Source organism: Meleagris gallopavo, chromosome 1 (assembly GCF_905368555.1).
Source record: "Meleagris gallopavo chromosome 1, MGAL_WU_HG_1.1, whole genome shotgun sequence".
Lineage (NCBI taxonomy): Eukaryota > Metazoa > Chordata > Aves > Galliformes > Phasianidae > Meleagris > Meleagris gallopavo.
The window spans coordinates 158777627-158849715 of record NC_139404.1 but is presented as its reverse complement, the minus strand read 5'-3'; the positions used below and the strand labels follow the sequence as shown (position 1 = coordinate 158849715).

The window sequence follows — 72089 nt, the reverse complement described above, 5'->3', positions numbered from 1 at the left end:
TGACTGGATGGATGCAATTGAAGATGCCATCACTGAAACCTGGTGGTATGATTCCCATGAGCAGCATGTGACTATCAACAGCAACAAGTTGTTCAGAAATAAAAGATAAGGAAGGAAGAGAGGAAGGATTGCCCTCCACACCAAGAAAAGGAATATGGTATGAAGAGTTGTCCCTGAAGAATGACCACAAAGAAGTTGAAAGCTTATGAGTGAGAGCTGGAATCTAAGGAAACAAAGGCAGTATTGTGATTGGTGCCTACTACGGGCCATCTGATCAGAGCCTCCAGCTACAGGAGGAGTATTCACAGGCTCTCATCCTGCTTGGGGACTTCAACCACCATCACATCTGCTGGAAAAGTAGCACAGTGAACTGTAGTCAATCCAGTTATTGAGAATAACTTATGAAGTAATACATAGTCTCACCAGGGTAGATGAAATACCAGACCATTTTGCTCACTAACACATGCAAACTAATTGGAGGATGCCTGGGTTGTAGTCGCCATGCAGGGTGGAGTTCAAATTCCTGAGGGATATGGGACAGACAAAGTGTAAAATCAAAATGCTGAATTTTAGAAAAGACAATTTCCATTTATTCAGGGACTCAGTCAACAAACACTCTGAGAAACTGTCCTCAAGGTCAAGGGCATGAAGAGGAGCTGGCAGATCTTTAAGTAAGCTCTCCTTAGGGCACAAGAACACAGCCCTGCTGAAAAGAACTTTCAGGGTACTGATAGATGGTAAGCTGGACATGAGCCAGCAATGTGCCTCATAGCCCAGAAAGCAAACTATATCTTGGTCTGCCTCAGAAGAAGCATGGCCAACAGGCTGAAATAAGTGATCCTTCCTCACTATTCTGCTCTGGTGAGGCCTCACCTGGTGTACTGTGTCCAGGTGTGGAAGAGTCCTCATTACAAGAGGGCCAAGGACCTGTTGGAGTGTGTCCAGAGGAGGGCCACAGAAACGCTTCCAAGGGTTGGAACCACTCCCCTGTGAGGGCAGCCTGAGAGAGTTTGGCTGTTCAGTCTGGAGAAGGGAAGGCTCTGAAGAAACTTGAATATGGCCCTTCAGGAAGAAGGGGACAGACTCTTTAGCAGGACCTGTTCCAACAGGACAATGGTTTCTAACTAAAGAAAAGGAGATTTAGATTGGATATAAGAAACAAGTTTTTCATAATAAGGGTGGTGAGAGACACTAGAAATAGTTGCCCAGAGAGCTTGTGCATGCCCCCTGTCATGGTTTCATGATTTTTGGTTATCAGTATTCCACATCATAACATCATGTAATGCACTGGAGGTTTGACTGCTGATGCTCAAGTTCCGGGTGCCTGTCCAGAGGAGAAGAAGAACTACATTTCCCCAGGAGGCTTTGTGGTCAGCGAGGAGATATAACTCCCAGCAAGGTCACCTGAAGTTCTCTTCTTTGCCTGCGCTTCTTCGCTTGCGCTTCTCTGCCTGCGCTTCTCCGCCTGCGCTTCTCTGCCTGCGCTTCATTGGCTCAACTGGACTGCACTTCTCATCTCAGCGTTATGGTGAGGCGGATCCACCTTCCAGACACACACTCTCTCTCTCTCCTTATATTCTGCTGATACTATATTTAGTAAATTTGTTTCACCATAGATTGTTGCTGCTGTTTTCAATTATTTCGGGGTCCCCTATTTTCCTTTTCTGGGGGTGCAGATCCTCAAATCCCTCTGCCCTTCTAGTCACGGAACCGGACCGAACCAGCCCGTAAACCGTTGACACCCCCTCTCCCAGAGACATTCAAGGACATTCAGGCTTTATGGGACTCTCAGCAACCTGATATAGCTATAGATGTCTCTGTTCATTGAAGAGGAATTGGACTAGATGCCCTTTGAAAGTTCCTTAACTCAAATAATTCTATGATTCTACAATAAAAATGTAGACCAGTGACAAGTGGCATTCCTTGGTGGTTGATATTGGCAGCAGCACTAATTAACATCTTTGTCAATTATATGAACAGTAGGATTGAATGCACCCTTCACAAGTTTACATATGACATTAAACTGTGGTGCAGTTCGACATGCTGAAAGAAAGATATAGCCCCCATAGAGACAGTGATGGAATCAAGATGTAGGCCAAAACACTCAAAACATGAAGTATAACAAGGCCAAGTGCAAGGTTTTGTGCCTGAATTAGAATCTAGTTCAATCCCAATGGCACACAGCAAGGTCAACTACAACAGGTTGCCTACATATCCATAAATAGCTTCAGAATATCTCAAGGATGGAAATGCTACAACTTCCCTGGGCAACTTGTTCCAGTGTTTGACCAACCTCACATAGAAAATTTTAAGTTAAGTTTAAATTGAGTTTATTTTCTGTGTTTTGTGTCCTATTCAAAGGATTGCCATCACAACAATGTAAGCAACTGCTGATTAACATAGGTATTAATGTGGGACTCAACTACTCCCTTCCATTCATGTTTGCCTTCTTTCTTTATTTTTCTTTTTTTTTCCTTTTTTTTTTTTTTTTTTTTTTTTTTCCTCTTATGGAAAGTATTTATGTACAAAGACAACTACCTTATTTTCTTCAATATCTCATTACTGGGACTCTTAAAATTTTAGCCATTCTATATCGTATATTTTAATAGAAAATGCAAATCACTTTCCCGATGGTTCTGCGTCTTTGAAATACTAATTGCAGTTCATTAGCAGAAATATCTTATTAATATCATCTATTAGCATAATTAGTAAGAAACATAGAGTATTGGAAAGAATTGTGTTCAACATACCTTTATATTTTCATAAATCAAGAAGAACGTAGACCATATTAAATTGATTCTTTTTTATAAAGTTCATTTACATCATGATTAAGTAAGAGGTGCAATCTTTAGTAAATGCTTTCACAATATCAAGTAAATCCATTTTCTTTTGAATAGATGTGTTAGACATCTAAAATGGAGCTCAGAACACCCACCACAGGAAATCAAGGGAGTTCTAAGTTTAGCCAACAGGAAATTCTGGGGTGGGATCAGGTTTTGGGTGAGGGTACAATTATCTTTTTGACATAATGTTTCATATTTCAAATACGAGCTATTGAGCAACATGTATTTTTTTTCTTTCAGACCCTATGACAATCTAGCACAAATTTCTTACATATTCTGGACAACACAGATGTGCTTTTATATTTTCATAGATCAGTCAAATACTTTTACCAGTAATTTAGATCTGTCTTATATTTTTTTCCTATCTGTTTAAATTTTGCTTTATAAAATTAAGATTTCCAATTAAACTTGTACTCAAGTTTCAGTTGAAACAAAAAAGCATGGCTATCTTAAAATAAGTTGAGAAGTCAGTGTGTAGGACAAGATGGTTTTAAACTCAGAGGGGAGATTAGTTGTTAGGAGGAAATTCTTCATTCAAAGGGTGATGAGGGACTGGAACACCTTGCCCAGAGAAGTTGTAGATATCCCATCCCTGGTGAATTTAATGGCAGGTTGGATGGGGTAATCTGATCTAGTGATTGGCAGGGTCCCTTCCAGTCCAAGCCATTCTGTGATTCTATTCATTTCAGAAAGGTGTACTAACTTTTTTGATACATTTTAACTGCAAACTGGAGATTTACCTATCATATACCAATTTTGAAGAAATATTTCATTGAAGATAAGCCTTTTTAAGAACTGAAGAGTTGGAGTCCTTTCTTTTTTTTTAATTGAAAAATTAATGATTATCACCCAATAGAAAACTATTAACTGAAGTTCTATCTCATCTTTTTGCACACAGGTTGTTTATTCATTAATAATAATAATAAACTAATGTTAAAACCTTAGCTAATCAATATTTTTGCATCTTGATCATTTCTTTAAAACAAGTATAACGAGTTACTATTCATTCAGATTATTCTGAAATCTTCTCTGTCCACTTGGAAATTTTATGTAGATTGAATTCAAGGTATTCTGACACCTTGAACTTGTGAACATATGCCAATCCAGTCAGAGGATACTTAGTGTTTCCAAACATGCAAAAATCATGAGCATACATTGGTCATCTCCACTGAGAGTATAGACAGAATCTGATGCATATACAGTAATCAATACTGTAATGATTGTGCTGTGATAATGCCCTATATATTCCCAGTAAATACAATGCACATATTTATTAATTAATTTCAATGTTTATGTACATGCTTCCTGAATACCATCTGTACAGAAGATGTGGTACATCTGGGACTATTTATGATTTATATGCTATTCATGAGTTATACATGGCAAATTATCCAAGAAGTGACAGACAAATACATTATCCGTGAACAATGCTTACCACAGACTTCGAAAAGGAAATGTGTGCTATTTTACTTTCAACATTTAAATGGCTCAGTCTTTTGCTAGTGAAATTTAGAAAAACAAAGAGCTTCCCCATTTCTACTTAAAAAGCCCTTCAAGACAATGCAGGCTTACAGATCTTCACATCAAGTACTGTGTCCAGTTTCACCTCGAGTACTGCATCCAGTTTTGGGTCTGTTACTAAAAGAAAGACATTGAGGCCCTGGAGCAGATTCAAAGAAGGGCAACAAAGCTGGTGAGGGGTCTAGAGCACAGGCCTTATGAGGAACGGCTGAAGGAGATGGGATTGTTCAGTCTGGAGAAGAGGAGGCTCAGGGGAGACCTTGCTCTCTATAACTACCAGAAGGGAGGTTGTAGTGAGCTGGGGATCAACCTCTTCTCTCGTGTAACTGGTGATAGGACTAGAGGGAATGGCTTCAAGCTGCACCAGGGGAGATTCAGGCTGGACGTTAGGAAATAACACTTTTCTGAAAGAGTGGTCAGGCAGTGGAATGGGCTGCCCAGGGAGGTGGTGGAGTCACCGACCCTGAAGGTGTTCAAGTAACGTTTGGATTTTGAGTTGAGGGAAATGATTTAGTGATTACTATTGGTGATAGGTGGATTATTGGACTGGATGATCTTGAAGGTCTTTTTCCAACCTCAGTGATTCTGTGAAGTTCTGAGAAATTACAGATCAACACTGAATTAATGAGAAGCAAAAGAACATTCAGAAGGAAGTCTATATCCTCTGGATACAAAACCAGAAGTATTTTCTTCTCATAAAATCTACCACGTATCTTCCTTATGTTTTCAGAGTTATCTTTCTTCCCTGGTTTGTATACTTTTCAAAACTTCACAGGTGATTTACTGATGTGTAATATTCCTTCTTCAACTATTTACTTATTAAAATCAAGTTCCAGTTTTGTTGTTGTTGTTTCCCCTAGATTAGTTTTATCAAAGTAAAGTCATGAAAAATAGTTTTAAACTCTGAGATAAGTATCTTTTTTAGTACATTAATATGTGTGGCAAAAACTATACATGTGGTTTTATTCCTTCATTATAGTGGCTCAGGGAATTAAGTGATCTTTGATTTGTTTGCAATCCAGTATCTTTGAGCTGTAAAAGTTTGTAATTAGGAATATACGTATACAACCATTTTTATATCAGCTTTGTGTCTCTGGGAAATTAGCTACAATTCAAACAAGTCTGTTACTTTTTTTAAATCCCATTTATACCTTTGTGTCACTCAGAGGTGTTTTGTATATCTGTGATGAGCACTAGAGGGAAACAAATATTCTATACAAGAGGCTTTGTTCTCTGAACCAAACGTCTGGCATAGATGGACCATTTCTCAGCAAGTTAATGCTATAACTATAGTCTATCAGTTCTGCTACTCCTCTGGGCAAAATTACAATGAGTATTGGCACCAGTGTGCTTGCAAACAGGAACATCTGTTTGAATCATAAGACACTTGTTGATGGAGCTTAGGAACACAACAGTGTGCAGTTCGTCTCAAGAATGCAGAAAGTTATTTTTAGCAGCAGGAGCTAGAAATTATATCTGCAGTGCATTTTTCCTAGCTCATTTATACATCTTTGTCCATCCATAACAGTCTTTTATCAGTATATGAAATTCCATACATTTTCAATAATGTGTAATTTATATTTACATTGTGTCCATATACACTTTATTTTTTTAAAATATAATTCATATTCTTTTTTATTATTTTTTTTCAGTATTATACTTTCACCATGTTTGTTTCTATTTCTTTGTGATTCAGGTGTTTCTTTTTTAAATGTTCCTCCAGCAAATATTTATTAATACTACTCTATTCTTATAAGTAGTATTGTTACTCACTATGCTAATATCGAAAGACATACAAATTGAGCCTTATTTATTTTTCACATGAAGTTTAGTAATTCATATTTACAAAATCTCTGTGTATTAGGTCTCAGTAAAGGAAAAAGAAATTGATCTAGAAGGCATCTAAGTAGTTTGAGTGCACAGGAAATCAAATGGAACAGAGACATACCAACTGGTACCAAACATGTCTAGATACTGGTTTCCATGACTGATGAAAGAATACTATTTTCTCCTAATGATACATTCAAAGATATATTTTTCCATGTTTTTCAGCTAAGTAGCAAAGCAAAATATGATGGATATTTTGAAAAAATACTTGATGAGGATGTGAAGTAACAAGATTTGAAGTTCCTCAAATAGGTTTTGACCATACATTTCCCAAGTACCCAAAAGAATGAAAAAACTTCTTAAATACTCAGGAGATGTATAATTTCCTGATGAGATATCTCCTCTTATACTCACTGATGTCAGCTACTGAAACTACAAGTATGTTTCCAGCTGTGGAAAGATGGGAAAAAAAAAAAAAAAAAAAAAAAAAAAGAAAGGTAAAGGTATTTTGAAAATACATATATTGTCTCTCCTTTCCCACCTTCTCTCTTTCTTTCTCCATATCATCATCTGTAACATCAGCTCTTCATGTTTGTCATAACCTGAAGGGAGTGAAACTGTTAATTCTACTTCACACAAATATATACATATATAATTATGTGTTTTCCATAGCGTAATGAGCTCTTGCTTTTATTATGTGAAATATTTCTACTTGTTTCAGCATTGATTGGATAAATTTTATGTCTTAATGTAAAAAAATTCCATAAACAGAAATATTCCTTATATCCCAAAAGATCATAGAATTATAAAATCACAGAAGTTTGTGTTGGAAGGGACTTTTAAGATCATCTAGTTCGAACCCTCCTGTTATAGGCAGGGATACTTCCCTCTAGACCAGGTTGCTCAAAACCCCGTGCAGCCTGGCCTTGAATGCTTCCAGGGAGGAGGCATTCACAACGTCACTGGAAAACTGTTCCAATGTCTTACCATCCTCCAGTAAATAACATCTTCCCAATATCTAGTCTAAATTTTCCCTCTTCCAGTTTAAAACCACTTTCTCTCATCCTGTTGTTATCTACCGTTATAAAAAGTACCTTCCCAGCTTTCCTGTAGGCCCCCTCTAGGTACTGGATGGCCAGTATAAGGTCACCTTGGAGTCTTGTCTTCTCCAGGCTGAAAAGCCACAGCTGTCTCAGCCTGTCCTCACTGGAGAGGTACTCCAGCTCTCTGATAATATTCATGACCTTTCTCTGGATCTGCTCCAACAACTTCACATCCTTCTTGTGTTGGGGGCTCCAGAATTGGACACAATACTCCAGGTGGGGTCTCATAAGAGCGAAATAGAGAGGCAGAAACACCTCCTTATTCTGCTGGTCACACTTATCTTTATGCAACCCAGGATACAATTGGTCTTCTGGTCTTCAATCGTACATCGCCATCTCATGTTGAATCTCCCAGATCAAGTCCTCAAGGCTGCTCTCCAGACATTTTCCAACACGTATCTGGGCTTGAGATTGCCCCAACCCAGATGCAAGACCTGGCATTCATGAGGTTCTCATGCGCCCACCTCTAAAGCCTATCCAGGTCTATTTGGATATTATCCCTTCCAGTGTCAACTGCACCACTTAGCTGCACTCACCTGCAAACTTGCTGGGGATGCAGTCGATCCCACTACCTACAAAGATGTTAAATAACACCAGTCCCAGAACAAATCCCTGAGGAACACAACTCATCAGAGGTCTCAACTTGTACACTGAACCATTGACTGGAACTCTCTGAGTGCAATCATCCAGCCAGTTCCTTATCCACTGAGTGGTCCATCCATTAAATCCATCTTTTTTCCAGTTTGGAAACCAGGATGTTATGTGTGATAGTGTCAAATGCTTTGCACAAATCCAGGTAGATGGCACCAGTTGCTCTTCCTTTGTCCTCTGGCACTATAACTCCACCATGAAAGGTCACCAAGTTTGTCAGGCATGACTTGTTCTTGGTGAAGCCATGTTGGTTACCACTAATCACTTCATCTTTATTTTTCATGTGCTTAGCAGAGCCTTCAGGAGGATCTACTCCTTGATCCAGGAACAGAGGCGAAACTGACTGGCCTGTAGTTCCCTGAATCTTCTTTTATTCCCTTCTTGAAAATGGGAGTTATGTTTCCCCTTTTCCAATCAATAGGAACTTTACCAGACTATTATGACTTTTCAAATATAATGGATAATGGCTTAATAACTTCATCTGCCAGTTTCCTTGGAACCCGTCGATGTATGTCATCAGATCCCATGGATTTGTGAACCTTCAGGTTTGGAATATACTTCTCACAATCATTACTGCACTGGTAAATAAGTAAACTTCCAAATTAGAAGTTTCCAAATTAGAAAGCTATTTAGAAATAAGCATTCTCTACTAATAATGGCAGAATTCTGTTACATATAGATCAGGCACGCATTTCTCCATCAAACTTGAAAACCATTAAAAAGGTTTTGTTTCTCTCTTAATAAAGGAAAAATTAAAACTGAAAATATTATTAAATAAGAATGAACACTTTATCTACAATATTCAGCTCTTTTTCTCATGTGAATGACTATATAAATGGGTGCAAATTCATTTTGAATAAATATGTATGCCTTATTAGGAGGCAAAGTGGTTTTATATTTAGGTTCTGATAAATTCAACCTCTTTATATCTGAGCATAAGTATTATTAGTAACATATATTGTTCTTGAATTATGAAAGCTTGTGATTTAAAACTGGGATTTTCTCACGTTGTCTTCTTATTTTGCGTTGTCCATGCTTTTCTGATGCGTTCTCCAGATATTTAAACATAAAATCATGAAGTGAATTTAACTCCCCTGAAGTCAAGCAAGTCTTACCAAGAGATATTTTCTTCATAACTATTATTAAAAACTGTATGCTGGTTTAGCTGAAAAATAACAGTTCTGTGATACATGTTTATTTCCTTTTTGTCCTAGAAAGACATGAAATTATACTAAAACAAGCTTCAATAATCCTGCTACATCTTAAGCCGCCTCACGAGAATCACAGTTTTGTGAGACTTTGCTGATATCCTCCTTATCATCGTCTAGATCTTGAGGCAGTACCATGACCTGAGGAAAAGTGTCAAGGAATTTCTATTTAAATTTCTGACATGAGTAATGATAGAAGCTGCTTCTCCAACCTTGCCATTAATTCTAATTCTTATACGAATTTTCATATCACAGGCAACTTCTTGGAGTGTACAAGGTTTCACTGATCTTTTAAGTAATTTATCAGTTACTTCCGAAGCTTTGTAAGAGGTGTGCAGAAAGATTTGTTAATTTGTGATTAGTGCTGCATTACAGTGATAAATGCAAGCTTCTTTAAATGATTACTAGTTAGTTGCCTAAGACAGAGTCAAATAAACCAGCTAATTATGTTGCTTGTTTCATTTCCATTACCATAGCAAAGAAACATAGCAAATCTCATGTTAAGAACATTTGTTTATACGTATCATAAAATTATTGAATCATATAATTCTTTGAGTTGGAACGGATCTTTAAAGGTCATTCTCATTTCACTATGAAAGTTTTCTTCCAAATAGTCATAACTTTCTACAACATCTGCACTAAATGGAATTGTTATTTGTAATCCTTTTGAGCATTAAACAGTGACACAGCTCCTTTTTTTTCTCTTTCCTTTTAAAGTATAAATCTTATGTCAATGGCAGCAAAAGGATTCCAATTAGTTTTCCAAAGATTCTTTGAAAATAATTAGAATTAAATTTTTCACACCAAATTCAAATCTTTAGGAAAGTAAATTTTATATGTATCTTTCCTAATTTGGATTGGGTGGGTTGGTGATTGGTTGTGATTGCTTGGATGTTGTTATCTTACATCCTGAATAGTAAGTGCTCAGAATATATAATCAAAACATATTATATTAGTCAGAAAAGGAGAAACACCAACTACCTGTACATATATAAATCTGAAAGTATTTTTCTCATATTTTCTTGTGTTTACATAAAGACAAAGAAATATGAGCAAAACACATTCAGAAATACGACTTTGGAAAATGTTACAGTTTAGTGGCATCTCCATAATACAATCCTTATTTTTCTAAATATTCATGTATTCTCCAGTGTGAAGACAATAATAAGAAAAATACATACCAACCTTCATACCAAGAAAAACTGTTCTGATCTGAAACTGTGAAATCATTCAGATGGAGAAGTGTACTGTGATCGAGATGGCCGATATTATCTTTGCAATCTGTTCAAAACAAGCATTTATGAATCAGTTAGATTTATCTATACAAGTTCCTTTAAAATACTGGTCAGGTTGAGCTTGTGCCATAACTAGAAATTCTGTATTGCTTCACTATTGAGGTTTCACACTAGCCTCAACTCTCATGCTGGTTTTTCCCATGCCTGAAGTCTTTCTTCAGTAGAACATATTTTTAATTTCTAAAGCAGTCTTTCTGTTAGGCATACACCATATTGACAAAATAGAATCTAACAGCTCATATGTACATTAAACTTAGAGATTGTTTGGATCTGGCTTTTCTCTTCTCGTGTAAGGAAAATGAGACTCAAACTTTCCAGCACTGTAATTGAGATGTCTTAGGCTGTAACTTTCCCTACATTGGTGCTTTTTGTTGTTGTTTGTTTGTTTGTTTGTTTTGTTTTATTTTTATGTGTGTTATGGAGTTGCCCATATAAACATCAAATAAACACTGAAATATTTAACTCAGTCTACACTGGTGACAGGGTAGTTTCACTGCCAAAACCTCTGTTCTTCAAACTTAGGCACTTCAGTAGAAAAGTAGGGACATGTGATTTACTCTCTTTAGTAACTTATCAACAGATACATGTTGATATTAACATGTAAGCAAGTTTAAAAATATATTTTGGTTTTGAAAATTTTGTTACCCTTTGATAACATAAAAAGTGTATGTATCAACCAAGCCCTGGACTTTTCTGCTTGCTTTGTTTTTTCCTGTATCTAAATATTTCCCCTGTATCTAAAGATTTCTAATCCAACCTTACACATAGTGTTAATCTAGTGCAAAACATAAATGAATATCTTAAATCCCACACTGCAATTTTATAATTTTTTTTTTTTTTTTTTTCTTCACACAGAACAGTGCCTAATATCTGGAACACATGCAAAGTCATTTTTTGTCAGATACTATAGACATACCACCATGTGTCAGTCTGTATCAGAGGCTTTATTCCTTCAGGTTTTTTGAGTCATGATAAAAGGAGATTCATGGAACAGACATATTTTACCTCTTCCTTTTTAACTGCATATTAAGAAACCTTGTGGTTTGCAAGTGCAATATTATCAACAGTACCAAAAAGTAAGACCTTTAAAAGCATTTATATCTAAGATAGAGATTACATTTAATTTTAGCTATGTTTCAGTGTTGATTTGCTTTATGTTTTAGAAGATATTGAGTGAAAATATACAGTATGCAATAGCACATACTTCCCCTCTTCTGTTTGTTTGTATTATGGGCATAAGATCTCAGCCGTGTAATATGCAGTTGTGAATACTGAGTTTCATTATGCTAGAAATCTTAATTCAACCTCAGTTTCATTGTTGGTTTGTCTAATCAAAATGCTCTTCGGCAAGCTGAGCTGACGAGATAAAGCAGAATGGAATATTTGTTATCATTGACCAAGTACATAAACACAGGACAAAAGTAAATAGCTGTCATACCCAAATTAACATATGCTTCCCTAAAGAACCACTGTTCATAAATATTTAATTAATTCAATAAAGGTGTGACTATTCAGTAATTTTAGAGTATTCAGTAGAGGAGGCTGCTTGGATATTGTGTCATGCTGAAAGATGGGGATGGGTAGTCACTGCAAAGGAAGTACTTTTGAAAATTAGTAAGTGTGTTCTGAAATTACTAGAATTTTAGCTCTTAAATCACAGAAATATTGTTTTTGTCTTTTTTTTTTAATGAAGACTAAACTGTTTAGTAACATTTCTGCTCAATTTCTGCTTTAGTAGCATCTAGGCGTGTTTTTGTGTTACTGCATCTTAACAGAGCAAATGCAATATGGAAAGCTAATGATGGCATGGTTATTCATTTAAATCTGCAGTTTTGCAGAACATTTTAAACAACTTTTTGGTTTATTTGTTTTTATCTTTTGTTTTTCTTGATTTACCTGAAGAACCATGCAAGTTGTTTTTTAACTTAAATGAGGCACAGCATTACACGTACAGTCAACAATAGTTTAGCATTGACTTATGCATGAGTATGACTGATTCTTGTATTACTGATAAAGGAAGAATTAGTAATAAATACCATTTTTACTATTTTTAAGAATGAAAAATAAATATTTAAATTCACACATTTAGAATTTTATAAAGTAGTGTGAATATGTTTGCTAAGTTGCCTTCCCTGCAACATCTGCACCTTCACTTTTATGCTTTTATAAGCATAAGTAAAGAGTTAAATTTGCAGAGTCTGACTGAATTTTGAATAATTAGGAACGTTAAGCTTTGATATCAGGAAATATTTCTATTTTTATTTTTATTCTATCATGTTTAAATTATTATAGAGGAAGAACTTCTAAATAAAAGAAAATATTTCAGATTGAACAAACATGATCAATTCATAACCTCAACAAAACATCATCTTAGGATAAATATGTGGCTTCTCATTTAAGAAAAAAGAAAAAGCCATATGTGAGCGCACTTTTTGGAAAAATTACAGTGAGGAGAATTCATTATGATTAAGTATGGATATTTACAGACATGCTAGAGAATTCAGCTCTTTGTTTAAGTTCTTTCACAGGTGAAGAAAATCTTGAATGCTCCAGGAGAAATATGTAATTATCAAGTTGCTCTAGAACTTAGCAAATATGCTAGAAACTATAACTTTAGTGTCCTTTTATTTCTGCTGAATTTGTTATTTCTGTTGCCACATCTATTTTACAGCAAAGTAATTTTATGAGTTTCATATGTATGTACGTTGAGATACTACTTTGATAAGATTTCTAGTATATACATAGATACAAGTAGAAAAACGCATCATGGAATCACAGAATCATAGAATGTTTTGGGTTGGAAGGGACCTCTAAGATCACCTCCCTGCTATAGGCAGGATCATCTCTCTCTAGACCAGGTTGCTCAAATTGTCATCCACCGCTCTCGCAGTAAATAATTTCTTCCTAGTATACAGTCAAAATCTACCTTCTTTAAAACCATTTCCTCTCATCCTGTTTCCACTCGCCCTTCTAAAAAGACCCTCCCCCGCTTTCCTGTAGACCTTCTTCAGGTACTGGAAGGCTTCTATAAGGTGTTCTTTGAGCCTTCTCTTCTCTAGGCACAAAACCCCAGCTCTCTCGGCCTGTCCTCATAGGGGAGGTGCTCCAGCCCTCTGAACATCTTCATTGCCTCCTCTGGACCTCCTCCAACAGCTCCATGTCCTTCTTGTGTTGGGGGCTCCAAAACTGATTGCAATACTCCAGGTAGGGTCTCACAAGAACAGAGTAGAGGGGCAGAATCACCTTCCTTGACCTGTTGTTCACACTGGTTACATTCAGTGGGAACTTCACCAGACTTCCACACTTTTATTCAAATATGATGGATATATGATGGATAGTGGCTTGGCAACTTCATCCACTAATTCCCTCAGATCGCGTGGATGGAATTCATTGGGTCCCATGGACTTGTTCACCTTCAGGTTCTTTAGACGGTCTCGAACCTGATCTTCACTTACAGAGGTCAATCTGCCTTCTCCAAGATCTTACATTTGCTTTCTGGAGGTTCGGCAGTGTGGTTAGAGCCCTTATCATTGAGGGCTGGGGCAATGAAGTCATTGGGCACCTCAGCTTTCTCCATATCCATATTATTTCTCCATAATATCATCTCATTTTCCCCATGTAAGTTTCCTTCCATAGAGGGTCCACATCTTCCCCATTCTTCCTTTTATCACTGATAGAATTTCTTCTTGGTCCCCTTTATGTCCTTGGTTAGATTTAATTCTGTCAGGGTTTTAGCTTCCCTAATCTGATCCCTGGCTGCTCTGACAAAATCTTTGTAGTCTTCCCCTATAACCCATTCCTACTTTCACTCCTTATAGACTTTCTTTTTGGAATTAATTAAGTGCAGGAGCTCCTTTTTGATCAACAGAGGCCTCCTGGCATTCTTGCATGCCTTTGTTTTTTTCTCTGGATGCCTTGCTTCTGGGCTTGGAGGAGATGGTCCTTGAATACTGACCACTGAATGTTAAATAGTTTAAATTTTAATTAATCAAAATGTGAAGATAGGAGACTTCCTGAGATTTAAGTAAGTTTATAACTGTATTAAAGAAATTCATTATGTATGCAAAAAGAAATTCTTCCTAGCACTCTTATTTATTTTTACTTCTTAGTGAAATTAGATACAGCTGACAAGATCAGGTACTTCACTCGACATAGAATCTCTGATCATCCTACTGTATTTTCATATATTCCAGACAGAGATCTTCCACAAAACAAGCAAGTAAATAAACAAAAACCCCACATTATATTCCCATCCTTTATACTTGAATCTGTTCTGAATTTTTTAGTCAATAAGTCCTGTCCTATGTGAATTCTTTATCTGCTGATTGTGTATATGAACCATTCACTCCAGTAAGGGTGACCTAGGAAGTCTGGAAGAAAAAAAAATCCATCTATTCAAAAACAATGGGAAGTAGTACATAAGCAGGTGATGCTTATCTGGGGAACTTATTCCAGTGCTCCATCTCCCATACAGTAAGGAAATGCATCCTGATGTTCAGATGGAACCTCTTGTTGCATTATGTGTCTAGTGTCTTTTGCCCTGTCACTGGGCACCACTGAAAAGAACCTGGCTTCATAATTTTGCACCCTTCCTTCAGTTATATATGAACATCTGTAAGATCCCTGCTGAGTGTCCTCCAGGCTGAACAGGCCTAGCTCTGTTAGCCTCTCCTGAAAGGAAAGATGGTCCAATATCTTGCTGATTTTGTTGGCCCTTGATTGGACTTCTGGGAAGGATGTCCTCTCTTGACATGATGGTGATGCTTTTCCTAGTGCAGACAAGAGTAACATTAGATTTCTTAGCAGCAAGGACATATTGCTGACTCATATTCAAGTGGCAAGAAAAAGATTATCATAATATATAAAGCTGCTCAGAGAAAACTGTAAAGTATAATGCTGTAAAGTGTATAATTTTTTAAAATTGTTATACATACTTTTTATAATCATGTTATTGTTACTTTCTCTTGGAGGAGGAAGGGAAACACTTTAAAATGTAATCATTTGTCTTTTCAGACAAAAAGATTATTTAAGCTACCTATGTGAACTTCAGAAATTGGCGAGTGGAACTTACCAAATTTCTCATATACTACACCTGGAAAGGTTGTTGTACTTAAGAAATAATGTATAACAATTTTAGCTTATTTTAATTTTTTCTGTAAAATGTGCATAACTTGTTTCTCTAAATATCTGATACCCAGTGATTAAGATAATTAGAAAGTTAATTTACTGCAATTTGTTACTCTGATGAGATATTATGTTTTGTACCCTTCCCTTACCTACCTACATTTTACTTCTGGAATAATCTTTGTGTATATATGTATCCATCTATGTATGTATATATAGATACACAGAAACTCATTATACACATTTTTCTTTGTTTGTTCCAATACAAACTATGAGGTCTCCTCCAAAGGTAATGCCTCCTATTTTATTACATTGGCCCATGATGTCAGAAGAAGATGTTGGTTGTATGTCAGTATAGGTTGAATCTTCTCACCAATATTCTGTTAAACTTTGTTGCCGTGTGACAGATGTCAGCAGAAGGACAGTCTGACAAAATGGAGTCTGACACAGAAGTGTATGTGAAGCAAAAGTTTGTAATTCCTCCAAGTGGAAAAAATTGCACCCATTGATGTTCATTGATGCTTCCTGGATGTTTACAGAGAACAAACGGTGCATGTGAGCACAGTGAGGCAATGGGTGGTGTTTCAGCAGTGGTAATAGAGACAGTGGGTCACATCTACTGGTGCAGATTTTTACGAGCATGGCATGCAGGCTCTCATTCATCACTGGAGAAAATATGTAGCTAATGGTTGATTATGCCGACTATGTTGTTCTGTAGCTGAGAATTTGCTCTATCAAATGGTGTTATTATACTTTTTCTGTCTCTTCTAATTTTTGTGGTTTATTTTCATGCTAACAGGCATTATTTTTGGAGCAAAACAAACCACGTATAATATAGTAGCAATATAATTAGTTAACTTATTGTAATCTAATTCTTTCCTGATTGTGAGAAGTGTGATACTTTAGGGTCAAATTCTCCCAATGAATAGTAGAAGGGATAAGAGAACTAGAAATGAAAAAAACAGTTTTGAGAAAAAGAGGAAATGTGTATTATATTTTAGATCTTTTACAGTGATCTGATTTGGGTTTTGTCTCTATACCTGGACAAATTTTTCTTATCATGGTTTTCTTGATTCACTTAATGAGTTTAACTCCATTCTTTCTCATTGCACTGAACTTGCAATCTGACCACAAATTACTATTGAAGTATGTAACTTACAAAGCAATAAAATGATTCATCTCGTTAGGTAGGTTTCATCATCTGAAAGTACATAGGCTTTTTAGACCTCTAGAGAGTTTTTTTATGGATGATAGATAAACCATTAATTATAAGTATGCTTAAGCATGCATCAATGTATTAAAAAGTCTCTTTCAAATTAGTTATTTCCTAATGCATACTTAGATGGTAGCTATTGTCTGTTTACTAATTTCATCAATGAGGTGACACACACTGGCTCACTGTTGGGAATTTTTACAATATCTTTGAATTATTCATTGAATCTTAGACTTATTTTCTGCTTCATGGTGTGTTGTAGGCACTACGATAACAAAAATCTGGAGGTAATTACTGGTTCTAAATTACTTCAGTTCAGCTTTCTTTGCAACTTTATACACTAATTTCTCAAAAAGCATTTCACAGAATCTATTTGAAGAGGATAAAAAACGAAGTCTGAGAAATTAAAACAGATTTGTTAGTTTCTTTTGGATAAAAACTGTGGGTTAGACTTGAAATAGTTGTCCTGGTTTCAGCTGGGATACAGTTATCTTTCTTCCTAATAGCTTGTATGGTGTTGTACTTTGGATTTAGGACAAAAATAACGTTGATAACACACTTATCTTTCAATTGTTGCTGAGCAGCAGTTACACTAACTCAAGGACTTTTCAGCTTCTCTAGATGTCTTGTCAGAGAGGAGGCTAGAAGTTCACAGGAAGCTGAGAGGGAACAGAACCAGAACAGGTGACACAGACTGGCCAAAGATGACATCATGATGTACAATAAAACTAGGGAGAAGTTGGTCAGGAAAGTTACCACTGGTGTGGATCTGGCTGGGCACTGATCAAAAGATCACCAATTACACTGTGCATCACTTGTTCTGTATATTCTTTGCATTATTATTATTTAATATTTATTTTTAGTTACTAATTACTATTCTACCTTTTTTGTCCTATTAAACTATCTTTAACTCAAACCAGGGAGTCTCCTGTTTTCCTGATTCCCTCCCCCATGCCACCACCTAGGTGAGTGATGAACTAGTTGCCTGACAGGTTAAACTGCAACAAGATATTTCCTGTGTGTAAAACACATAATTACTTTTTGTGTACAAAAAAGGAAATATTCTGTATAAGGCTAATTCTATTCCATTTGCTTCAGTACCTTTGTTTTACCTATTCACAGTTGTGACAAATGCATCTGCAAAGCTCTAAGGAAGTTCTAAGTAAGAGCCAACAAACTTGTTTAAAAATCTTTTTGAGCTTTCAATTTATTAGTGATATATAAACAACCAGGAGGAAACATTCCTCTGGCAGAATAAAAAGCATGTATAAAATTCACAAATAGACATTACTAAATACAGATAGAAAGGTGACTTTTCTATAAACAGAATGTATTTGTTCATTTTGTGGCTAAACAAGAAGCTTCTGAGAAATAGTGAGGAAACTATACTCATCAACTCATATAATGCTGTTAGGAATATGCTTGTTCAAAAGGATGGAATTTAATCATATAGTTGGTACATATAATATAAGAAGATTACGCAGACTCAGCACAGATTCATACAGTCTAGTCTCTGTGAATGAGTTTCTGTATATATGATCTTAATGATTTTAGATTATGTTGACAAACGTGTACCTTTCTGAATGTATCATTTTGCTCAATTATTATGTGGATATAAGATTTATTTTAGCAATTCAAATATTGTGCCGATGTTTTGATCAAATGAGAGCCTCAAATGTTAATCTTACAGATAATCAACTGTTTCGTGTGACTAGCCATTAAACCCCTGCAATGGGAAAAGCTCAGTGTAGATTGGCCAGCACAGTGTGCTCATGAAGCTCAGAGAACAAAGCAGAGTGTGACTGACCAGAGCTGTTGCAAAGAAGATAACTTCACCTTAACACAAAAAGGATTGAGTTAGAGTTTAAAAACAGCTATGTCAGTTGGGTATAACAACTGACTGCACCGCAGCCAAGTGAATCAAGTGGTAAATATTTCTCCCAAATTTTGTTAAAAGACTGTGGATGTCCCCTCAGTTAGCCAAATTAATACGGGATAAGTGTATACATGCCTTAGACTAACAAAGTGTAAAAAACTGGGAATAAATAAATAAATAAATAAATAAGGAGCAATGAGTTTAAACTGGCTTTAAGCCATGCATTCCTTCCCAGTGACTGGAGATGCTCAGCACACAGTAAGCACCTTACAGACACTGGAAACAGGAATCATATTGGTATTATGATTGAATTATACATTCTAATTTCTATATTTTTATAAATGTAACTTACATTTGTATTGTGTTTTCATAATTTTTATTTTGTATTACTCTGCTGAGGCAAAAACCCCATGTAAAATCACATATCTTCAAATAAGTAAATTAGAGATCAAACATTGTACCCTGCATGCATGGAATATTTAAATAACCTTGTCAGAGAATATTGGACTCTTAGGTTATTATTTATTTATTTTGTTTTGTTTTGACTGAATTTCCTGTGATTCGTTTTGGTTTTAAGATAAATTCTGTCTGGCGGAAAAAAAACCTGGAATTATTTCTCCAGGAGTGCATCTAGTATGTTTATGTTGCAGAGAAGTATTTAGCTCAAAGAAGCAGATTAGAGCTAATTTAAAGTGAAACCAAGGAAATATTTTGGCGGGTGCAATAAGTTCTGCAACCAAGTACTCCTTTGATTCTTGAAGTCTTGTCTTTTCATCCTAAAATGTTGAAATAATTTTCAGGGGAATTTATCCTTACTGTTAATAGGAGGAAAAACAAAAACAAACAAACAAACATACAAACAAACAAAAGCCTGAACAGATTATTATTATTATTGTTAAGTCAGATATGCATAACAGGCTAAAGAAGTGCCTGATTTAGAAGTAACATTTTTATGCTAAGAAAGAACTCAAATGAAGATAATTTGATCTTGATTTCAATACATTTTTCTATATTGAGAAATAATATTTTCAGTTCTATTCATCTATTCTTGTGGTGGTTTTTAAGTGCTTTTAAATTATCATATCTAACAATCACTGACATATATCAATATTTGATTGTGGCCCTCTATTATCTACTACAGGCTTTTTATTAGCAGAAAAAAAAAAAAGATAAAAGATGATGCACAATAACATTTTGCTCACATTCACTGATTAAGTCAATTTCTTTCTAAGTCACAGTATTTAAAACATTGGACTTTAAATATTTACAAAAAAAAATTTAGGAACATCAGGCCTGCAAGTAAATGAAAATGTCTTCATAAAAATCATAAGTATTAGTCATAAGAGTCATAAGTATTAGTTGGCAGACCTTTGGATCTCCAAATAACAGAAGATTGATCAGTATTTCGCTTTTCAGAGAGAGGAATTCCTTCATGCACAAAAGCTGTTCTGCTTCATTTGATAGTTGATGAAAAGAAAAACAGTTCTAGTCAAAACTATTTTCTTGTTTATTACCTATTCTTTCAGAAAAGGAGTAGAATTCATTTAATCTGATTTTCCTCTATTTTTTATGTCTAGTTTTACCATAATTTCATTATCTGGACTGCTCCCATGATGAATAAAGAAACATCAGTGCAGGTGTCCTATATTAAGAAGAAGCTGTTGAAGCTACTGTTTTTCCTTATAGTTAATTTGGTTTACATATTTATAAATATATGTCTTTACTTCTAGGTAGTAGATAAATTCTGTCCTAATATAAGCAACTTCAGCTGCAAAAAGCACAGAGAGCAGGTTGTTTTTATGTAGAAACTTACTTCTCCTGAATAAGCTAAGAGAGTTCTGTTAGGATCCCTGCTACCTACATTTGATGACAGCCAAAAGTGGTTACATACACTCAGTGATTAGATGACTATCAATGTAGATAAGCAAATGCAATATAATATTCTTTACTAGGAAGGATTCATGGTCTGGCAGAGAAGTATCAACTGAAAACTTTATATAATAGATTTTGCAATAAAGGCAGCAAAAAGCTCTCAAAACAACAACAAGCCACCAATGAAAATGAAGCTAGTTTAATGGTACCAATAACAGCAAGAAAACAGAGCTAGCACAGAACCTAGGAGAGGAGTTTAGCAAAAGGTTGGGTCTGCACCAATTCTTTGTAACTACAGATGGCTCTCCTACAACTTCACTTTTCAGGTAGTAAAAGGCCCACAGTACTTCCTCAGGCAACATCTGAGGATGCTAAAAAAGGCATTGATTTAGAAAACAGGAACCAAATCTCATGCATGGCAAGACATTTGGAGGTTCTGTAAAATGCTTGGAATATGCTCAGTAGACAGACACAAGCCGCAAATTTCAGGTGTGAGATTTTTGAGATAGAATGTCTTATAGATGATTTGGTCCCTGTGTCATAGATAAGAACATGTGGGGAGAAAAAAACAGTGAAATACTTCCTATTTTTTTTTTTTTTTTTGTTGTTTGCTTGTTTGTTTGCTAGTTTATTCATAGCACCTGTTAGGAAACTTTTGCCAACTGAAGTATGCAGAATAAAATTCAAATTTATCCCATGATGATTTTTTTTTTAACATAAATAACATCTCATTCCATCATTCCGTCAAATTTTACAGATTCTAACAACTTGTAAATTGCTGAATTTACAATTTACAATTGTTAAATTAGTAAGGGGGATGGCTCCATTAAAAAAAAATAAAAATCAAATAAGCAAAACAAAACAAATAAACGAACAAAAAAGGCAGAAACCCCCACACATATCCACATAAAAATTCTTTGTTTTTTTTTCTTCTCTATTTCTACAAGATGTTCAGTTACATAATTCATTAGATTATCAGTCTTTTAACCTCTCTGTTTGGACTTTCAAACAGTAAAATTAAATCCAAAAACATTGTTAATTATGAGGCAAGTAAATTATATATCTAAGCAAAAATGAAAATGCAAAATGGGTCATTATGTTTTTCTTGGAATATTTGTCTGAAGAAAAAGACTGTTTTAATAATACTGTTATTTTCTCCAAGGGAATTTCCATTTTACTTTTTCCCTTTCTCTTTTCCTTAGAGGAAGATAAGTATGGAGATATGTTTTTTATAGAATATTATTAATTAAAATGATTTCCCTTTGATCCTCTTTAATATGAAGAGAAATAAATTCACTGTCTTTCATACTCAAATATATTTTTTCTTCTCTTCCATTTTGATATCAATTTCTGTTTTGTGAAAACTGAAAGACATAAGTCTCGATGCTTGTATGATTGAATGTTATAAAACAGTGCTAAAAATTTGCAGGTCCCAAAGTATAACAACATGAATAAATTTCACTCGCAATACTGTCAAAAAATCTCTGTGTTTTACTTACATATATACATATACATATACAAATACATATACATATACATATACATACATACATACATACATACACATATATATATATATATATATATTAGATTTACAGATACCTTATGGCATTTTACAGGCTTATAAAAGTATTAAGAAGCAGGAAAAGCAGAGAACAGTCAATATGAGTATTTTTCTGCAATATGGTAAATTATAATAAAAATATTTCATGGTTGTATTTACTGGAGCACAGGAGTAGTATGAAATTTCTTGCTCAATTTTATAAAGCATTAAACTGCTCAAAATAACTATTCCTTCTAGATGTCATCCATAAATTAAGTCAGGTCAATCATAGTGAAGTGATGAATATCCACCCATCTAAGGAATTTGATCATAAAACACAAGCTAAAACAGTGACAAGGCAGAGATAAATGCTTGTGTTCAGACTAGCATCCCAAGGTCAGAGTGCTTATGCATATCAATGAGGAATTTCAACCAACACTCTAAGAATATTAATCTAGAAATGTATAGAGCAAACTGAAGAAGAAATTGAATTTTAATGAAGTTAATCTATTTTGATCATCTAAGAAAACATTGTAAAATAATCAAACATATATTGGAATTAGTTCTTGGACCTGTTTCTTGAAAGTAACAACCTTGCCTTGGATTCTTATGCTGTTTTTATTTGTAGAAGTTAAAAATAAGAGATAGTAAGAGATACGTATCAGGTACACAACAATTAACGTTAAAATAACTTATCAACATCTTAAAAATCCTACCTGTTTTCCACAAAATACTCTAATACTCTATATCATAAATGTGTTAAAAGAGTTAACACACATTTGTGATATAGAGTATTAGAGTATTTTGCTCAGGTATGTGCGATATTGAAAAAATCATTTTCACAATTATATATATATATATATCAGAAAACTAGGACAACATACACTGGAAACTTACTTAGGAAACTAGTTTTTGATTGTATACGAATGTAGTAGCTGTTTTAAAAAAATGCTCAACAATGCATGTATATCTATCTGAAATCCTGGTCAAGACCACTGGGTACAGTCTTGTTCTGGTGTGATTTTTTATGTTTTTTTTACGTATCTATTTAATCAGCATTCTTCCAGTTTGTTTCTATATATTCCATGAATTGAAGTAGGAAAAAAAAATGAAGTCATAAGTAATTCATTCAGCCTACATTAACTCTTAAGAAAATTGATTTTATGAATTGCACTATTATAGATCATTTAAAACTAATATATTCACAACTTAAAAATTCTGGATTAACAAGCTTTGGGTTATGATGCTTCTGTAAAAAAATACTGAATATAAATGCCAATTTTTAAAATGTTTAATAGATTATAAAGATAAAACACATTGGTTGCTCTGAAAGTAATGCCTCCTATTTCTTTCTATGGAAATTATAATGAGTACAATAGCACTGTTGGAAGAAGTATATTCTCAGCTACAAAAGACTACTTTTAAACGCAGCCACCATCAGCTATAGATTTTAACTAACAATGAAAAAGATCCTGCATGCCATGCTTGTAAAAGTCTGCATGGTTGTCCAGAATGTAGCTTGTCTTTCATATCATGTTCATAACTGCTGAAATACACCACTCACCACCTCACTGTGTGCACATCCACTGTTTGGTCTCCATAAGCATTCAACAAGTGTCAATGTTTGCCATTTTTTCCTCATGGAGGAAGTCAATAGCGGATCTTTGCTTCAAGTGCATTTCCATGTCAGGCTCCATTTTGTCAGATTGATCCTCTGCTGCCATCTGAGAGGTTTAACTTTTACAGTCACACCATCCACATCCACCTCTGACATAATGGACCAACATCATAAATAGGAGGCATTACTTTTGGAACAGCCATCATAGAAGTACCTATATGTGTGTATACATATTTGTGTAAATAAACACACACGTGCTTCCCTTCCTTCTAGGTGAATCATCTCTGAAACTATCACATGCTAAAGAATTTCAAAGTACTCAAATACTAATCACGAAATATATTCAGAAACTGACTCATAGAAATCTTCTAAATTTGGAAAATAATAATAATAATAATAATAATAATAATAATAATAATAATAAAAAGCACCTGCTTGGTGGTCTAAATTACAAGCCTGTATAAGCAAGAGAAGAAACGACTGAAGAACAAGAAAACCTGATTTGAAAATATTCTGTTTTTTGTTGGTTTTTTTTTTCAATAAAGTATTTGCTGCTTCTGTAATTGAACAAAAGAAAACAACAAAGGAAGATACTCTGAATAGCAGACAGGTTAGTTGTTTCCATATTTTTAAATGACTGATGCTATTATAAGTAAAATTTCTGAAACACTTTGCCAGCCAATTTTTACACATAAAATGTGTACAATGTGAATCATAAAATAATTATTAATCATTACCTTCAAAAAAATATACGCAAATGAAAAATGTTAACATGATCACTATCCTTCTGTCTTCCATTTTCTTGCAATTCTGTAAGTATTTCTGAACATTTGGGAAATGCAAAAGAAAATAATGCTAAAAGTTATATGGAGGGAAGATTGCATAGTATACTTGTTTCTAAGACAAAGATTGGCATGTCTTTGTCTTCAGGGAGATCAGTGAAATAATGCAGTGTATTTAAATGTTTAATCCAAGAAAAAGAACAATATTAATTATAGCCTTCAGCACTCTTCATGGCAATCCTTTTGTAATTATAGTTCAAGAGAAAGAAGTAATTTAAAGATGTATTTCTTCATAAAATATCTAATTCTCATTTTTTTCTTGGAAAAAAAGTACATTTCAAAAGACTTTCTCTTAAGTTAAATGTGCTTTGTTTGCAAAGAAATAATGAAATAAGAAACTGTAAAGATATTTCTTTAATAAATGTCATATTTGCAGCTACATCCGCAATGGCAAACTTCCTTGCTGATAGTACGTTAAATGACATCAATTTCTATAGTACCTGCTGAAAAAAAATTCATTGCTGGTGATTTTTAATAAGTATTATTATATTTTGTATGATATTTTTATAAACTACAATGAATAAGATTAACTCAGATTAACTCAGTCAAAACTAGTAGAGTTCCCAAACCAGCCTATTAGAAAAAGTAAATGGGATAGAAAGTAGTCCATTGTATATACATCCTCTGACTGAGGCAGTTGCTACAGCTGTTATAAGTGAAATTCTTCCTAAGAAGAATGCAAATGCAACAAATTCTCAAGATGTGACTGATTGCCAAACCTATGGTATCACTCCATGCTTTCACTATCAATAGTGACAAATACATGCTTTCAAAAGACTACTAACCTCTTTGCTGTTGTTGCACTAGTTTCCATACCTAGAGCCTTTCCTTAGTGCTTTAACAGTGACCTTTCAAAAGAAAGACGGATATTCTTCCACCCCATTCACTTAAAGAGCCCATTTTTAGGCTATCATAAGAACATTCTTCTGGCTTCCAAATTCCAAATTATGTCAGTCTAGGTAATATCACACCCATTTTTTAAAAGAGTAAAAAGGATGATCCTGGAAACTACCATTCTATCAGTCTCACCTCTGTGCTGGGAAAGATCATGGAACAGAACCTCCTGGAAGCTATGCTAAAGAACATGGAAGATATGGAGGTGACACGGGAGAACTAGCATGGCTTCACCAAGGGCAAATCCTGCTTGACCAAACTAGTGGCCTTTTATGATGTTGTTACTGCATCAATGGATAAGGGAAGAGACACTGATGTCATCTATCTGGATTTCAGTAAGGCCTTTGTCATAATACCCCACACACAATGTCCTTTCCTCCAAACTGGAAATATATGGATTTGATGGGTGGACTTTTCAATAGAATAAGAACATGTTGCAGGTGGTCAATGGCTCCAAGTCTGGATGGAGATTAGTGATGAGTGGTGTTCCACAGCGGTCAGTGTTGGGACCAATGCTCTTTAATACCTTCATCAATGACATTGACAATGGGGTTGAGTGTACTCTTTGCAAGTTTGCTGATTACATCAGACTGTGGGTTGCAGTCAACACACCAGAGGGACAGGATGCCATCCAGAAGGTCCTATACAGGCTTCAGCAGTGGGCCCAGGTAAACCTCATGAGATTCAATAAATTCAAATGCAAGATCTTGCACCTGGATCAAGGTAACCCACTAAGAATACAAGCTGGGGGATGAAAAGATTGAGTGCAGCCCTGCCAAAAAAGATAGGGGGATAATGGTGGATAGAAAGCTGGACGTTAGCCAGAAATGTGCCCTCGCAGTCCAGAAAGCCAACCTAGGCTGCATCAAAAGACACATTATTAGCAAGTTGAGGGAGACAATCTGCCCCTCTACTCTGCACTGGTGAGGCTTCACCTGGAGTACTGCATGTAGATCTAGAGTCCTCAGCACTGAGCAAAGCCCTGAGCAACATGATTTAGCTGTGGATGTCTGTCCACTGCAGGGAAGTTGGACTAGATGGTCTTCAGAGGTCCCTTCTCAGGATATTTTGGAATAGCCTGATTCAGGACTACAGGCTTTTCGGAAGGGATAGATAGGGTAAGAGGGGTGTCAGAGTTGCCCTCTATGTTAGGAAGTGGATAGATTGTGAAGAGCTGTGTCTGAGGAACAGCCATGATCCGGTTGGGAGCTTGTGGGTAAAAATCAAGGTTCGGTCAGTAAAGGGCATCTAGTGGTTGGGGTCTGCTACAGGCCACCTGATCAGGAGGAGGGTGTTGACGAGGCCTTCTTGCTTCAGCTGTAGGAGATATTGCGGTCTTGTCCTGATGGAGGATTTCAACCACCAGGATATTTGCTGAGATAGTGGCATGATGGGTGGCAGACAATCCAGGAGATTCTTGGAAAATGTCGAGGACAACTTCCTGGTGCACGTAATAGATGGACCAACTCGAGGTGAAGCCTTACTGGACCCGGTGCTCACTAATGCAGAGGAGAGTTTTAGAGAGGTTAAGACTGGAGGCAGCCTGGGCTGCAGTGACCATGCCTTGGTGGAGTTTATGATCTTGAAGAATGCAGGACTGGCAAAAACAAAGCTAGGACCCTGTGCTTTAGGAGAGCAAACTTGCAGCTGCTCAAGGAACTGCTGAGTGGGATCCCCTGGGAAACTGTCCTTAAGGGCATGGGCACAGAGCAGAGCTGGCAGCTCTTTACGGACACCCTTCTGAGAGCACAACAGCTCTCCATCCCCCTGCAGAAGAATTCGAGCAGGGAAGGTAGGTGACCGTCATGGCTATGCAAGGACCTGCATTTTAAACTGAGAGAAAAGAGGGAAATGTACAGAAAGTGGAAGCAGGGTTGTGTGGACTGGGAGGAATACAGTGCTGTTGTCCGTGTGTGTAGAGATAGGATTAGGAAAGCCAAGTCACAGATAGAGCTAAACTTGAAGAGGGATGTGAGAGATAACAAGAAGGGGTTTTACAGGTACATAGGCAGGAAGAGGCAGGCCAAGGAGAGTGTTCCCCCTCTGATGAAAGGTGATGGGGAGCTAGCTTCCTCAGACATAGAAAAAACTGAGGTACTCAATGAGTACTTTGCCTCAGTTTTCACGAGTGACCAGGTTTCCCATTTCTGCCAGGACCACGAACTTCTAAGTGAGGGTGTGGGGAGTGGTTTCTGTCCATCTGTAACTGTGGAACAAGTCCAAGTCCTCCTCTTGGAATTGAACATGTATGGGGCTGGATGATATTCATCCTACGGTTCAGAATGAGATGACTGATGTGGTTGCCGAGCCGCTCTCCATCATATTTGAAAAATCAGGGCTGTCTGGTGAAGTCCCTAATGACTGGAAAAAGGGAAATGTTACTCCCATTTTTAAGAACGGGAGAAAGGAAGACCTGGGGAGCTACAGGCCGGTGAGCTTCACCTCTGTGCCTGGGAAGATCATGGAGCAGATCCTCCGAGAAGCTATGTTAAGGCACATATGAGATAAAGAGGTGATTCGAGACAGCCAGCATGGCTTCACCAAGGGCAGATCCTGCCTGACCAATCTGGTGGCCTTCTATGATGGAGTGACGGCTTCGGTGGATGGGGAAAGGGCGATGGATGTCATCTACCTGGACTTCTGCAAAATCTTTGACGTGGTCCCTCATCACATCCTTCTCTCTAAATTGGAGAGGTGTGGATTTGAAGGATGGACTGTTTGATGGATTAGGAATTGGCTGGCTGGATGCAGCCAAAGGGTTGTGATCAGTGGTTCTGTGTCAGGGTGGGGCTGGTCACAAGTGGTCTCCTTCAGAGGTTGGTCTTGGCACCAGTGCTCTTCAACATCTTCATCAATGACACAGACGATGGCATCGAGTGCACCCTCAGCAAGTTTGCGGATGACACCAAGCTGAGCAATGTGATCAATACACAGGAAGGAAGGAAAGCCATTCAGAGGACCTGGATAGGGTGGAGAAATGGGCCCATGAAAACCTAATGAGGTTCAATAATGGCAAGTGCAGGGTGCTGCATTTGGGTCGGGACAATCCCAGGTATTTATACAAACTGGGGGGGAAGATCTCCTTGAGAGCAGCCCTGTGGAGAAGGACTTGGGGGTCCTGGTAGACAAGAAGCTGGACATGAGCCAGCAGTGTGTGCTTGCAGCCCGAAAGGCCAACTGTGTTCTGGGCTGCATTAAAAAAGGGGTGGTCAGCAGGGAGATGGAGGTGATTGTCCCTCTCTACTCAGCTCTTGTGAGGTCCCATCTGGAGTACTGCATCCAGGCCTGGGGCCCCCAGTGCAGGAAGGATGTGGAGCTCTTGGAGCGGGTCTAGAGAAGGGTCACTAAGATGATCGGAGGGCTGGAGCACCTGTCCAATGAGGAAAATTTGAGGGAACTGAGATTGTTTAGTTTGGAGAAGGGAAGGTTCTGGGGAGACCTCATCGTGTACTTCCAGTATTTGAAGGGAGCACGTAAACAGGAGGGGGAATGACTGTTTATGAGGGTGGATAGTGATAGGACAAGGGAGAATGGTCTTAAACTGAGACAAGGGAGGTTTATGTTAGATATTAGGAGAAAGTTTTTTACCCAGAGGGTAAAAACCACCAGGGTGGTGACACTGGAGCAGGTTGCCCAAGGAGGCTGTGGATGGCCCACCCCTGGATGCATTCAAGGTCAGACTGGATGTGACTCTGGGCAGCCTGGTCTAGTGATTGCCGACTCTGCACACAGCAGGGGGGTTGAAACTAGATGATCATTGTGGTCCTTTTCACCCAGGCCATTCTATAATTCTATGATTCTAAGGATTCTATAATTCTGTGATCAGTCGGGTAAATAGTGTAATATACATACCTGGGAGGAGAGGCTAACACTCTGAAAGGCTGCGTTACCATTCAACAAAACCTGGATAGACTGGAGCATGGGGCAGGGAGAAACCTGATGAGATTTAACAAGAGCAAGTATAAAGTCTTCCACCTGGAGAGGAATAACCACATGCATCAGCACAGGTTAGGGAATGACCTGCTGGAGATGAGCTCTGTGGAGAAGGACCTGGGAGTCCTGGTAGACAAAAGGTTGGCCATGAGCCAGCAGTGCGCACTTATGGCCAGGAAGGACAATGGTATCCTGGGGTGAATTAAAAAGAGGGTGGCCAGTAGGTTGAAGGAGGTTATCCTCCCCCTCTACTGTATTCTGGTGAGATCACATTTAGACTAATGACTCCAGTCATGAGTCTGTTCAGCCTGGGAAAAGGAAGACTGAGAGTGGATCTACTTAATTTTCATAAATATCTAATGGAAGATAAGAGGGAAATGGATATGGCCAAATTCTACTCGGTGGTATACAGTGATAAGGCAAGGAGTAATGGTCTAAATCCTGTATCTAGGAAGTTCCATACTAACATGAGAAATAACATTCTTTATGGTAAGGTGACCAAGCACTGGAACAGGTTGCCCAGAGAGATTGTTGAGTCTCCTTCTACAGAGATATTCAAGATCCATCTGGTCGTCTACCTGTGTGACCTATTGTAGGGTAGCTGCTTTAGCAGGGGGCTGAACTCGATGATCTCTTGAGGTCCCTTCTAAACTCTACGATTCTGTGATTCTATGTGATTCTGCGTTTTCCAGTTGAAGTGTGGACCAAAATCAAAACAAACAAACAAAAAAAACATAAATTTGACTGATGGATGGAAAAGTTGTTTTTCATACAGGATTTCTGAGGATTTTAAATGTTTTCATTTTAATGATCCTGAATTGGTGTGAAAATGTTCAAAATGTGATCATAAAAAGGTTGGAAAAGACCTCCAATATCATGCAGTCCAACCATCCACCTACCACCAGTATTTCCCCACAAAACTATATCCCTTAGTATAACATCTAAATGTTTCCTGAACATCACCTCCTTGCCAGCTCATTCCATTGCCTGACCAATCTTCTGAAGAATAAATTTTTCCTAACTTCCAACCTGAATTTTCCCTGGTGCCACTTGAGGCCATTCACTCTAGAACTATTGCTAGTTACACAGGAGAAGAGACCCATCCCCCACCTCACCTCAAGCTATTTTCAGGTAGTCGTAGAGAGTGACAAGGTTTCCCCTGAGCCTCCTGAACAATCCTAGCTCCCTCAGCTGCTCCTCATAAGACTTGTGCTCCAGATCGCTCACCATTTTCGTTGCTCTTCTCTGAATATGCCCAAGGGCTTTGTTGTCTTTCTTGTAACAAGGGACCCAAAACTGAACACAGTACTCAAGGTGTGACTTTATCAGAGCTGAGTACAGAAGGATGATCACTTCTCTGCTTCTGCTGACAGTACAAGCCATGATGCCATTAGCCTTCTTTGTCACCTGGGCATACTGCTGTCTTGTATTCAGATCAGTGGTGGCCAATAACCCCATGTCTGTTTCTTCCATATTGCCTGGAGTTGTTTTGGCCAAAGTGCAGGACCTGTCACTTGGTCTTGTTAAGCATCAGCCCATTGGCCTCAACCCAGCAATCCAGACTGTCCAGATTCCTCTGTAGGGCCCTCCTACTCCTACCCCTACCCCTAGGAAGATCAACACTTTCTCCTGACTTATTTCCAAATGCAAACTGAGAGTACACTCAATTCTCTCATCCAGGTCACCAACAAAGATATTGAACAGGACAGGCCCCAGTGCTGACCCCAGGTGAACACAAGTCATGGCCGGTCACCAGCTGGATGCAACTCCATTCACCACCACTGGATTACATCTGGCTCCAGGAACTTGTGACAGTCCAGATAGACTAGTAGATCTCTAATCATTCCCACCTAAATTTTGGGGGAATTATTCTGCTCTCCATCTGAGATGTCTAGGTCAGAGGATAGAGTACCTCGAGGATAATTAGTCTGACTTTTAAAGACAGATGTAAAGTAGGCATTGAGAACTCAGCCTTTTTCTTGTCCTCGGTGGTCACATTTTGTGATATAACCAATAAAGAATGGAGATTCTCCTTAGCCCTCCTCTTACTGCTATATATTTCTAAAAATGTTTTTTTTTTGGTCTCCTTTACTCCTGTGGTCAAGTTGAGTTCAAGCTGGGCTTTTGCCTTTCTAATTTCCCCCTGGTAAATCCTAACAATTTCTTCATACTCTCCCTGAGTTGCCCATCCTGTCTTCCACAGGAGGTAGATTCTGTTTCCTCCTGGAGCCTCAGGAAAGGTTCGCTGTTCATGCATGACAATTTTCTTCCCTGCCATTTCATCTTACAGCACAGGGAGGTAACCTGCTCCTGCACATTCAAGATTTCCTTCTTGAAGAATATCCAAACTTTCTGGACCCCTTTACCTGTCAGGACTGAATCCCAAGGGATCCTTCTTACCAGGGTCCATGATGATGACAATATCTTAAAGATAACATTTGAATTTAATCAGTTTTTTTTTTTCTTTTTTTTTTTTTTTTTTCTAATTTTGACTAAAATGCATTTCAATTTTTACATTCTAGGAAAATGAATTTTTAACTGTTTTTAATCAATTTTTAAAATAATAGTATTTTCTGTCAGTTTGAAGATTTATTTTTCACATTTTTGTGGAGTTCAGAGGTACAGGAAAGTGTAGAACTGAGACGTACTATTTTTTTGTTGCTGAAAAATATTATTTTGTGTAAATAGATTTTCAAACAAAAAACATTTCCATAATACTTGGAGCACTTTAAAAAATCTAAAAATGGTATTTATTAGTGAAGTCATATATAGTGCAAAGATTTTTGAGGCAGATTTTTTTTTTCTTTCCTAGAAGTTAGAATGTTGCAGAGATAGAAAGTAATTCCTTAAGTGAGTATGGAAGTGAGTAACAAAGTGAATGTGTTTTTTTTTACTGCTATCTATAAGATGTTCAGAGGCTCCCTCAGAGTTAAATTTTCCCTTTCCCTCTGGAATTGTAGTTAATTAATTTATTACTAGATTCATTTATATTGCTAATGATTCAAGGAACATTTTCAGTACATAGTAAATGACAAGAGAGACTTAAAAGCCTTGGAGTTACTTTCTTCAGAAAGTACTTTTACGTGCTACTTTTATACTTGCAACAAAGCTTTGGAATTTGGAATCAGTGAGCCTGAAACACGTCTTTCCATCCAGGGTATTCATGAATATATTGTCACATATGTACAATGTTTAATGCAATCCATGAACATAGAATATGTTAGGTAGATATCTGCAGCCTTTCTATCCAGCTTTGTTAGGAATGGTGATGGTATTGATTTGTATTGCAGTCTTTTTACAATGGAGATAAATATTTGAATATTCGAATATTTGAATATATGAACCTGCATCAGGGGAGTTTCATCTTGAATATCAGGAAAAGGTGGAACAGGCTCCCCATGGCAGTGGTCATGAAACTGAGCTGTCAAAGTTCAAGAAGAATTTTGACAACATTCTCAGGGTGGTTCTATGTGAAGCCAGGATTTGAACTTGATGATCCTTGTGGGTCCCTTACAACTCATAGTATTCTATGATTCTATGATCCATATGGTCAAAGGATTTCTAATTTTTTTTCTATCTGGAACCAGAGGCAAATATGTTTTGCATTTTACCTTAAAATGAATGAATACATTTAAAGAAAAAGTTATTTATTAGAATGCTTTTTTTCAAATGGATTTAGTTATTTGCCTACAAGTGTATTTATGAAGGGTCTTTATTCAACATTCTTCTAAATATTTACAATATTATAGGCTGAGTATTCTGAAGACTTGTTCCTGGATTGTGGAATTATGCACTAAAATTCAGGCCCTAAAAAAATCAGTAAGAAAAAAGTTTTCATCTAGACTGCATTTTTCATAGTATTATCCAAAAATCTCAGCTTGGTTGCAAATTGATTGTAAAAAAAAAAAACATATAAAAGTTAGTAAATTTGTTACCTATTTTTCCACTTTTTTTCCTATTAAAAACTGATAAAAGCAACATAAGATTTTGTCATCTTTTTTAATTATGTGGAAAAATGTGTCTAACATTTCTCTTTGTACTAGAAGCATATTGCAGCTCAAAAGGAAGTACTATGTACGGCAAAATAACAATAATACTTTATAAATAATTTAAATCTTATTTTTAGTTATTTAGTGATTAGCATTTGGAAAGGCTACGTGTAAACAAGTTTATCTCTGTAAAACAAACAAAACTAAAAATAAAACCTGTTTATTCTTGAAAATGTCATCATATTGGAACCAGCACAGTGAGTTCATACAAGCTTATTTATTATTGTCATTCCCAAGATGTTGCCTGTAATTTCCATGCAGCTCCTGAAACATTACAGATAGCAGTAGCGTGCATTTGAACTTATGTCAAATGTCAGAGATATGGCTCAATACACTGTAGGAGTACACTGTGAAAGTCTGCTAGTTTTGAGCACTGTTTTTTTCTAGTACTGCTAATAGTTTCAGTACATCTAATACAACAGTGAAGGAACAGCTGCCAGCTAAGAAAGGCAGTTAATATAGTTAAAAATGAATACTCTGTCCCCATATTAGCAAAATGGTAGCTTCCATAATGGAATATTTGTGTATTACTGGTTATCTATTCCCTGGATATTGTTTCAACAAGAGGTTGCTTGCATTTATATTTAAATTTCATTTCTTGACAGGCAGAAACTAGTTATGGTATATTTGAGCTTTAAATTGCTTTCTTATGAAAATACTGTTTTCACTCTGAAAATAGCTGAATTGTTCGAAGAGGTCTGCATTGTATTTAATTCTACATGTTGATCATCAGTGGATAAAATCTTAACCCAGAAACATACTTTTCTATGGTGCTTATTTTTGCTATATTAAGTCAGAAGCAAAACTTCAGCTTCTAACAAAGACATTGCTTCTTGAAACAGTCCAAGATGGGCCATCAGGGAATGCCCGGAGGTCACAAATAGACAATGAAATTGGTAACTTTTGGGTTTAATTTCCATAGAACTTCACGACCTTATTCAGCATTTTCACAAATTTAATTCAACCATGCAAAAATTCTTTTTCGCTTCAAAAACTCCATTCTTTCTTTGAGTGTATTTAAAAACATAGATTGGTATACTTCACAGCATAAATGCTGAAGCAGATCAGCACAGTTGCTCCATACTTTCATAATTACATTGCTGCTATATAATTTCTAGAGTGTATTTGCCGTTTTTGCTTTTATCTTAGACTCAGTAAATACTACTACATTTTTTTTTTCCTGGACTTGTGTTTACCTGACAGAATGAAATTCCAATATTATTTAAAATCTGAAGAATGTTTTTTGTTTGTTTGTTTTAGTTTTCACAAGTACAAGATAGTTTACAAATAAGCATAATTACAATGTAAAGTAGATGCTTTTTATTTTTATTTTTATTTTTATTTTTATTTTTATTTTTATTTTTATTTCTATTTTTTATTTCCCAAGTATTGCAAGGGATGAAAGCGGAGCTTTAAAGATAAAAGTGAATTTAGAAATCTAATGGAAGTTGTTTTAATATCTTAGCCTTTGTCATAAGTTTTGCTATATAATTATGCAAATTGACTGCTTTTGCATGTGGTAACTGTATTGTGTATTTCTCCCACTTGGATAATGCGTTTTCTCTTACTTCAAAGAATCCTAAAATAATTGCACTTCTGTTATATGTAGGAAACCAGGGTAAAATTAATTGAAATTGATGTTAATTGTATTATTTTCTTAATTGCTGCAAATGTAGGTCAACACTGCTATGGTCTTCATATAGATTTTAATAGAACTGTGAATTCTAATATATTTTTGGATTTGCTTCAAGCATTAAGTTCTTTAAAATATTAAATGACTGGATTTCATATCTGATACCTTCCCAGTGAGAGAAGATTGTAAGTTGACTTTTATGATTGGATATTCACCTTGGGATCATATAAGACATGCTTTTCTAATTCAAGAACTCAAAATATGTTTTGTATCAGACTTGCTTAGCTTCAGAGGGAGAATAGTGCTATATATAAAGAAACAGAGGGCATGGTTCAGTTGTTAGCCTAAAGATGTCTTGTTCCACATTTCCTTAAGGTGCTCTTTGAGATAGTTGCCAGTTCTGAAGCTCAGGGATCATCCTTCAATCCTGTGTCTCTGCACTGCATGAAATATTCCATTGCCTTTGGGCACTTCATTTGGCATTATCCATCTGTATCTAATGGAGATGAGAAGTTGTAAAGGAGACTTCAGTTATTCTACATAGCGTGGGTAAATTTTCATGAAATATACTAACAAGAAATTAGATGACATCAGTAACTGTCTGTTGGAATAATTAATCAGAAACCCACAAGAAGCTATTCTTCTGGCTATTCTCGGGACTGAGATGAAAAAAATAAAAAACAAAAATAAAAATTCTGTGTAATAAGTACCACAGACATTATTGTGGTTTACTCAGAAGAAAATTATCACAGGGGGAAAAAAGTTTTATGTGAGATCCTCAGCAACAAAGAAGAAGTTTGATGGAGAAAAAAAAAAAAAAAAAAAAAAAAAAAAAAGCAGAAAAAATGTGTGCTTTCACAGTCATAATTTAAAAGTTACCAACATCTACTCTTTTCCTGAATATTTTTCTGACTCATCCTGCTCTTCTAGTTCCTAAGGCTGATAATGTCCCTCTGAAGAAGATGCATAGTGGGATACCACAGTATGTTGTGAACATCCAAATCTCTTTATGGGAGTTATTCGCTCAAGGGAGATTTTTGTTCATTTAAACTCTAACAGCTGCACTGTAGCTTCCACTAGCCTCAACTGACAAAAAAGAAAATTTTTTGTTACACAGTTACTCTCGGAGTTTCTCACACCTTCACTCAGTGCGGTATTTGTAGAACTTCATCTATAGCAGGTTAGGAGGACTTGTTAGACCACTAGAGAAAGCTAAAACCAGGGCAGGCCAATACAAGCTCTGGCAATCCCTCAGCACTGTGGGTAAGTGATCCATTATTATTAATTGCAAGAATCATTATTAATTGCACTGCTTATTTACTTCACCTTGTCTCTTTCTTACTCTTATGCTTAATGTTCAATACTAGTATAGGTAGCACCTTGATCTTAGGCTCTAAAGACACTTGATCTGTTGAGGTGAGGAAGGTCTCATTCAAGATGATACTCTGCACAGGTTTGGTGGAATTTATCCCTCGGGATTTCCCTTCAGAAGAGTTTTTGAAGCAGAAGAATCACAAAAACTACTAACTTAAGAAGCAGAAAGGTCAACTCAGAGCTTGAAGGAAATCAGCAGACAGTCTGAATAAAGATTGATCCTTTTTTACCAACTATGTGTGTCTGAGATATGAAAGAATCTGTCCTTCCCCTTGCTCTGGTTATTCTTGATTTTTTTTCCTGCACTTTAAACTTCAGAAATTGGTACATATTGTACCTTATTACCTAATTTACAAGCTATAAAACTGTCATGGAGTTAACTAGATCAATCTATGCCCATGACAGGGGCACAGTAGGTCCTGTGCCCCCTCCTCGGCCCCACAAAATGGGAAAGGGAAATGGATAGGGAGATGGGAGCTGGGCTCAAGGAAGGAAAAAAAAAAAAAAACAGCAGCAACAATCTATGGAGGAAAACTTATTTTACTAACTACGATATCAGAATGAAAGATAACACAATATAATACAATCTGATTGAAATTGAGAATAATAAATCAAATAAGATAGGAGAGAGTTCCTGAGACCGAATCAAACCTGAAAAGCTTGGAGCGACTAGGAAAGCACCCTCCAGCACCCACTGCATGTAAGAGACCGCCCCACCCAAAAGGGCCAGATCCCATGACTTCCATAATGTATAGGGATAGGTACCTGGAATTGGAGCATTGAACACTTTAACTCCCAGTGCACTACATGATGTTATGATGTGGAATTCTGAAAACTAAAAAACATAAAACAATGGCAGAAATTATATATCTAAAGCAACAAGGCCCTGTGATTTGAAGGTGGCAGATGACACTTGTGTACAACTTAACAAAGGAAATTTTAACAGAAAGATCAGTTCCAATTGTTCTACTTGATATTATGAATTGCTCTGGGGCCTGGGGGAAGAGGAGGTTTGTTCTTAGTGTTTATCATCAATGATTTAAAAATAAACAGGAAACTTTTGTTGCTTTTCAGAATCTCAAGTTTCCTGAGTTCTGTTTAAAACATTTCAAATACAAAATTGGCTTCTTCAGCAGAGTTAAGGATAATGGAGTACAAGAGCCTCAAATAAAGCAAAACTTGGTTTCTCTAAAATTAAACAGTCTAACGTGATTGCCTTAAAGATATCTAAGTAATGAAAATGTGAGATCACATTAGATGAGAAACAAATGTTTTTGTTTAATTGTTTTTGTGTATGCGTGTGTGCATGAGTGTGTTTTTCTCAATATATTTCTTCTCTGTTTTTGTAAGCAGGGGTTTTATAAGTTTAGGTACTATTTCTGCTGAAGTAGATCTAAAAGCTATTACAAAACTGAGCACAAGCCAATGTCATATTGTCATGAAGGAAAAAAAAAAAAAAAAAAAGATCCTTTTTTCTGTTTTTGTTTTTGCCTGAGGGATAGGTAAAATGCATTTTCCCTACTTCTCAGCATTCTTTAGACATCACATGAACTAGATCTGAGCTCTTTATGTCCGGGAAGGTGTAGACTAATTCAAGAAAATTCATATAGGGAAATAAAGAATAATTAGAGATCAGCTCAATATGAACCAAGATATAAGACAGTTTATTCTAAGGGTATTTCTAGCAATCAAATTTGTTAAACATCTTGATATACAAAGAAGGTAATAATTGTCACCCTCTATCTACAATAACCAAAGAAATAAATTGACCTAAATTGCAGCAAGGAAAACTCAGATATTAAGAAAAGATTCAAAGGATACATATTAAGAAAACATTCCATGTGATAAAAAAGTAGCATAGCCTGCCTGTGCTGGAACTTGCCTAAGCAGTTGTTCTGTAATTCTTCACCTTTCTAAACATGACCTTGACTTGATGACTTGTTTTCCAGTTTTGAGCTCTTATCTGCTTCTCCACTACAGACTTGTATGATAGTGCAGTGGAATTTCTAGGTCACAGCCTGAAGCAGTATGTGAGCATGTGAGTGCCTGGTGTGTGGGTTAGAGTCACTCTGGAAGGGGGGGATTAGAGTCACCCTGTCTGTCTCAGTGATGCTTCTGGGAGCGCATGTGCAATATGAGTCTGCGCAGGTTTCCCTCACCCCTGCCCTTCACCTGCGGCGCGAGAGTATGAACAGGAGAAGGTTGCATTCTTCAGCTTACCCCTTTTTCCAAACTGTTGCTGAGGGGGGTGAATTAATTCCTCTCTGACATATTTTTCCTACAGCGCCTTTATCTCAAATAAAGGCTCTGCCATTGCCTTTGTTTGCTCTACAGATAGTCTTTTGACTAAACCTGATTATCATCACATTCTCTTCTTCAAGTGCTGTGGGTCTACATTCTTGTTGCTGGAGATCTTCAACTTTGTAGTTAACAATAGACAAGATACTCTTATTCGAGCAAGTTTCTTTATGAGCACATTGTAGAAGAAGGTATAAGTCATTGCTACACTGCACAATAATTGATCTAAGACAAGATAAAACAAGAATTTATTAACACGATGTGGGAAAAAAATGAAGCTTTCTTACATAGCAACTCTAGACATTGATACCTTCATTAAAAACAAAAACAAAACAAACAAACAAACAAACAAACAACAAAAAAAACAACCCTCAGAAATAGGAAGCCATTACAAAATCACAGAATCACAGAACTGGAAGGGTTGGAAGGGACTTCCAGAGATCATCGAGTCCAACCCCCCTGCCAAAGCAGGTTCCCTACACCAGGTCGCACAAGTAGGTGTCCAGGCGGGTCTTGAATATCTCCAGAGAAGGAGACTCCACAGCCTCCCTGGGCAGCCTGTTCCAGTGCTCCGTCACCCTCACCGTAAAGAAGTTCTTGCGCACATTTGTGCAGGATTTCCTACGCTCCAGAATTAGATTGTGACTACCACATTTGTTTCCTTATTTGTCATTAGACAGCAGTAAAGAGTTAAGTAGACCAATAAATAAATAAATAAATAAATAAATCAGTCTTCCAATTGTTTGTGTGACCCAGAGACATTTTTTCTTCAGCTTGTTGTAAAATCCCAGTAGAACCTTCTTGACTGTAATTGTTTACTGTGTGTTCCCTCATTCAGGGGTCTGCAAGACAACAGAGCGGCAAGGCAGCTCTCGACCGGGCAGTTCTCGCGAGAGCGGCTGACGCGATGGAGGCGTTGCCAGAGCAACGGCAGGAGATTTAAACAAGGGCAAAGCCAGAAGAAGCCCTTGATCGCCGACGTTCGCTGCTTCGGAGCTGTTCCAGCCAGAACCGCAGCGACTGACCGCGAGGTACAGGAGGGTTTCGGTCGGTTCCCTCATTCAGGGATCCACGAGACAACAGAGCGGCCAGGCAGCTCTCGGCCGGGCAGTTCTTGCGAGAGCGGCAACGCGGCGGGGGCGTTGCCGGGGCAACGGCTCTGCATCCACCCCCTCGCCTAGAAAAAGCCTCAGGGAGACAGAGAGAAGGAGTCGGGGTGTGAGAATCACCCGGGCTGTTTTAACGAGGAGAAACACAAAGCCACTCATACACCGGACTACCCAGCAAGGACGGTTGTTATCACTGTCAAGTGAGTGGTAAGTGCGCGGGCTCCTGTTAACGACCCGGCAACGGGGCGAGGGCAGAGCCAGCACTACCGGCAGCAGGGCAGGGCTGATCAGTCACACCCCATGAAGGCTATCTAGTAGTGTTAGTGTGCCTGCTGGTTTGCAATGGCTGCACCCGGGCAGAAGGCTACCACCACAAACATTGTGGAGACCCAGATGGAAGTCCCATGCTCGCGCAGAAGGAAGACTGCAGCCAAAAAGAATGTGGAGACCCAGACTGAGGTCCTGTTCATGCTTGAAAGGATAGCTGATACTAAGACAAGTGTGGAGACTCAGACTGAGGCCCCAACACAGGATGCTAGTGCACAGGACACTGGCTGTGATGAGTGCCAGAGCCTGGCTTTTGCAGTGCTGGGTGATGGAGGCAGCACTTGTATAAGATGTGACCAGCTAAATGATTTACTCAGCCTTGTGGTCGACCTGAAGGAGGAGGTGGAGAGGCCATAAAGGAGTGTGAGAGGGAGAGTGACTGGTGGTGCCAGTCCCTATCAGCCCCGAGATCTTGGCACACAGCTGAGGCTCTACATGGAGCACGTCACCCCCTGCTGCCTTGCAAACTGGTGGGAGAGGAGAACCAGCAGGCAGACAATGCTGCAGGGTGCCCCCTGTCCTCTCCTCCCCCTAGCAACAATTTGAGAAAGGAGGAGGAGTGGAAACGTATACCGGCTCAGCAAAGTGGGCATCCCCCATCCTGATCATCCTTGGCTCCCCAGGTGCCTCTGCACAATAGGTTTGAAGCCCTGGAACTCGAGGGAGAGGTGAGTGAGGGTGTGGAGGAAGGTCCACCCATGAGATTGCCTCAGGTGAAGTGGTTGACCCCACGCCTCAAGGCTGCCTCCACCCAGAAGGACAGAAGGGTGGTTGTCATAGGCAACTCCCTGCTGAGAGGAACGGAAGGCCCTATATGTCGGCCTGAGCCTACCTGTAGGGAGGTGTGCTGCCTCCCTGGGGCACGGGTCAGGGACATTTCTAGGAAACTTCCTGGACTGATTTGCCCTTCTGATTATTACCCCTTATTGATCGTTCAGGCTGGCAGTGACGAAGCCACTGAGAAAAGCCTCAGGACTATCAAGAAAGACTTCAGGGGACTGGGGTGGGTAGTTGATGGAGCGGGCGTGCAAGTGGTGTTTTCTTCTATACCTTCAGTGGCAAGGCAGGATCTAAAAAACCCACCTCATAAATAAATGGTTTAGAAGTTGATACAAACACAGGAATTTTGGGGTTTTTGACCACGGGGCAATTTACTCAGCACCTGGCATGATGGCTGCAAATGGAAGTAGCCTGTCTCTGAGGGGTAAGAGGATCTGGCAGGACTCATTGAAAGATCTCTGAACTAGGTATGAAGGGGGATGGGGACAAAACAAGAGTCACTGGGGTTGAGCAGGTTGTTCGAGGGCTCGTACCAAACTTGATGGGCAAAGAGAGTGGAGTACACAGGGATGGACTGGGGCAGGAGGATGCTGGGGATGCTGCTGTTCTAGGGGATCCCAGATCCTCTATAAACGTGGTGAGACAGAAAGCCCAGCTGAAGTGCTTTCATACCAATGCACACAGCCTGGGAAATAAGCAGGACGAGTTGGAAACTGTGAGGCACTTGGAAAGTTATGACCTTGTTGCTATCACGGAACATGGTGGGCTGACTCCTATAACTGGAATACCAGCACTGAGGGATATCAGCTCTTGAGAAAGGACAGGCGAGATAGGAAGGGTGGGGGAGTTGCTCTCTATGTCAAAGAGTGGATAGAGTGGGAGGAGCTCCCTCTGAGCAACAGTCAGGAAGAGGTTGAGAGCCTGTGGGTTAGAATTAGGGACAGGTCTAACAAAGGGCAGCTGGTGATAGGCGTATACTACAGACCACCTGATCAAGGGGAGACTGTTGACGAGGCTTTCTTGCTTCAGAGGCAGGACGCTTCGGGCTCACAGGCTCTCGTCCTAATGGGGGTCTTCAACCATCTGGATATCTGTTGGAAAGACCACACAGCAAGCTGCAAGAGGTCCAGGAGACTACTGGAATGCATTGATGATAACTTTCTGGTCCAGGTATTGGACAGACCAACCAGAGATGAAGCGTTGCTGGACCTGCTGCTCACCAATGCGGAGGAGATCATTAAGGGCGTTAAGGCTGGAGGCAGCCTAGGCTGCAGTGACCATGCCCTGGTTGAGTTTGTGATCTCGAGGGATGTGGGCCTGGCAAAGAGTGGCGTCAGGACTCTGAACTTTGGAAGAGCAAACTTTAAGCTGCTCAATGGATTGTTGGCCAAGATACCCTCGGATGCTGTCTTTTAAACCAAAGATGTTGAGGAGAGCTGGCCACTCTTCAAGGATGCCTTCCTGAGAGCACAAGAGCTCTCTGTCCCTCTCAATAAGAAAGCGGGCAGAGGAGGTAGGAATCCTGCGTGGCTCGACAAGGACCTGCTGGGCACACTGAGGACAAAGAAAGGTGCGTACAAGCTCTGGAAACAAGGGCGTGTCACCTGGGAAGAATACAGGAATGCCGTCCGGACTTGCAGACGTGCGATCAGGAAAGCCAAGGCGCGGGCAGAACTGAACTTGGCGAGGGATGTGAAAAACAATAGGAAGATGTTCTACAGTTACACTGGCCAGAAGAGACAGGCCACAGTGAGAGTACCTCCTTTGGTAAATGTAAAAGGAGAACTGGCTTCAACGGACAAAGAGAAGGCTGAGGTACTGAATGAGTTCTTTGACTCGGTCTTCACTGGCGGCCAGGATTCCAGTATTTCTCAGGTTCCTGAGCCCTGCATCCCTAAACCTCTAGGTGGGGGCCGAGGTGGTAAATCCTCCCCCACAAGTGAGGGCAGAGCAAGTCCGTGACCGCCTTATGAGACTGAATGTGTACAAGTCTGTGGGGCCGGATGGCGTGCATCCCAGGGTTCTGAAGCAGCTGGCTGAGATGGTTGCCGAGCCGCTCTCCATCATATTTGAAAAGTTGTGGCTGTCAGGTGAGGTCCTGGATGACTGGAGGAGGGGTCACGTCACTCCCATTTACAAGAAAGAGAGCAAGGAAGACCTGGGGAACTACAGGCCCGTGAGTGTCACCTGTGTGCCTGGGAAGATCGTGGAACAGATCCTCCTGGACATCATGCTTGATCAGATGAGGAATGAGCGTGTGATCCGAGACAGCCAGTATGGGGTCAAGAAATTGGTTGAAAGGCTGCACACAGAGGGTGGTCATCAATGGTTCTATGTTCAGGTGGAGGCCGGTAACGAGCGGCGTCCCCCAGGGGTCTGTCTTGGGACCGGTGCTCTCTAACATCCTTATCAATGACATCGATGACGGAATTGAGTGCACCCTCAGCAAGTTTTCTGATGACACCAAGCTGAGTGGTGTGGTTGACATGGTGGAAGGAAGGGATGCCGAAAAGAGCCACCACAAAGGCTCTGGCCTTGCCGTTAGAGCGTGTCCCATGACTGCAGCCGCCCCTGCTTCACTACGAGTCACGGCCACTTCCAGAGCTCCAGTGGGGTTGAAACAAGCGAGCTTAGCATACATACAGTTCTGCAAGATCTCATGCCATGCAGAAACCATTTCTGGGGGTAAGAGTGCGGGGTTCATTAGGATCTGCGCCTTTGAGCTGATCATAAAAGGGCTTCATGAGCCAAGCAGGAATCCCCAAAGCCCCTCTAACCCATTGTATTGCACCAACCAGCTTTTGAACATCTATACTAACTTCATTTCAAACCAATTCATCAGTCTGCATTTCACTGAATATATTGCACATGAAAGCGAATAATACAAAAATTGTGAAAAATATTGTACTGATTCAATTTCCTCCTTAATTTATTTATTACTATGAATGCATCAACCAGTATGTCAATAAAAAAATGTATAAAAAGAAAAAAGAGTAATTTTTTAAAAATTATAATTCTGACTATGATTTAACTGACAGTATCATGTGTTTTCGTATTACAAGAAACTTTGTTCATTGTAAACTCATATTAAATACAGAATCTGTTATGTATAATTTTATGTTCTCTTTAAATCATATGGAATACTAAGTTTTATAGATCTGGAAATATGTTTAGACAAATGAAGTTTAAAATAAATCTTATACATCAAATTTACAATTGATATATCTTTAATTTCTTTTTAATAAAGAGTAAAGCTAAGTATTTCTCTTTTATTCATTCTGTTTAAGAAATTATAGGAGATGCAGTAGAGTATAGGAAACAGATAATATTTTAAAATTATAGAAGTCAATAATAAAGATACATAGCAAATTTCTTAAGAAGTAGAATATGCCTTTTGCCAGCCTGTCATCACACTAGAACACACTGTTATTCCTGAAGAGTATCTCACAGAGAATAGTGTCATTTTTTTTCAGCAATTATGTATCTGCCTTTCTGACATAAATAATAAATAAAGATTTATAATATAATGCAGGAAATTAATGGAGCATACAAGAGTTTTCCAAGCAGCAGATTGGGCTGAGATCTTTAGAACCTTCAAGAGAAAGTCATATTATTGTCTAATTGAAAATAGGTTATAACTTTAATGTAAAAGTAATATATTTAGAATCTACAGGTACATATTAACAACAAAATTTCTATGTATGGCTCAACTAATGGAGAAGAAAAAAAATAAAAGGAAAAACAAAAGCAAATTGCCAAGGGACAGACAAATGACTAAGCTGTGCCATGTTAGCCGTAGGGCCCATCATTCTAATGTTCTACAGTAAGTAAAAGGAGATTAATATGAAAGAATATAATAGTAAAACAAATGTGAAGTGGTATTTTTCCAGACTGTTCTGCCATTCACCATCAATCTGTTCTGCCATTCACCATCAATCTTGTGCCTGAAGTGTTAATTTTAATTTTTTAAAATAATTTTTAATTTTTTAAATTTATTTTTAATGGTCATCAAGATTTTTCCTGTAAATTTTAAACAAAACAAAATAAGGTGAACCAAACAAAAAATACAGCAAAATGCATTGTGACAGGGTGGTCTGCACCTTAATTATACAAAGTCAGTAAGAGACAGTTGGTCTGAATCTCATTATTGTTTTATTTGTCAGTAACTAAGTCTGTGGTAGTATGTACTACATTTCAGAATCCAGACATCTGCCCTATTCAACAGATTCGTAAGGAATTGATTCCCTGTCATTGTTCTCAGGTACCTTTCATTCTTTCTGTAAGACAAACATTTTGATAATGACATTTGTGCGGATATTTCAACTGATATACTGTGATGGATTTTCAGAGGAGCTGGCTTGAAGTTAGTATAAAAACACAAGAGTGATTCTCAGATACAGATGATATTTCTTCTGAAACTACATGAGATGGAAACTTATTTTAAACTATTCCATGAAAAAATGAAAATATAGTAAAAAATGCTTTCTGCAACATAGCTCTTATTTTTTTATAGCTCATGCTGCCAGCAGTGTTAAATTGGAATAAAAGATGTTCTTCTGCTTGCAATGGAGCTGTTCGTCATCTCTCCTTTTTATCTTCCGGATGTCATTTTCAAGATAACTTCCAGATATACAAGGTTAATCACTGTATTGGCTCAGGAAGCTTGTTTGATGTTGCACTGCTTCACAAGCTACTTATATGATTTATAAGTTTAATTCCCACTTACATTAAATGAGACTGTCCTGTGAAAGGAGATAAATAATTATTTTCATGCCCACAAAAAAAAAAAAAAATCCCCAAAACAAACAAACTAACAAACAACAGCAACAACAAAATCACTATTCAGAATGTTACCTTTGACATTTACAATTCTTAAGTATTTTTTTTTTTTTTTCAGGCAGTCACTATTTAATTATTAATATAAAACACAAATTCTCCAGAAGAATAAATTAAGATATATGTGATCTGTAGATTACAGAAATAACCATAAGAGTTTGGCACTACCTGACTTATGTGAACTGAGGTTAAACTGTCTGCTTTGATACTGAGAGAAGGTTGGAACCTGAGGGTATGGGTGTGCTGTGATGTGCCTGTATTTTATATTATAAAATAAAACAAAGGCAGAGACTAGTCCTTGGCTGCAGAAATAAGGAGACTTGAGGCTAGATAGAACTCATCCCTTTTTATAACCAATTGAATGCATTCATAAAATATTGATGTTGGTTTAAATTTCATCTGCTTCATTTCAGCTCATGAGGTATCCAGTCTTTTTCAATGTAAAATGTTTAAATTGTTAAGATTCAGCTGTATATATTGAGCAGTGCTTCTATAGAAAGGGGTATATGGTACAGGTCTTTGGATACAAATTCAGACAATATGAGAGAATCTGAAAGTTTGAGGTTGTGATCTAGAGGAATATGGACCTGGCAAAGGGCAGAGTCAGGACCCTAAACTTCAGAAGTGCAAAATTCTGGCTGTTTAAGATGTTTTTGGATAAGATCCTCTGGGAAACTGAACTTAGGAACATAGGAACAGAACAAAGATGTCAACTTTTTAAAGACATCTTTCTGAGAGTACAAGAGTTTTCCATCCCCCAGGATAAGAAATCATACTCAACAGGCATCTGTGAGTTGAACTAAGGGAAAAGAAGGACAAGTATAGACAATGGAAGCAGGGATGTATGGCCTGGGAAGAATACAAGGATGCTGAGCTGACATGAAAAGATGGAATCAGGAAAGTAAAGACACAGATGGAAGTGAATTTGGTGAGGAATATGAAAAATAACAGGGGATACTACAGTTACCTTCATCAGAAGAGTAAATTTGAGGAGAATGTATCTCTTCTGATAAATGAGAAGGGAGAGACTTCTTTGTGTCAACAGACACAAAGAAGGCTGAGGTACACAAGTTCTTTTCCTCAGTTTTCACTGGCAGTAGTCAGTATTCTCACATTGCTCACATCCCCACGCGGTTGTTGGGTGATCAAAATCCCTCCCACTGTAAACAAAAAACAAGTTTGATCTCTTCTAATGAAACTGGAGGGGTACAAGTCCATAGGACAGAATGACATGCATCCCAAAGGTCCTGAAGGGACTGGCTGATGTAGATGATAAGCTACTCTCATCATAATTTGAAAAGTCATAGCTGTCAGACAAAAGTCTTCAGTGATTGGAAATTGAGAAACGTTACTCCAATTTTTAAGTAAGGGAGAAAATGACATTAAGTTGAGTGATAACAGCTTATAAAATAAAAGGAAGGAATGATATCCAAAGGGTCCTGGACACTCTTAAAAAATGGGCCCACAAGAAGCTAATGAGGTTGAACAAAGCTAAGTGAAGGTGTTGCATTTGTGTTAGCATAATCCCAGAACTGTGTACAGATGGGAGAAGAACTTCTTGAAAGCAGCCCTGGGGAGAAAGACCCAGGGTACTGGTGGACAAAAAGGTGGACTTGAGCCAGCAGTATGCTAATCAGAAGGCAGATGGTATCCTGGGCTACATCAGAAGAGGGGCGGCCATCAAGGAGAGGGAATTGGCTGTCCCTCTCTACTCTGTCTTTGTGAGGCCCCAGAGGGAGTACTTGTTTAACATATGTATCAGAGACCTGAAGTTATAGAGTATACCATCAGCAAGTTTGCTGGTAATACAAAATTGGAAAGAGTGGCTGTCATGACAGAGAGCCATGCTGCCATTGAATGAAACCTGGACAGGCTGGAGAGAGGAACCTTATGTGATATAACAAGGGCAAAAGTACACCTAGGGAAGAATAATTTCACTCACCAATACAGGGTAGGGGCTGACATGCTAGAAAGGATCTCTGCAGAGAAGGACCTTGGTATCCTGGTTGACAACAGGTTGGCCATGAGCCAGCAGTGTGCCCTTGTGGCCAAAAGGTGAATGGTTTCCTGGGCTCCATTAAAAAGTACATGGCCAGCAGATTGATGGAGATTATCCTCCCCTGTCAACAGTTTACGGGCTGGTTCGGCCCAGTTCCGTGACTAACGGGGCGGAGGGATTTAGCAAAATCCGCATCTCCGGAAAAAGGGAACAGGGGACCCCAAAATAATTAAAAACAGCAGCAACAATCTGAGGAGAAACAAACTAGTTTACTAAATATAGTATCGGAATGCAAGATAACACACCATAATACAACATAATTAGAATTGAAACTAATAAATCAAATATAATGAGAGAGAGAAATGTCCGAAAGGTGGACAGGCTTCACCATAAAGCTGAGGTGAGATGTGCAGTCCAGTTGAGCAGCAGGGAGACAGGAGGAGAGCTGATGAAGAAGAGCACATCAGGTGACCTTGCCAGGAGTTGTATCTCCTCTCTGTGACCGCAAAGTGCCCTTGGGAATGTAGTTCTTTTTCTCTTCTGGACAGGTACCCAGAACTTGAGCATTTCCAGTGCCCCACATGATGTTATGATGTGTAATACTGAAAACCAAAAATCACAAAACCATGACATCCCCCTTTACTTTTCCCTGGTGATGTCATAACCGGTACACTGTATCCAGTTCTGGGCTCTCCATATCAAGAGAGATTGGAAAGAAAGTCCAGAGAAGGGCTACAGAGATGAATAAGAACCTGGAGCTTATGAGCAATTAATTCACTTATGAGTGCACTGGAACAAGCTGCACAGAGAAGCTGTGGAGTCTCCGCATCTGTAGAAATTCAGAGCCTGCCTGAACGCTTTCCTCTGTAACATACACTACGGAAACTGTTCTAGAAGGGGAGGTGGACTAGATGATCTCGAGAGGTCCCTTCCAACCACTATGATTGTGTGATTCTATACTCCATTAATATATCTAAGCATACATAATGCAGAAATGTCCTTATTGATCAGAATATTCTCTTTATCCACTTTTTCATCTTCATTAAAATAAAATTGGTTTAATCACTTTTATTTTATTCAAATTATATTGATTTGCCTTCAGACAGTTTCAGAAAATATTAGATATACTTCTTTCTTATGAAATTTTAAAACATTTTAAAAAACTTGCTGAAATTATCACTTTTCACACACACAAACAAAAACCTCTTTTTACAGGGTGCTTATTTCAGTTCTCTTGCTTCTTGCAGCTAATATCACAACATAAATATAATCCTTGAATGATAGTATATTTTTAATGCGTATAAGAAAATACATTTGAAGTCTAATGAAAAATGTACAGGAAGAACCTTTTATAATATTTCTTGTATAGATTTTTCTTTTAATAATTGATTCTTGCTTACAAAATGGGATTTCCTTGATACCATAGAATATGGAGATGTTTCTGTTAATTTGGTATCGGCCTTGCTAATATTTTAAATAAGCTTTTACGGAACAGACATTGCTCCTTGCAATGCCATTATGTTTTAAACTAACAGAAATTTTATCTTGCGAGTGGGGTTTGTCTTAGCGCTATCTTGAAAGTAAGAAACTAAAGTGACATTTATTATTATTATTATTATTTTTTTTCCCTTTTAAATTTGTCAATGTAGATAACTATCCTTCTATATATAAGTAGTAGGTTAACTTTGACTGTCCTCCAAGTGCCCATCAAGACAATCCTCATCAGGACAAGGAGAGAAAAGACAAAGAAAATGCTCATGAGTTGAGACAAGGACAGAGAAATCATACACTGATTAGTGTCATGAGGAAAACGTATTTGGCTTGGGGAAGATTAATTTAATGTTTTGACAGTGAATAACACAGTCGAGCAATGAGAACTAAAGGCAAACTAGAAACACCTTCACCCTGACCATTCTTCTACCTCCTCTCTCCCTGAGCAGTGCAGGAGAAAAAGCAATGGGAAAAAGGGTCAATCCATAATACTTCATCTCTTCTGAAATTCTGCAGAAAAGGACTAGGAGTTCTGATGCACACCAAATGGAAAATGAGTCAACAATGTGCTCTGTTGCTAAGAAGACTAATGGTATCCTGGTGTTCACTATGAAAACTATCACAATTACATCACGAAAGGCAATCCTTCCTCTCTATTCATTATTGGTGAAGCTGTACCTGAAGAACTGTAACCAGTTCTGGGCCTCCCAGTACAAGAGAGACATGGACATAGTAGAAAGTGTCCAATATAGAGCCAGAAATATTAATGGAAGGACTGGAACACCTTTTCTATGAGAAGAGGTCAAGACAATTGAGACTAAACAGCCTGGAGAAGAGGAGTTTCGGTTGGGACTTTATCAGTTTGTATTAATACCTGAAAGAAGGATGGAAAGGGAATGGAGTCAGATTCTTTTCAGTGGAGTCCAGTGTCAGGCCAAGAGGCACAAATCAAAACATAGGAGGTTCCGTCTGAATATCAGAATGCAGTTATTTTCTGTACAGATGATAGTAATGAAGTCTCCCTCATTGGAGATCTTCAAAAGCCATCTTGATACAGTGCTGGGCAATATGGTCAAGGTATCCTTACTTGAGGGGAATTGTACCAAATGGCCTCCAGAGGTCCAACCTTCCAACCATAACCATTCTGTGATTCCATATTAATCATTTCATAAATTAAGTAGTGACACAAAATGTTCCTGGACTCTGAGAATGATTATCTAACTAGCTTGTGAGAAAAAAAATCCAAGGACAATCTGGCTTCACCTGGCATGATGGCTGCAAATGGATGCAGCCTATCTCCATGGGGAAAGAGGGTTCTAGCTGAGGAACTGGCCAGACTTATTGACAGGTGTTTAAACTAGGTATGAAGGGGGAAGGGGACAAAATGAGGACCGCTGGGACTGAGGGGGCAGTTCAAGGCTCCAAACAGAACTTGATGGGTGAAGACAGTGGAGTTCAAAGGCTTGGAGAGAGGTGGAGGGATGCTGCTTCTCTTAAGTGCCTGTATACTAATGCGCGTAGCATGGGGAATAAACAGGAAGAGCTGGAGTTCTGCGTGCAGTCTCGAGGTCATAATCTCATTGCGATCACGGAGACGTGGTGGGACAGCTCGCATGACTGGAATGTTGTCATGGAGGGCTGTGTGCTTTTTAGGAAAGATCAGCTGGCTAGATGGGGTGGTGGAGTTGCTCTTTATGTGAGAGAGCAGCTAGAATGTATTGAACTACACTTGGGGGAGAGAGACGTAGCAGTGGAGAGCTTATGGGTGAGAATTAAGGGGTGGGCTGGTAACGGTGACACTGTTGTGGGCGTGTACTACAGGCCCTCTGATCAGGATGAGGAGGCTGATGAGGCCTTCCAAAAGCAACTGGATGTAGTGTCACGTTCCCAGGCACTGCTGCTTATGGGGGACTTCAATTATCCAGATATTTGCTGGATGACCAACATGGCCAGGCACGCACGGTCCAGACGGTTCTTGCAGTGCGTTGAAGACAACTTTCTGATGCAGGTGGTGGAGGAACCGACGCGGGGAGGGGTGTTACTGGACCTTATTCTCACCAACAGGGATGGACTTGTTAAGGAAGTAAAGGTTGGGGGCAGTTTGGGTTGTAGTGATCATGAGATGGTGGAGTTCAAGATCCTGAGTGGAAGAAGCAAAGCAAACAGTAGGATTGCTACCCTGGACTTTAGGAGAGCCAACTTCGATCTCTTGCGGGACCTACTTGGAGCTATCCCATGGGCTCGGGTGTTAGAAGGTAAGGGGGCCTCTGAGAGCTGGTCAGCATTTAAACAGCTCTTCTTCCAAGCTCAGGATCGGTGCGTCCCTGTGAGCAAGAAATCGGGAAAAGGTGGCAGGAGATCTGTGTGGATGAGCAAGGAGCTCATGCGCAAGCTCAAAGGAAAGAAGAAGGTCCATGAAATGTGGAAAAAGGGTCTGACCACTTGGGAAGAATATAGGAATGTAGGGCCTGCAGGGATGCAACGAGGAAGGCTAAAAGCCGTCTGGAATTGAATCTGGCTAAAGTGATAAAGGATAATAAAAAAGTCTTCTTCAAGTGTGTTAACAGCAAAAGGAAAACTAGAGAGAATGTGGGCCCCTTACTAAGTGAGGGGGGGGGGGGTCTCGTAGCGGGGGATGCTGAGAAGGCAGAGATACTGAATGCCTTCTTTACTTCCGTCTTCAGTGAAAAGGCATTCCGGCAGGAATCCCACACCCTGGAGGTTAGGGAGAGGGTCTGGGGAATGAGAGACTTCCCTTTAGTCAGGAAAGAGGACGTGCGTGAGCGCCTAGGCAGTACTAAGGTCCACAAGTCCATGGGACCTGATGGGGTGCATCCACGTGTGCTGAGGGAGCTGGCGGAGGTCATTGCCGAATCGCTCTCCATCATTTTTGAGAGGTCTTGGGTAACAGGAGAGGTCCCTGAAAACTGGAGGATAGCCAATGTCACTCCGGTCTTCAAAAAGGGCAAGAAGGAAGATCCGGGTAATTATAGGCCTGTCAGCCTCACCTCCGTTCCTGGAAAGGTGATGGAACAGCTTGTGCTGGATACCATCTCCAGACAACTGGGAGAAAAAGAGGTTATCAGGAGTAGTCAGCATGGGTTCACCAAGAGGAGGTCGTGCTCGACCAACTTGATGGCCTTCTATGATGCTGTCACATGCTGGGTGGATGGGGGAAGAGCGGTAGATGTAGTCTACCTTGATTTTAGAAAGGCCTTTGATACTGTCTCCCACGACATCCTTATAACAAAGCTGAGGAAGTGTGGGATAGACGAGTGGACAGTGAGGAGGGTTGAGAACTGGCTGACTGGCAGAGCGCAGAGGGTCGTCGTTGGTGGTGCAGAGTCTGGCTGGAGACCTGTGACCAGTGGTGTCCCCCAGGGGTCTGTGCTGGGTCCGGTCTTGTTCAACATCTTCATCAATGACCTTGATGAGGGGATAGTGGCCACCCTCAGCAAGTTTGCTGATGATACGAAGTTGGGAGGATTGGCTGACACGCCTGAAGGCTGTGCTGCCATTCAGCGAGACCTGGACAGGCTGGAGAGCTGGGCAGTAAGAAACCGGATGAGGTTCAACAAAAGCAAGTGTAGGGTCTTACACCTAGGGAGGAATAATTGCATGCACCAATACAGGCTGGGGGATGAGCTGCTGGAGAGGAGCTCTGCAGAGAGGGACCTGGGCGTCCTGGTGGATGACAGGTTGGCCATGAGCCAGCAGTGTGCCCTCGTGGCCAAAAAGGCCAATGGCATTCTGGGATGCATTAAGAAGAGCTTGGCCAGCAGGTCAAGGGAGGTGATCCTCCTCCTCTACTCTGCCCTGGTGAGGCCTCATCTGGAGTACTGTGTCCAGTTCTGGGCTCCCCAGTACAAAAAAGACAGGGATCTCTTGGAAAGAGTCCAGCGGAGGGCCACAAAGATGGTGAAGGGCCTGGAGCATCTCTCCTATGAAGAAAGGCTTAGTGAACTGGGTCTGTTTAGCCTGGAGAAAAGATGACTGAGAGGGGACCTGATCCAGGTTTATAAATATCTGAGGTGTGGTGGTCATAGTGAACTGGGTCTGTTTAGGCTGGAGAAAAGATGACTGAGAGGGAACCTGATCCAGGTTTATAAATTGCTGAAGTTTGGTGGTCATAGTGAACTGGGTCTGTTTAGCCTGGAGAAAAGATGACTGAGAGGGGACCTGATCCAGGTTTATAAATATCTGAGGTGTGGCGGCCATAGTGGTGAGGCCAGTCTCTTTTCAGTGGTACGTGGAGACAGGACAAGGGGAAACAAACATAAGCTACAGCATAGGAAGTTTTGCACGAATGTGTGTAAGAACTTCTCCACGGTGAGGGGGACGGAGCACTGGAACAGGCTGCCCAGGGAGGTTGTGGAGTCTCCTTCTCTGGAGATATTCAAGTCTTGCCTGGACGCCTACCTGTACTTTGGCAGGGGAGTTGGTCTCGATGATCTCTAGAGGTCCCTTCCAACCCCTACAATTCTGTGATTCTGTGATTCTGTGGCTTGGCCTATAAGAATGAATATAGCAATTTAATATAAATTTAGATATCTGCCCGCTACCATCTATGCTGTTCTGAATTTTCATGTGGACAAGCGATATAAATAAGTATCTCCAGAATACACCCATCTTATTTATACTATATTTCTATTCTACAGCAAACTGAACTTCATTCTGGAGTTGTTTATTTTTCTGTACAGTATCTGCACTGTGAACCTTGCTCAGAATCTAAAGGATTCTAGATCATTAAACATAAGTTTGAAATGTAACCCAACCTGAAACAGCTGTTAGCTCTTTTTTTGTGTGTGATAAGGATTGGGAGATGATGTCTGTGCTACTGCAGCATTTTTCTACTACATAAATAAAAAGATGTGAAAAAATAAATGAGGTTAAATTGTTGCTTATATAGATAACCACATATTATGACAAAGTTATCCTAATCCATATTGATCTCTTCAGTATTTAATTATTATTTTTGATAGTTTTAAATAGTTTTGTCATCTTTGAGGTAATCTTCATTATCAGATATTTAAACAATAGAAGAGAAATATTTTTTTAGTGTTTCTGTAGTAATCTGGTGTTTTCTTTGTGTCACATTTTTATTTTTTTGCTTTAGCATTCAGGATCTAAATGAAATATTTTTGTTAATGTAAGTTTTATTTTGTTTTGCTACTCTTTTATAAATTTTATTAATTTATTTTTATTTTTATTGGAGAATATTTACAGTAGCCCACTTTTAGTTACTGAATATCAGAAAATAGCAATCTTCATCATTTTGAAGGCTATAAAAGTTGTAAAGTTTATTCTAAATGTCAGAATACTAACAATGTCTATAAATAAGTTTTTTGAGTAGGCCACTTGTCATATGGTAGGAGAAAAATATTTTCCAGCTAAGCCTTCTAATTATTCTGAAATTAAGTCATTATGTTTTATTGGTGTCATTTCCCATCATAGCAAAAAGAGGTTGAGACCCTTTATCTCTTTTGTAAAATACAGATATCCCAGCTTTGTCAATTTTCAAATTAAAAATAAATGAAAAAAAAAAATTAAAATTCAGTAAGGATTTAAAAGAAACAGAAAACCTTAAAGTGCTAACTAAACCACTTCTTTCTGATAGGATTAATGAGTGTTGAACTTCACTAACTTTATATATTTACTCTGAATTAAGTGTTCTTATGTGATGTGCAAAGGAAAGCTAACACAGTCAGGCTCTCCCTGTAATCCTTAGACAAGAACATTTCTCTTTGTATTTCTTAAATTTTTCATTTGTATTTATTTTACCTACTCATCAGATTGTACTTATGTTTTTTTTTTTATTATTATTATTGACTTATTGGGAGAAAGAGAAGCATTTCATACTATCATTGAAATTCACAATTTTAATTTTTTCTTTTTTTTTTTTCTTTTTTTCTTTTTCATTTTTATGAGCCACTGAACTGACATTGCCATGCATTAGCTAGGCTGGCAAAGGTTATTACTATGTCAGATGTTCCAAAATAAACTCAAGGAATTTTATGTATATATTCCAATCCACAGTCTCCATTGCCTTCTGAGTACTCAGTTCTGAATCAACAGATAATATTTTAACAAAGTTCAGCAGGCTTTGGATTTTCATCAATTTAATCATGAATGAATTCTGCCTAGTGTCTCTGTGGATGATGGTTTATTGCAAATTTGTTCTGTCAGGAATATGACAGCACCCTGGTACAATTTGAAAGTTGTTATTCTCTTGCTGTGAGTAGAATGAGCAAAGATAATTTTGATTACCAATTACATGGATTTTAAAAAGGCTGAAACCAATGTAACTGCAGAAGACCCATGGATGGATCTCTCTTCCTGTGTTCTTTACAGAAGTAATAAAATCTTAAAGAATATTTCACCTGCTAATTATGACAGAAATCTACAGAAGTGTGCATACCTTTGAAGCTCTTATAGTTTTCATAAATGAAAGACAATGTGGAGAAATATGATATCTTACTGTTGCTCCTATTAAAAAGTTTTGCTCTTAAGAGCAGTGTTGTAGTAGGCATTAACGAGGAGTCGGGATGTGACGGGATAGGACCTCCCCTGCTCTGCTGTGGGTCATCACGCGTGCTTAAGGGGCGTAGATGAAGCATGTAGGATATATAAATCGCTGTTTAGTCATAATAAACGCCATTTGCAGCATCCTCATATTGGTGTCAGTGCTGCTATGATCCTAGCGAGGGGAGATCGCTAGCCCCCGGCGGACCAGACCTCGAGAACGGGGACAACAAGTGGTGCCCCGTGTGAGGAATGTTGGCCTGTCACCCCCCTGATGTCCCCCAAGGTCTGGTGTGTGACCTGAGGTCCGGAGTGTGGCCTGATCCTGCGCAGGATGGAATCGGTTGTTAAGGTATTGTTGCAGTTGAGTAAGGAGTTGGGTAAGGACTACGGCGGCAGGGATACACCTTCTAAAAAGGAATTGGCTGCCGTAGTGTCCCGCTTGGAGTGGGAGGGGGTGTGTGAGGACCCCAGGGATATTTTGAATCCCCAGAAGTGGGATGAGATTACTTTGCTGCTTGAATCCCCAGAAGTGAGATGAGATTACTTTGCTGCTTGTACAGCACACGATGAATGCCCAATTGGGTGCAGAGTTTAAAACATGGGGTTTGGTGTTAGGGATATTAAAAACAACAGAGGAAAAGGGGGAGGCGACGGGGGCCGTTCGACAGCTTCTCGGGTTTGCCCCGCTGGCGGGGGGAGCAGGAGGCGTGGCTATAGCAGCTGGTGGAGATGGGAGGAGTCAGGGTGAAAGTGTTAACGATCTCCGGAATAAAGGGGAGGATATGGGGAGCGATATACCTTTTAGATGTTCGTGCGGTGCCGTGCCTGGTGAGGGGGGACAAGATGGTGACTACGTTCGACTGCTGCCGACCGCCCCGCCTGTGCCTGATGGAGGGGGATAAGATGCTGACCGCCCACTGCCGTACTGGACCCATCTGTTTGGCTACAGCGGCCACGATATCCTTTAAGGAGATGAGAGAATGCGCAGCCAATCAGGAGTCTCCTCAGCAGATAACTTCTTATCAGTCAAGGACTGAGCCGAGGGGGGCAGGGAGGGGAGATGAAGTGCAGACGTCTTATCAGCCTGACACGGAGCTGAGGGAAGAGAGCAGTGGGGGGGAGGCAGAAGCAGCTTCGTTCTGGGAAACGAAGGCACACTAACAGACTGGGGAAAGATCAGGTCTAGTCTGATAGATGAAGGAAGATCATTGGAAGTTTTCCCGGTTGTTATAAACAATAAAGGAAACCCTGAGTGGGTACCTCTTGATCCAAAGGGCATTACCTGCCTGCTAGACTGCGTGGAGAAGCGAAGCTTGAACTCACCCCTCACCCTGAATGCCTTAGAGGCCATGACATCTGTAGGTCCCCTTCTCCCTCACAGCATAACGAATTTGATGTGTATAGTACTGTCTCCAGTACAGTATACATTATGGTCCTCAGAGTGGATGACAGGATTGCGAGCAGCTATAGGGGCTGTGGAATCAATTCCCGACCACCCATTACATGAGTCCTCATTAATGCGCTTGGTGGGAATGGTCAGGGGAATGGAAGCCCCCCAAAGAGAAGTAGCCAGGCTTAGGCCAGGGGAGCTTATAGCAGCTACAGATACGATGATTCAAGCGTTTAAGAGAGTAGCCAAGGGTGTGGAGCCTGTGGACCCTTGGACCAAAATGATCCAGGGGCCGACGGAATCATTCTCTCCTTTTGCGGACAGGCTCCTGAAGGCCATACAGGGGTCAGAACTCCTGAAATCAGCCCAAGGTCCAGTTATTATGGACTGTCTCCGGCAGCAGAGCCAGCTGGAAGTCAGGGAACTTCTCCGTGCTGCTCCACAGCTTAGTACGCCTGGGGAGATGATCAAGTATATTCTGGATAAGCAAAAGGCAGCATCTCTGACCAATGAAGGGTTAGCGGCGGCTATTGTCGCTGCTGTTGGGGCACGACAGCCCTAGGGGCCATGTTATGGGTGCGGCCAAGCGGGTCACATTAAGGCAAATTGTCCGATCGCGCATGGTGTGTGAGGATCGCGGGGCCCGGCCAGGGGGCCGATAGAGCCAATATGTTGGAACTGCGGAGGCCATGGCCATACTGCCCACCAGTGTCCAAGTAAGAGCATGCTCGGGAGAGATGAACACCATCAGGGAAACGAAGGTGGGAGGGTCCCCCTGGCCCAGGGCCCCTCCCCCATTCCTCTGACTGGGCCAACTCCAGGTCCTTCCCTTGAGTTCATCATGCACCCACAGTGGCGCTGACACTGGATTGTCAGGATCGGCCCCTCATTAAGATCGTGGCCTCGTATGCTGGGGAGTTACCCCCCGACTACACAGGCCCACGATCTATATTTGTTACTGCACTTGTGGATTCTGGGGCAGATGTCACAGTTATATCGGATCACGAATGGCCAAGTGACTGGCCATTGAATACATCTCGTGCAGTGGCGGGTGTGGGAGATTCTCTTCCAGCAAAGAGGGCAAAGGATGAAGTCGAAATCACGTCAATAAACAGGGACAGGACCGTTGAAAAACCTGTCCTGATAACTCCCTTTGTAGCCCAGGTGCCAGGTACGTTATTAGGGAGGGACTTCTTGAGGGGGCTTGGGGCACGCATTACAATTTATGATTAGGGCCACTGTCTGCCAATTGTCTGCTGCTCGTGCCATTCCATTACGCTGGAGATGGGATGTCCGCCCCGTTGGGGTAGATCAGTGGTCCCTTACACGTGATAAGCTTGCGGCCCTTAAATGTTTGCTTGCTCAGGAGCTTCACCTTGGGCATCTTGAACCCTCACTTAGTCCGTGGAACACCCTGTGTTCGTCGTTAAGAAATGGTCAGGGGCCTATCACCTGCTACATGACTTACATGCAATTAATGCTCAGTGGGTCCCCTTTGGAGCCATACAACAGGGTGGCCCTCTTTTATCAGCCATTCCCAGAGGATGGCTGTTAGTAGTAACTGATCTTAAGGATTGCTTCTTTTCTATTCCTCTGGCAGAGGAAGATTGGGAAGCGTTTGCTTTCACTGTTCCAACCGAGAATAATGCTGGGCCTGCTGAAAGGTATTAAAAGTGGGTCCTGCCTCAAGGAATGGCATGCTCTCCCACCATATATCAGCTTATGGTGGGGAGGGTACTGGAGCTGGTGAGGGAGACTTTCCCACAGTGTGTCCTCTGTCATTACATGGATGATCTCTTGCTAGCAGCTCCTTTCCTTCCGGAACTGCAGTTGTTGGAGTCTAAGATTGTGGATGCTCTCACAACTGCTGGTTTCGTGATCTCTGAGCAAAAGATTCAGAGAGGCCCGGAGGTGGTATACCTAGGGTATTGATTTGAACCTGCAATGGTCCACCAGGTGGGCCTTGATATCCAGCCGAACAGGGGATGTTCAAAAGCTGGTTGGTGCAATACAATGGGTTAGAGGGGCTTTGGGGATTCCTGCTTGGCTCATGAAGCCCTTTTATGATCAGCTCAAAGGGGCAGATCCTAATGAACCCCGCACTCTTACCCCAGAAATGGTTTCTGCATGGCGTGAGATCTTGCAGAACTGTATGTATGCTAAGCTCGTTTGTTTCAACCCCACTGGAGCTCTGGAAGTGGCCGTGACTCGTAGTGAAGCAGGGGCGGCTGCAGTCATGGGACATGCTCTAAGTGCAAGGCCAGAGCCTTTGTGGTGGCTCTTTTCGGTCCCGACACGAGCATTCACCTCATGGCTCGAGATCTTATCCACTGTCCTCCGCAAGGCTCGGTTGATGCTTGTGCGAGTATTCCTGCAGGAACCTGACATAATCTATCTGCAGGGTTCCTTTCGTGAATTGTAGCCCCTCCCTGAGCCTCTTCTTGTTGCGCTCCAGGGTTTTGGAGGCAAATTTCTTTTCTCAGACTCACTGCCTGTTTTTGAGTTAGCGCGCCCTCTCCAAGTGTCGTTAGCTATTAGGGTACAGGTCACTCCCCTTCAAGGGCCCACTCTGTTTACGGATGCTTCCTCTAGCACGAAACAGGGAGCAGAAGTTTGGCAAGGCTCTGAAGAGTACGGGAAACCGCTATCTTTACTGACCCCTCTGTCAGTATCCAGCTTTTGGAGGTGAGGGGTGTGGCGATCTCGGTAGAGATGTGGCAAGACATTCCTTGCAACATAGTGATGGATTCTGCTTTCACAGCTAAGCTGCTGGCTCGAATGGGTCAAGAAGGTTTACCCAGCTCAGAGGCTGCCAGTATCTTAGAAGATGCATTGGCCACCCGTTCGGCCCCAGTTGCAGTTTTGCATGTCCGCAGTCACTCTGAGGTTCAGGTTCCAGGATATTGTATGAAAATTATCCCATAATTTTTCACTGAAAATCCATTATTGTGCCTTTTCATTTTTGCAAGTATGAACACACATACTGAGCTGTTTGGAAAGAACTTCCACTCATCTTTAATAAATGTATGAAGACCTTAATCTCTCTGTAAACCACGTCCTCTGAGATACTCAAAAAGCAACTAAAATGTAAACATAATGTAAAGTGAGGGAGAGCAAACATATTTTCTGCAGAAATCATAACGGATTTAATCAGATAGAGAAATCCTGCTATCAGATAGGGACATGATAGCACTAGAAATACAGAACCCAGATGCAGAGAAATGTATTTCTAGTTCAGATATATATTTATTTTTTTGTCAGGTTTTTTTTGTTGTTGTTGTTGTTTGTTTGTTTTTAAGTTCCTGCTAAGTTCGCCATAGTTTCTGGTAGCACTCAGAAGCACAAAATCACAGAATGGCGAGGGTTGGAAGGGACCTCAAGGATCATGAATCTCCAACCCCCTTGCCACATGCAGGGCCAGCAGCCTCCCCATTTAATATTTGACCAGGTTGCCCAGGGCCCCATCCAACCTGGCCTTGAACATCTCTAGGGACAGAGCATCCACAACCTCTCTGGGCAGCCTGTTCCAGCACCTCACCACTCTCTGTGTAAAGAACTTCCCCCTGACATCCAACCTAAATCTTCCCTCCCTCAACTTAAAACCATTTCCCCTTGTCCTGCAGTTATCTACCCCTTCCAAAGAGTTGATTCCACTCCTATTTGTAGGCTCCCTTTAGGTACTGAAAGGCTGCAATGAAGTCACCTCACAGCCTTCTTTTCTCCAGGCTGAACAAGCCCAGCTCCCTCAACCTGTCTTTGTAGGGGAGATGCTCCAGTCCCCTGATCATCTCTGTGGCCCTCCTCTGGACCCTCTCCAACAGCTCCCTGTCTTTCTTGTACTGGGGGCTCCAGACCTGGACACTCGAGATACTCCAGATGGGGCCTCACAAGAGCAGAGTAGAGGGGGACAATCACCTCCCGGTCCCTGCTGGCCACCCCTCTTCTGATGGTGCGCAGGATACCATTTGCTTTCCGAGCTGCAAGGGCACACTGCTGGCTCATGTTAAGTTTTTCATCTATCAAGACACCCAGGTCCTTCTCTACAGGGCTGCTCTCAATGACCGCTCCTTCCAGTTTGTATGCCTGGGATTCCTCCAGCCCAAGTGCAAAACCTTGCACATCGCTGTGTTGAACCTCACTCGGGCCCACCTTTCAAACCTGTTGAGGTCCCTCTGAATGGCATCCCTTCCTTCCACCATGTCAACCACACCACTCAGCTTGGTGTCATCAGAAAACTTGCTGAGGGTGCACTTGATTCCGTCATCTATGTCACTGATAAGGATGTTAGAGAGCACCGGTCCCAAGACAGACCCCTGGGGGACACCGCTCGTTACCGGCCTCCACCTGAACATAGAACCATTGATGACCACCCTCTGTGTGCAGCCTTTCAACCAATTTCTTATCCATTGAGTGGTCCACCCATCAAATCCACATCCCTCCAATTTGGAGATAAGGATGTGGTGGGGGACCATGTCAAAGGCCTTGCTCAAGTCCAGCTAAATGACATCGGTCGCCTTTCCCTTGTCCACCAATGCCGTCACTCCATAGAAGGCCACCAAATTGGTTAAGCATGACCTTCCCCTGGTGAAGCCATGCTGGCTGTCTCGGATCACACGCTCATTCCTCATCTGATCAAGCATGTTGTCCAGGAGGATCTGTTCCACGATCTTCCCAGGCACAGAGGTGACATTCACCGGCCTGTAGTTCCCCAGGTCTTCCTTGCTCTCTTTCTTGTAAATGGGAGTGACGTGACCCCTCCTCCAGTCATCCAGGACCTCACCTGACAGCCACAACTTTTCAAATATGATGGAGAGCGGCTCGGCAACCATCTCAGCCAGCTGCTTCAGAACCCTGGGATGCACGCCATCCGGCCCCACAGACTTGTACACATTCAGTCTCATAAGGCGGTCTCGGACTTGCTCTGCCCTCACTTGTGGGGGAGGATTTACCACCTCGGCCCCCATCTAGAGGTTTAGGGATGCAGGGCTCAGGAACCTGAGAAATACTGGAATCCTGGCCGCCAGTGAAGACCGAGTCAAAGAACTCATTCAGTACCTCAGCCTTCTCTTTGTCCGTTGAAGCCAGTTCTCCTTTTACATTTACCAAAGGAGGTACTCTTACTGCGGCCTGTCTCTTCTGGCCAGCGTAAACTGTAGAATGTCTTCCTATTGTTTTTCACATCCCTCGCCAAGTTCAGTTCTGCCCGCGCCTTGGCTTTCCTGATCGCACGTCTGCAAGTCTGGACGGCATCCCTGTATTCTTCCCAGGTGACACGCCCTTGTTTCCAGAGCTTGTACGCACCTTTCTTTGTCCTCAGTGTGCCCAGCAGGTCCTTGTCGAGCCACGCAGGATTCCTACCTCCTCTGCCCGCTTTCTTATTGAGAGGGACAGAGAGCTCTTGTGCTCTCAGGAAGGCATCCTTGAAGAGTGGCCAGCTCTCCTCAACATCTTTGGTTTAAAAGACAGCATCCGAGGGTATCTTGGCCAACAGTCTATTGAGCAGCTTAAAGTTTGCTCTTCCAAAGCTCAGGGTCCTGACGCCACTCTTTGCCAGGCCCACATCCCTCGAGATCACAAACTCAACCAGGGCATGGTCACTGCAGCCTAGGCTGCCTCCAGCCTTAACGCCCTTAATGATCTCCTCCGCATTGGTGAGCAGCAGGTCCAGCAACGCTTCATCTCTGGTTGGTCTGTCCAATACCTGGACCAGAAAGTTATCATCAGTGCATTCCAGTAGTCTCCTGGACCTCTTGCAGCGTGCTGTGTGGTCTTTCCAACAGATATCCAGATGGTTGAAGACCCCCATCAGGACGAGAGCCTGTGAGCCCGAAGCGTCCTGCCTCTGAAGCAAGAAAGCCTCGTCAACAGTCTCCCCTTGATCAGGTGGTCTGTAGTATACGCCTATCACCAGCTGCCCTTTGTTAGACCAGTCCCTAATTCTAACCCACAGGCTCTCAACCTCTTCCTGACTGTTGCTCAGAGGGAGCTCCTCCCACTCTATCCACTCTTTGACATAGAGAGCAACTCCCCCACCCTTCCTATCTCGCCTGTCCTTTCTCAAGAGCTGATATCCCTCAGTGCTGGTATTCCAGTTATAGGAGTCAGCCCACCATGTTCCGTGATAGCAACAAGGTCATAACTTTCCAAGTGCCTCACAGTTTCCAACTCGTCCTGCTTATTTCCCAGGCTGTGTGCATTGGTATGAAAGCACTTCAACTGGGCTTTCTGTCTCACCACGTTTATAGAGGATCTGGGATCCCCTAGAACAGCAGCATCCCCAGCATCCTCCTGCCCCAGTCCATCCCTGTGTACTCCACTCTCTTTGCCCATCAAGTTTGGTACGAGCCCTCGAACAACCTGCTCAACCCCAGTGACTCTTGTTTTGTCCCCTTCCCCCTTCATACCTAGTTCAGAGATCTTTCAATGAGTCCTGCCAGATCCTCTTACCCCTCAGAGACAGGCTACTTCCATTTGCAGCCATCATGCCAGGTGCTGAGTAAATTGCCCCGTGGTCAAAACCCCCAAAATTCCTGTGTTTGTATCAACTTCTAAACCATTTATTTATGAGGTGGGTTTTTTAGATCCTGCCTTGCCACTGAAGGTATAGAAGAAAACACCACTTGCACGCCCGCTCCATCAACTACCCGCCCCAGTCCCCTGAAGTCTTTCTTGATAGTCCTGAGGCTTTTCTCAGTGGCTTCGTCACTGCCAGCCTGAACGATCAATAAGGGGTAATAATCAGAAGGGCAAATCAGTCCAGGAAGTTTCCTAGAAATGTCCCTGACCCGTGCCCCAGGGAGGCAGCACACCTCCCTACAGGTAGGCTCAGGCCGACATATAGGGCCTTCCGTTCCTCTCAGCAGGGAGTTGCCTATGACAACCACCCTTCTGTCCTTCTGGATGGGGGCAGCCTTGAGGCGTGGGGTCAACCACTTCACCTGAGGCAACCTCATGGGTGGACCTTCCTCCACACCCTCACTCACCTCTCCCTCGAGTTCCAGGGCTTCAAACCTATTGTGCAGAGGCACCTGGGGAGCCAAGGATGATCAGGATGGGGGATGCCCACTTTGCTGAGCCGGGCTATGTTTCCACTCCTCCTCCTTTCTCAAATTGTTGCTAGGGGGAGGAGAGGACAGGGGGCACCCTGCAGCATCGTCTGCCTGCTGGTTCTCCTCTCCCACCAGTTTGCAAGGCAGCAGAGGTGCTGACGTGCTCCATGTAGAGCCTCAGCTGTGTGCCAAGATCTCGGGGCTGATAGGGACTGGCACCACCAGTCACTCTCCCTCTCACACTCCTTTATGGCCTCTCCACCTCCTCCTTCAGGTCGACCACAAGGCTGAGTAAATCATTTAGCTGGTCACATCTTATACAAGTGCTGCCTCCATCACCTAGCACTGCACTGCAAAGGCCAGGCTCTGGCACTCATCACAGCCAGTGTCCTGCGCACTAGCATCCTGTGTTGGGGCCTCAGTCTGAGTCTCCATACTTGTCTTAGCATCAGCTATCCTTTCAAGCATGAACAGAACCTCAGTCTGGGTCTCCACATTCTTTTTGGCTGCAGTCTTCCTTCTGCGCGAGCATGGGACTTCCGTCTGGGTCTCCACAATGTTTGTGGTGGTAGCCTTCTGCCCGGGTGCAGCCATTGCAAACCAGCAGGCACACTAACACTACTAGATAGCCTTCATGGGGTGTGACTGATCAGCCCTGCTCTGCTGCCGGTAGTGCTGGCTCTGCCCTCGCCCCGTTGCCGGGTCGTTAACAGGAGCCCGCGCACTTACCACTCACTTGACAGTGATAACAACCGTCCTTGCTGGGTAGTCCGGTGTATGAGTGGCTTTGTGTTTCTCCTCGTTAAAACAGCCCGGGTGATTCTCACACCCCGACTCCTTCTCTCTGTCTCCCTGAGGCTTTTTCTAGGCGAGGGGGTGGATGCAGAGCCGTTGCCCCGGCAACGCCCCCGCCGCGTTGCCGCTCTCGCAAGAACTGCCCGGCCGAGAGCTGCCTGGCCGCTCTGTTGTCTCGTGGATCCCTGAATGAGGGAACCGACCGAAACCCTCCTGTACCTCGCGGTCAGTCGCTGCGGTTCTGGCTGGAACAGCTCCGAAGCAGCGAACGTCGGCGATCAAGGGCTTCTTCTGGCTTTGCCCTTGTTTAAATCTCCTGCCGTTGCTCTGGCAACGCCTCCATCGCGTCAGCCGCTCTCGCGAGAACTGCCCGGTCGAGAGCTGCCTTGCCGCTCTGTTGTCTTGCAGACCCCTGAATGAGGGAACACACAGTAAACAATTACAGTCAAGAAGGTTCTACTGGGATTTTACAACAAGCTGAAGAAAAAATGTCTCTGGGTCACACAAACAATTGGAAGACTGATTTATTTATTTATTTATTTATTTATTGGTCTACTTAACTCTTTACTGCTGTCTAATGACAAATAAGGAAACAAATGTGGTAGTCACAATCTAATTCTGGAGCGTAGGAAATTCTGCACAAATGTGTGCAAGAATTTCTTTACGGTGAGGGTGACGGAGACTGGAACAGGCTGCCCAGGGAGGCTGTGGAGTCTCCTTCTCTGGAGATATTCAAGACCCGTCCGGACACCTACTTGTGCGACCTGGTGTAGGGAACCTTCTTTGGCAGGGGAGTTGGACTCGATGATCTCTGGAAGTCCCTTCCAACCCCTACAATTCTGTGATACAATTCTGTGATTCTGTGATTTTGCAAAGTTTTTCATCTGGTAAATCCACAATGTTTTCAATGGAAAAAGACGAATGGCTCTGAAAATCTCCAGAGAGAAACTCAGCAATATTTAGAGAGTAATACAGAAAGTCAGGCTTTCTTCATTAACTAAGTTCACACTCTGTAAACTCAGCAATTTACTGAAACTGCAATTTAGCCCCAGATTCAAACATCTAACTCTGAGAACCTGTAAAGTTTATATCATATATGAATGAACTACTAGTTTTTCTAGGACAGCTCAGTTATTAAGATCTGTTTATTAACCTTTTTTTTCACCATGAGTTTGTCTATCATTTGCATAATACTAACGTCATAAACTTATGATCAAATAATCACTAGAAATAAGGAGTGATCTAAAACAACAAAAGTATATATTGAAAAACTCTCTTTCAACATTTCATTGTTCGGGTGTACAATGACAGAGTCCTAATTACTTCAGTAGAGAAAAATAAATGCCATTTCTTTCCTATATGTTCAATACTCCAGTTTTAATGGAAATTGAAATAATCTACTGAGCAAGACCTTTATTTTCTATAGTGTTTATAATCTATGCTTATTCAGTTCTGCACTTCATTCAATGATTTTCTGGAGAAAAGTGTGACCATCCATAGAGTGTATTCTACAGAGTTTCTCTACAAACAATGTAGGTGATACTAATTTTTAATCAGTTTTGAAAACCAGCTTCTACAGTAAATTCTTTTTATCTATTAACATCTTGATTGCTTTAGCTGATTGAAAATAAATAAATGGATCTAGATAAATATTTCTTAATTAATTTTGATATTCTTTTTTTTGGGTTATTCATGTCTTATATGCAGAATGTGCCCATGCATTTTTATCCCTTTACTTTCTAGTACTTATTTTTTCCATTAGCCTGTTTTTTGTTTTTTTGTTTGTTTGTTTTTGTTTTTTACTCTGCTTTCAACATATATAAACACATTAATGATAAATATTTAAATATGTGTAGTCTAAATATATTTTTAAAGGGAATTGGGTAGCATTAGCAATGAGACTATAATCTTCAGCTATACTTCTATGTCACTGGGAACGTAAAATTTCAAAACAGAATTCTGTCTTTATGCTATGCAAGGAAAATATACAGATTCTTTGCCAGTAAGTTTCTGTCACTCAGATATCTCAAAAAGGGCATGTTTATTGAATACGCTGTCTAAATCAGCTTTCCCATCAAATTTCCTGCCATTTGCAGTCAAAAGTAAGGAATGTTTCAGCTCATACACTTTGAAGTAATGTATTAGAAAATGAATGTAAGAATTTAGTGAATGGAAACTGCACTGAATTTCAGAAAACAATATTGATACTTTGTTTGTTTGTTTGTTTGTTTGTTTGTTTCCCCTGCTGTGGCAATCATTATGGGCAGAAAATACTTGTTTTGATGCTACTATATAATAACAAGGAGTTGTACATTACTACTAGGTTACATTAAAATGTAATACGCTTTTTTTTTTTTTTTTTTTTTTTTTTTTTTTTTTAAGGGAGGTGAATTATGAGGGCTGTTCTGCTGGTCCAAAAATAATGTCTCCTATGTTACTATGTTGGTCCACAACATCAAAGGCAAATGTTGATAGTATGAAAGTATAAATTGAATCTTCTCACTATATTCTGTGCTATGTGACAAATAATAGCAGAGGAGCAATCTGACAAAATGGCACATAGACAAAATGACACATCTGAAGGTGTGCAAGTGGATTCCTTCATGCAGAAAAAAATACAGCCACTTACATTCATGAAATGTTCATGGAGATGATGCTGTGTTTCAGCAGTGGTGACAGTAACGGTGGATCATCTCCATTGGCACAGATTTTTGCAAGTGTGGCATGTACGTTCTTGTTCATTGCTGGTGAAAACTCACAGCTAGTGACATTTTCGTCCCTCTAGTCTTCAGGCACTTCTCCAGTTACAACGGTAATCAAGGATTATTGAGAGTGGTCTTACAACCACATCTGCTTCTGCCTTGTGTGTGTTCCTTTTTCTTGTTTGACTACTTCCAGGATCTCTCCCTTCATCCACACAGGTCTCCTGGAATTTTTGCCTGATCTCTTGCTCTTTGGGATGGACCATTCTAAAGCTTGGACCATTCTAATCCTTGAAGCTCTACCAGATTTCTTGTGCCCCTCTTCTCTCTAATGCTTTATTCATACAAGTTTTTCAAGCAAATCTCTGAAGAACTGGAAGTCTGCCCTCTTGACATCTAGGGTTGTAACCTTGCCTTTTACTTTGTACTCTCCTCACAAGATTCTATACATATCTTATGGATTCTGCAGGCAAGGAAAATTATGACCTTCCTATTTCCAATGAGTCTTTCCTTTTTTTGAAATATGAGGTACGAAGATTTGTAAGTATCAGAATTTCTGTAAAACATGAGCTGGATCTTAAGCATGTAGTCATTCTGACTGTTCATCTACTGAATCATTAAATTACTGTGATTACTTTAGAGAAAAAAAAGGAATCAAAGTTGAAAAATCCTGTCTTCACATATTTTCTTTTTCATCAATGCAAATTTTAAAGTGAGTGTTAGTATTTTTGTCCTGCCTGGCACTACTAAACCTGCAGTCACAAAGACCATATAACATTAATTCAAGACTGTTAAAAGTAATTCTTAGTTTTTTTGAGGGAGAAGTTACTGTTTTTTGTGGATGCCCCATCCCTGGAGGTGTTCAAGGCCATGTTGGATGGGGTCCTGGGCAGCCTGGTCTAATTATTAAATGTGGAGATTGGTGGCTCTGCCTGTGACGGGGCGGTTGGAGATTTATGATCCTTGAGGTCCCTTCCAAGCTGGGCCATTCTCTGATTCTGTGAAAGAGAACTAATAAAACTAAAGTCTAAAATATCAGATACATAAAACCAGGAAGAAAATGCTAGCAAAGTGTAAAAAGCAGACAAATCAGTGAAATGTAAGATCACCTTCTATGACAGAGACAGAAAGCGATCATGCATATTCAAAGTTTAGATAACAGGTAGATAAATAGATTGGGTAGATAGCTAGATACATTGATAAACAGATGCGAAAAGATATGCTATGCATCAAATTTGTGTTCGATCTTTCTATCTTAACATTTACTTTTACCCACATAAACATAAACTTTTACCCACGTTTCCAAATCCAAGTCTGCAAATTGCTTTGTTATACTGTAAATGATTGTAAATGAGGTATTTTGTTTTCTTTTTTGTTTGTTTGTTTCTTTCTTTCTTTGGTGTTGTTTACTGCTGTCTGTTTTTTTTTTTTTTTTTGGTCTTTCCCTCCCCCCCCTCCCCCCACAGTTTTATACCTACATCAGTGCTCAGAAACTGAAAAGGGAATAGTAATGAAAATATTTTGTGTAATGCTCAAAGCATATTTGGCATTTTGAATTAAATATCTGTTTTATTTTTTTCTTTTTGCTTAAGATTCAGGTGTTGTATCATTGCAGTATCTGATATTTGTAGCACCTTGACCATTTTTTACACCAGCAGTGAGATTAATGTGGTTGCTTAATAGCCTAGTTAGGTATAAATTTGGATTCTCTGATGTTTTAAAAGTCCTTGAGGCTTCTGAAGAAGCCTTATTAGTCCTACAGCATGAAATAGGATTTTTTTTTTCCTAATAAATGAAAGAAAAATAAAAGATCTTCAACATAAAATATTTTTAAAATATTTTTCTTTCTGTTGATTATTTAAGATGATGCTGTCTTTCATAAAATATAATCTGGAAATTTTTCCACTTTAAATACAGGCAGTCAACAATGAAATTTATGAGGACTAATATTTTTATACGCATTATTATTGTTCTTATTGTGACTAAGCAGTCATTCTGTGTGAAAGAATGATTTATTGTCCAAAAAAATTCAAAAGCAACAAAATTTACAGAGAGCAAGAAAGTGTGAAGATAGATAAAGAAATATTATTTTAATTTCCAAAAGGAAGAAAAAAAATTACTATACAAGCTATCTCATAACATACACAAAATTATTTCACATCACACATTTTTTGGAATATGCTTAACAAATAGGACTTCTATAGAATTCATTATATTGAATCGCTTGTTTCACATTTATTTAAATTAAGTGACTGTTTTCAAAACTGAAGAATATAAATTTTTTTTTTTACTCTTACAGTTTCTCTCTAAGTTTTCATCAGGCTGTTATTAACCTCTGTATTCAGTTCTGCTTCAAATTCAAAAGTTCACAGTTTTTAGAACTGTCTGTTATTCAAGGCAATTTCTTATGCTCTGCAATCTCAGTTCATAGAAGTGTTCCAACAATCTGGTCATTTTCTGTGGCCTTACTTTGGACCAGCTCTAACAAGTCCATATCTTTCATATGCAAGGGACACCAGATCTGAATGCAGTGCTCCATTTGGTCTCACAAGTGTGGAGTGGAACAAGAGACTTTGACCTGCTTGTTACATTCCTTTTGATGCAGCCTAGAATATGATTAGCTTCCTGGGCTGTGACTGCGCACCGCTGGATTATGTCCAAAATTTTTATCCACTAATATCATCAAGTCATTCCCTGCAAGGCTTCTCTCAATCCATGCATATGCCAGCCATGGAGAGATGTTGGCCCATTTCTCAAGCCTGTTCATTCACTGTGTTAAACAGATACAGCTTGACATACTTTGGGGTAATTTTGTGTTTTATTTCAGTATCATAAAACCTTCTCCTACATATATAGCCCTTGAATGGGTAACATTTTCAATTTAAATTATCAGGATTAATTTTCTTATTAAGAATTTCCATATATTTTATAGTATTCCTGCCCTAATAATAGTAACTAATGGTATTTATGAGTATTTTAAGCTGCCTGTTTAACCATCCTTGAGTGGAATTAGGAGGAGATTTTCAGACAAGATATAGATCAATAAAAATGTCCATTAAAATAATTCCTCAAACACAGGTATTTTACAATAGCCCCTTTTTTTAACTACATAGTAAGAGTTACATTTGAAACTTGTAAAAGCTTTCCAAAACAGTAGATTAACTTTGGGCAGTATCGCACTAACATAAAAAAGCAGTTTTTAAAGTGAATAAAAATAGTAAAACATAAAATTTCACAAGGAAAATATTTGGATGTTTATCATTTTAACTGGAAAAATCATTAAGCATAATCATAGAAAGTTACAAACTGTTCTTTGTCACTACAGTGATTTTTCTTTTGTGGATTACTGTCATAATGCAGATGACTTTCAACCAGATATGTTGAACACTGCAGTCTGCAACTTCTACATTAAAAGAAAAAGAAACAAACCTCCCACAAATAAACAAAGAAACAAAAGCAGTTTTACTATCACAAGTCTTAACTTCCCATGAAACATCATCTAAAAAAAAAAGACTCAAATGAGCATACAGTGTACAAGTAAGATGTGGATTCAGTCTGGGCAAATATGACCATTTCATGAGATAGTACAAATTACTGTTTTGTCATGTAGAACAGCCTTTGTGTGATTATTTAGAGGAATATGACATGACATGTTCTGCATTATTTTTATACAATTTCTGTGCACTTTGAATTTCATACAATTGTTATATTAGATCTTCCTACAATTTGACTGAGACTACCTCAGATATGGAAAATTGTCAATGTAAGTCTTGTTAAAAAATGAATAAAAGTTTCTATTTTCATGCAAAGATGAAAGGTTTTGTATCTAACTGTTTGCTTCAATTAATTCATTTTTAATTACGTGAAAAGATTTCACATTACAGAGAACTTGCATTTGAAAAAAAAATCAAGTTGTATCTTAAGTTCTTTTTTCTTTATGGTGGATTTGAAACAATCATTTATTATTTTCAATATAATCATAAATGTAAACAGCTTTTAATTTTGTGATCTTATAGATATATTTGATTATACTCAGTGCTCTAATTATATTGTCCAAAAACATTGCTTGCAGAGATGCAAGTACTGTGATTCTTATACACTCTTCACAAAAGTATCACTTTTTTTTTTCATTTTCTCAAATGCAACCATTTTTTTCAGCACCCATGTCATTTTATTTTGCCATTTGCTATTGCAAAATCATAAGATATGTTTTTATTATTATACCTGATGTGTATACTAACAAGTCTTCTTGACAGATAGAGGATGTAGTTCCACTTTACTCATTCTGACTATGAGTTAAAATGTAGCTTTGTCATTTCATATTGCTTACTAATAGTGAAAGTGCGTCACAGAGGAACTGTAAAGACCA

General features: G+C 39.8%; 1 protein-coding gene and 2 long non-coding RNA genes across 3 annotated transcripts; 1 reads left to right on the top strand and 2 right to left on the bottom strand.

The window, feature by feature from the left end:
• Positions 1–44905: 44905 nt before the first annotated feature.
• Positions 44906–48223, bottom strand: LOC146545749 (uncharacterized). The gene is made up of 2 exons (XR_014880972.1): positions 46737–48223; positions 44906–45675 (listed from the first exon to the last, which is right to left on the bottom strand). It is a non-coding gene; the product is annotated as an uncharacterized LOC146545749 (long non-coding RNA).
• An 8127-nt stretch (positions 48224–56350) lies between these two features.
• LOC104917485 (uncharacterized) lies at positions 56351–57736 on the top strand. Its single transcript, XM_085229552.1, has 2 exons — positions 56351–56612; positions 56937–57736. The coding sequence occupies exons 1-2, from the start codon at positions 56351–56353 to the stop codon at positions 57734–57736; spliced, it is 1062 nt and encodes a 353-aa protein (XP_085085678.1).
• A 2422-nt stretch (positions 57737–60158) lies between these two features.
• On the bottom strand, positions 60159–65504 carry LOC146545748 (uncharacterized). The gene is made up of 2 exons (XR_014880971.1): positions 64953–65504; positions 60159–63016 (listed from the first exon to the last, which is right to left on the bottom strand). It is a non-coding gene; the product is annotated as an uncharacterized LOC146545748 (long non-coding RNA).
• Positions 65505–72089: the final 6585 nt, after the last annotated feature.

Excerpts from the sequence above, each read along its gene's own strand:
- LOC104917485 (XM_085229552.1), top strand. The coding sequence starts at position 56,351 with ATGAATGCCCAATTGGGTGCAGAGTTTAAAACATGGGGTTTGGTGTTA. Across the intron at positions 56,613-56,936 it reads TTCGTGCGGTGCCGTGCCTG|GCACACTAACAGACTGGGGA; the intron begins GTGAGGGGGGAC and ends TGGGAAACGAAG.